Raw genomic sequence first — 72089 nt, 5'->3', positions numbered from 1 at the left:
CATTGTGGTTGGCTTCTGCAGGCCACAAGGGTGTGCCCCTGCGTCTGGCATTCCAGACTGAGTCTCTCCTCTGTGGTCACCCGTGGCTGACATGTCCCCAGTGTCCTCTTTGTCTTGGGGCCTCATGCCACTCTCACAGTTTACTGAAGATACAAGTTACGGGCTCCATGGTATCTTACCCAGAGTTTCCCAGGCCTTTTGATTCTCTAAAGGCGAAGATTTTTGCTGATTAAATCAGCTTTCATTCTTGTCAAAGTCTTTTCTGAAGAATGTTGAATATGCATTGTTCCTTACTTCACACCAGTCCCATTGCAAACTAAACTTCGGCCATGAAGCAAAACACATAAAAGGTCAGCAGTGTTGAAATGCATCTCTCTTATTTAGCTCAATCGGGAGAACAGGAAAGGTTAATTTTTCAACACGGTAACATACCGTATATATCAGCACTAACAATCAGGTTTTATTTCCCTGAGTCAGCTTTAAAAATAATGTTGACTTTTATGGTCGATACATTATAGATCACCATATTTATGTCAGAACATATTGGCATGAAAATAAATCAATGAAAATATTAATACAGGAGCCTCATGTTTAAATGAAACCCCTTGCAACTCCAACACCTTCCCCTCATATTTCACTGTAGTGCTTTCTGAGACCTCACCTCTGACATGTTTTACTGAACATGACATCAAGGCCTGTTTTCATTCTCTGTGACTACTGCTTTTAATCTGTCTTGCATATAATAAGGTTAAAAAAATACCCACTTTGTTCTTTTACCATAAACATACATAACTGCATTCCATCATTAATAGGACTGTCAACTTAAATTTATGGTTTATGTATGAACAAAATATCTCAGAGTCAAAGCTCTGACAGGCATACTATTAATATATGAAACTCTCTGTGTTGGAGACCAGCTTCAAATACTGTATTTGCTATCCACAATTGTTTTAGAGTCATGAGAAGTTTCTATTGTAAGTATGTATTTTAGAAAGCAAGTTCATAACTTAGACATTATTAAAGAAAAATGGGGTTTGGTGAAAAAGAAAATCCATTCTCTTAAGTGTGTCTTCTCTTTCTGAGTCATGGTGAATACTTGGGTCAATCAGAGTCTCTTGGGAACATTTATTTGGCTCTGTGTGCAGGGTGAACCACCTGCAATAGCAGTAGAAGCCAAAGGATGCCCAGAGGGAAAGCTGAGTCAGAAGAAGCAAGGAAGAAGCAGAAATTGAATAAAGAGAAGCAATAAAATAGAGAAATAACAGACAAAACGATGAAAGCATTGGTTGGCAGCAACAGAAAGTCAAGTCACCGGGGTAGTCCTTAACCTCTCCCTCACCCCCATATTCAATCATCACCAGGTCATGTTCATTTACCTCCTAAATATCAGCTGAATCCATCATTTGTCTGTTGCCACCCTTACTACTCAAGTTAAAGCTACCATCTTGTTCCTCTTAAACTACAGCAAATGCCTCCTAACTTATTACCAACGCCCCCCGCTCTCCACTCTCCAAAAAGCATCTAATCTAATGTTGTTCTGCATTTCTCATACACAGACGCGTGCACACACATACAAACATTAAGCCCATTAGTAGGACAAAATCACTTAGACCTAAATGGGAAAAGCTTTCATATGCTAATGTAGGTGAATATCTTTATGACCTCAAGACAGAGAAAGATTTTTTTTTAAGATTTTATTTATTTATAAATAATATAAGTTGCCTTCTGTGAGGGTCAACGCAATAACTCACCTTTGAGTCCTCCTATTAGTTCTCCCTCATTCACCAGATAATTTCCCTTTGTCCCTCACTCCTGCTCCCTGGGCCTGTACTCCCTAATAAAATGGCTGCACACTAAACCTAAGCTCTGCTTTCTGGGAGACTCAAGCTAAGGCAACAGCATTCTCTCACCTCCCCCATGTGCTGAGTGTCCAGAGCTGTTGTGGATTCTTTGCACCACTGGCCCCCACCTTAGCAACACCCTAGCAACAGGAAAGGCTCCAGTGATGGACAGCATGTCAGCTTGTTACTGATTTAAACAGCATTTTAGGGGCAGGCTGTGAGGGAAACTTGCTGCCTGAGGGTAAGAGTGGATGGAAGGAGGGGTCCTGTGACACAAGCCCTCCACTCTGCAGATGCCTTGGGCAACTTTACCCCTAGTCCTAGAGCCCCAGGCTCTGCTACTGATCTCTGCTGTTGCCCCAAACCAAACTAGCTTTCTGTATTTCTTGACACAGAACACAGGGAAAACAGACTCAGTTGTAGTGCTTTTAAAGATCTTTGTCTGATGCCAAATGAAAGCAAGAGGAAAAAGTTTCATGAAGATCGCCTTTCAAGGTTGTGAGCCCAAAGGCAACGATGAACTTCTACAACCATAGGACGATATACCTACAGTGATTTTTACCGCATCGTTAATGTTAAAAATTGTGATTCCAAAGTCAGTATGAGGGATCACACAATTGTACAGATGGAGTAAAAAAAAATTATTTTTTTAGTAGTGACTATTTTTGTAGACAAAGTAACATCAGTTTCAGAGCAGCCACCTAGTCTATTGTGACAGTACAATGTCACAGCCATGTTTCCCAATCACTCCCCATGTTTACACTAATTTGAAGCTGCCAATTATGTCAGATCCTTGTCAACAGAAAACAAAAGTGTGCAGCCTGCTATATAAATTATTGAAATTAAGTACTCACTGTCTCTACACAGTCCTCTAAATTATTTAAAGGATCCAATTTGATTTCTTGAGGGGGAAAAAAAAGCCCTTGGACTCCAATGTTTTGGGACAATTGAAATATGTAAGAGGAATCCAGGTACACAGCAGGCGTAAGCTTACAGTGTAAAAATATAGTATAAAATCATTAAAAAGCTAATGTCAGCGCCTTTTATCTTAAGACAGGTATAGTTTAAAACTGAATAGAGGGTTGCTATGTAGGTCTCATTCTTGATAGGTTTTTTTTAAAAACTCTGTTTATTCTGTTCTCTCTTTACCATTATTTCCAGATCATGCTTTTTAAACTAGGGTTCTATCATCTATAAGAAAGGGACTACATAAAGTTACTTCAGGGATGACCTGCTCTTTTATTTCCGTGTCTTCTTTGTTGTACGACCTGGGGGGAAGGAGGTAAGTAAGAAAACGTTTCCTGGAAATGTGGGAATGGGCTGAGTCTCTGCTTTGTAAAAGAAGTCCAGATTTTCCCCCAAATCATCACAGATAGGACTTCCACCGAACCTCTCTGAACCTCAGCTCGCTCAGCTGTAAAATGGGGGAAATAATGCCTGCCACCACGCCTGTCTCACAAGATCTTTTTAAAAATCAATCACAGTAACAGTCCGCTTTTGGCTGACTCTATCTCCATTTCATTGTGTGAACCTAGCATAGTAACTGTAGACATAAGACAAATAAGAGGTAGTTTGATTGGTGGGGTTTCCTGTAGGTCTTCAATGAATTATACCTCATCCACAGCTGATCTTCCCGGACCTGAGCCCAACCCCAGTTCCTACTCTCTCCGAGGGACAGGGGGGATTATAACCTGTGGGTCTTCATCGCCACCCACCGGTCTGCTGGCCAAATAACATCAAATTTGAAACAGGAAAGAAGTGCAATGTAAACCACCAACTACTTTAATTCACCACCTCATTAAATGTACGGTGACTAACGTAATTTTTAAAAAATTTCTCATTGTATACTTATATTAAGTCATCAGTTGTATACCTTAAATATGTATGATTTTAAATTGCCAAATATATCTCAATAAAGCTGGAAAAATCATGATTACCCAAGAAAAAATAAATAAATAAATAAATAAATGTACATAGATACGTACCTAGAGCCTCATTTAAAAAAAAAACTTGTTGAAAAATCAAATAATTAACTTTTGTATGAATAATAAATCCCCAATTCATCTTTGTAAATTAAGAAATACACATATTAATCAACAGTTTTGCAGAATAACTTGTAAAAATGAACTTTCACTGTCTGAAGGTATTTATGAGACTCCATTAAACATCTTCATCTGTTTAAGCAAGAAAAGTCTCCAGATATAGGTAAAATATTTAATATTAAAATCAATTCATAAATTTAAACATGTATAATACAACAGAGGCATTTTAAAATGAAAATGAGCGATGCCTACTCCTTCAGCCCGGAATCTTTTTTAAAGATTTTCTCATTCAACAACCATTCGTCCACAATTGAAAGGCAGTAACATCTTGCCGTTACTCAAACTTATTCATAACTTTTCCCTTTTCTGAACTCTTGAAATGTGTATCTTATAAACACTTGTTAAAGGAAAGAAAACCGTTCTTTCATCTTAGGTGTATCTCTTCCCTGGGTGGTGATAACTATTTTAGGCCGTTAACATGACCAAGACTTCCCCACCCCCTTTGGAAGATGTCCAGCATGATGCCCAGAGATCACTATGGCCCCTGGGAGGGCTTGCTGAGACCCTTGTTCAGGAGGGGGCCAGAAACAGACCCAGGTCCTTGGAGACTCACAGTGGGAAGAACCCTGGCCTCAAGGTCAGAAGCCGTCATACCCATTTAACTATACACGGGGGACACCTCCTTCATTCTTTACATGAGGCCCATCTTCCCATGGAGCCCATTTAAAAGAAACAAACTTCAACTCTAAATTGTGTCAGTCTTTTTGAAAGCTCCTGGGCAAATGGTGACAAAGAGGGGAAACTGCAGTACACACTCTCTAGAAGGGTGGACCTCTCCTTAGAATCCCATTCATCATGGCAGATGCCCCCTAAGTTCTCATCTATTGTAATAGTCTGCCTCTCTTCCACTCTTTTCCTTTATTCTGTGAATAGCTACATCGTCCTTCAGTTCTGCATCCCAGTGAATGGGGAGAGTTAGGAGTTCTAGGGAGGCAGCCGAAAAGCCAGGGGGTGACAGAAGCCAGAGAAGAGAGGCTTCAAGGAGGAGGGGGTGGTCAACACTGTCAGGGCTTTCAGCAAGTGAGTTAATCCTTCCTGGCCTGACTTTTTTTCTTCTTCCTCTTCCTTTCTCCATAACAGTAACCTCAATGATACGCTAGTCCAAACACCGTGTAGTTCTCTACACGTTAGCCTTGACTAACATGGTTATCCTCTCACCTGCAAAGCTGTCCCTCCACACTAGGTAGGCCTGGAAGTACGTATAAGGTGCCTTAGTCTGCTCAAGCTGCTGTAACAAAATACCAGATCAGGTGGAAACAGTTCTGGAAACTGGGAAGTCCAAGATCGAGAACTACAGGGTTTGGTTCCTGGTGAGAGCTCTCTTCCTGGCCTGAAGGCCACCTTCTCACTATGTCTCACATAAAGCCAGCTCTCTGCTGTCCTTCGTTACAAAGATACTAATCCCACAGAATTAAGGTCCCACTCTTATGACCTCATCTACCCTTAAGTACTTCCTCACTCCAACTGCGGTCACATTAGGGGTGAAGTTATGAATTTGTAGGGGACACAATCCAGACCATAGCAGAAGGTAATAGCCATGAAGAAAAGGGACTTTCTCCAGTTATGGGGTAGCAAAGGCTCACTTGCCCTCCCATCCTCCCACACAAACAAAAGAGCTCAGGTTTTCAGGGCACCATAGTCTCTAGGAAAAGAGGAAGAAGGCGTAGGAAGAGAACTAAAATGTATTGGGTCTCTCTCTTGTGGCAGGCCAGTGGGGCCTGTGTGCCTTTCTTCTAGCTAATTCTCGCAGCAACCTCTCCAGGGACACTGTCCCATTTTATAGCTGATGAGACCATGGCTCTGAGAGACAAGGTGGCTTAGTTCAAACTGTGCTAGTGGTCCCTGGCAGAGCTGGATCCGAGCACTTTTCACCACACCACAAGGTGCTCTGAGGGAGCAGAAACCCACAATCCACTTCAGGAACAAGCACACTAGATTAGAGGGCCTAGTGAGCCCCATAGGGGTGTCTTCTCTGACTCCCAATTTCCTCAGCAGTAAACTGGAGCTAATAATGCTTCCTCCACAAGGTTGTTCTGAGAATTAAATAAGATCACAGTGTGAACTGGCTGGCCGAGCTTGCACTAAGCCAGTCTGGTTCCCCTCTTTGGCTTCCCTCTGAGAGCCCACACCAAACTGGGAAGGCAGCTTCACTCGAAATAACTAAGCACTTGCCAACCCCCCGCATGAAAGATTACAGGGAACAAATGAGAGAAACCTATATTCTTTTTACTCACCCAGCCAAAAAGCTTTGCTCTCCTTAGTCAGGTAGATTGTAAAGCCAGTTAGCAAGGTGGCGAGCCCTTTGACAAGCTGTAGCACAGACAGCCACCGTCCCCCAACCTCAGAACTTCCGTCCCAACCTTCAAGCTTCAGGCTTCAGCTCGGGCACTGGCCTCACCACCTACTCACCCCATCTCAGGGACACCCTCAACTCCTCCTCTGGTGCATGCCCCTCAGCAGCGTCTCCGGGGACAGGTCCCTCCCCTCCACCCATCTTGCACAGCCTCACTTGGGCAACTGAGCATCCCTCACCTGCATGCACTGCTACCGCTCCCTTACAGTCTGACACCCCCCCCCCAGGGCCAGTTCCGGGCTGCTACTGGGTATCTTCCTCAAACAGAGGCTACCCCATCACCATCCCGCTGAAGAACACCATCCTCCTTCCGGGGGCATCCCCCATGCTGGCTCCCTTGCCATCCCAAGACGCGAGCCCTTCAGCTCTATTTCCTCTTCTGGGCTGCCTCCCCAACCCCCAGGGGAAGGCCCCTCCCCCTTCTTCGCCTAGAGAGCTCCTCTGTTCTTTTCCCAAGCAGCTCAAAGGGCGCCTCATTAAGGAGCCTTCACTGGACTCCCTTAGCTGCGTCCTGCTGGTCTTCACAGCATTGTGTTGATCATTCTTGGCATTGTTAACAGTTAGCTGTGTTGGTTTCTGTCTTCCCCACCAGACTGAAATCCTGGAGAGCAAAAGCTGTATTTATTCATCTTTGTATCCCTAGTGCCAGACCCAGTAGATGCTCAATAAACGTTTGTTGACTGACAGTGAATGAGGTCTCTGTGCCTTTTGTTGTAAATAAAGCTCTATGTTATAGCTTAGAGTCAACACTCAATTTATCCCAAAGTTACCTATCTTAAACCTTTCTCTCTTGCCCTGTATTAACTTGTCTTTCTGAATGTCAAACCCTAGAAATAAACTTCTTTTCATTCCTGTAGGCTCCATGGTGACTGGCTGACCAATCCACTGACTTCCCAGGGCCGGACAGAAGCATGCGGGCTCCACACGCAGCTTCCTCAGCCTCACGGATCTGCCTCATCAGCAGAGATGGGAATATGAAAGAAGTTGCACCTGGCTTCATGGCTCAGATTTGTTTTCTGGATGTTCAGGATGCTGAGATGGTTAATAAGCAAATCAGCCTCAGTATTCAAATATGCAGTTAATAAATCCTGAAAGAGATACAAATCAAAATCCCCTTGGAGATTTCCTGACTCTATGCAAAGGATTCCAGCCCGAGGAGTCAGAGAGCTTGAGGTTGGGCGCCCTGCTTAAATTACAGCAGCCCTCCCTGCACCATGCGTGCTTGAGCTTCCTATCACACCCCAGCCTAGAGCAGAGAGCATACAAGATAGTGTAAGGCCAGCCCTTTGGGCCTGGTAAGTCTACACACCCTGCTTTTAAAGACTCCTGTACCCGTGGGTTTAAACCCCTCCCCCCCCCACCGCCGCCAAGTGGGCCTATCTCAAACAAGGACTCTGACCAGGCTTTGGGAACACAGAGTTGAATGCCAGATCGAGGGAGAGGCTAACGCACACCCAGCCAAGTTCGTGATGCTATGCTGTCCGTTTTGTTTCCTCCCAGGGGAAGCACAAGCAGGAGCCGTTGTGCTCCCAGAGGGAGCCTCCCAGGAGATGGAGACGCTGGATACTAATGCCTCAAAGGACCAGAGTGTCTGTGAGTTCTCGGAGGACTACAAGCAAATCTACCTCTCCCTGACCTACAGTATCATCCTCGCGCTAGGGCTGCCCCTGAATGGCACGGTCCTGTGGCTCTCCTGGCGCCAAAGCAAGCGCTGGAGCTGTGCCACCATCTACCTGGTGAACCTGATGGTAGCTGACCTGCTTTATGTGCTGACGCTGCCCTTCCTCATCACCACCTACTCCCTGGGTGACAGGTGGCCCTTCGGGGAGCTGCTGTGCAGGCTGGTGCGCTTCCTGTTCTACGCCAACCTCTACGGCAGCATCCTGCTGCTGACCTGCATCTCCGTGCACCGCTTCCTGGGCGTGTGCCACCCGCTGCGCTCACTGCCCTACCGGAGCCGCCGGCACGCCCTCCTGGGCACTGCCACCACCTGGGCCCTGGTGGTCCTCCAGCTACTGCCCACCCTGTTCTTCTCCCACACAGACTACGTCGACGGCCAGATAATCTGCTATGACATGACCGGCCCAGAGAATTTTGATCAGTTTTTTGCCTATGGCATAGTTCTGACGCTGTCTGGCTTCGTCTTTCCCTCCTCGGTCATCTTGGTGTGCTACTCACTGATGGTGAGGAGCCTGACCAAGCCGGGAGAGACCCTCATGAGGACAGGCAATGCAGCCCGGGCCAAGTCCATCCGGACCATCTTGCTGGTGTGCGGCCTCTTCACCCTCTGCTTTGTGCCCTTCCACATCACACGCTCCTTCTACCTCACGCTCCGCTTCCTATCGTCACAAGACTGCCAGCTCTTAATGGCGGCCAGCGTGGCCTACAAGATATGGAGGCCTCTGGTGAGCCTGAGCAGCTGCCTCAACCCAATCCTGTACTTCCTATCAGTGGGGAACAACACAGTCAGGCTCTTCCAGGAACTCAGGCGTAATAAGGTGGGTGAGCACCCAGCTGGAGCCAAGGGAGAGAGACCCAGGGGTGGGCAGATCTGGGTACTGACAAGATGAAGTTTGGGGAAAATGAGCTCCAAGATGTTGACAAGGACTTGTTTGAAGACAGTCATGTGCTATTGGGAGAGGGGCTCAAGATCTCCTAGCAGTGTCCAGCTACGAAGGATTTTATATTGACGTTAAGAGATTTTAAAGTAAGAATATGGAGACAGCCACCAACACAAAGGAAAACTTCCTTATTTTAATCAGAGCTGACACTTTTCTCTATCACTCAGGCCTCAGCTTGAAGTCACCTCCTCAGAAGCTCCTACCCACCCTAGTTAACATTGACCTCTCTCCCCATAACCCAGTCACTCTCTATTTCCCTATCTATTGTCTTTTTAGCACTTCTTAGTACCTGACCTTGTTAATTTGTTTACTCATTTACAGTCTGTCTCTTCCCCCTAGAATTTAGGTTCCTATAGGACAGGGACCACATCTGTCTGACTGCTGTATCCCTAAGGCCAGCCTCGGCAGCAGGGCCCAGCACACAGTGAGTGTACAATGGACAGGAATGGAAAGAATAAAGAATGAATGGATGCATGGATATGTGAATAAAGCCCTTACTATGGAAGAGCACTTTACGTGGAATAGTTCATTTAGTCCTCACAACAGCCCTTGGAGGTGGGAACTACTGTTAGCCCCGTTGACACAAGGAAATGGAAACACAGAGCTTTAAGTAACTTGTCCAAGTTCCTACAGCTGGAGAATGCCCAGATCATCGTGTTGGATGGAAGCTTGAACCCAGGCACTGACGCCTGAAGCACACGCTCCTATGATGGAAGCCTACAGCCCAATCCAAACACTGGTCAAGAGGCAGCCAAGTTCTCGACAGCACCAGGTCACCGTAGGTCAGCTTCCTCTCATACAGTTGCTCTCTGTGCAGACCACTGGGTACAAACTATGTGTTCCTTCACTACACTTCTTAACCAAGGTTCTGATTAAGGTTAGAAAAAAGCTCAGAACAAAGTGGGGAAAAAACAGGGTAAAGTGACTGCATGAATGACAATTCATCTTATCCTTATTTGAACATAACGTCAGTTTACGACAGAAAAGTTTTACAACTGTCTTTAGTCATAATATGATGTTCATTCTTAAAAAAAAAATAAGATCCACGGTAATCAAAGAAGATAACCTCAAAAACCTCTCATATTTGAACAATAATGATCTCCAAGGAGATCTCAGATCTAAACATACATTATTTAATAATTCATTATAATCTCCCTATGAAAAGGTGGATAAGCCTTTTTAATAAAAACCAAAGTGTAACCCCTCATTATTACCCCACTCTAATTACAAGAAGTGTCTGAGTAAGCCATGTATATGTCTAAATTATAAAATTTTATTCTAAAAGTGCAGTTTATTGCTTTCAAGGGCACACGATAATTAGAACTAGACAGTGTTGCCTAGCAGAATTCCTTAGGATAATTAATTTAATGAATAGGCAAGGATGTTTTCTAATTAGCAGGTCAGCTGTTTCCACATTAAGTGCCTCTATAGCAGCTAAGAGAACTTAAAACTGTTTGCTCTTTTGAATATTCTCTCAGCTCTCTTGCTTATATTATTCATTTTTGTCCCTTTCTTTGCATAGCACACAGGGAAGGTCAGGTATCCAAAAGTCCCGATTGTCACACCTTACAAATTAACACAGTTTACATTACTGGAAAAATGGTGCACAGGGTTCCTCAATAAAAACATAAAGCCATCCCATGTGTCCCCTTAGCCCTTACCTCAAATGCACACCAGCCTGCCAACCCTGGAGGTGGGAAAAAAAGACTGATCTAGAATCCTCAGGATACATCACCTTTATCTAATAAGCAAGTGCTTTAACACCCCTGATCAAAGTTTTCCAGCCTTTAGTCTTTGTTAACTTAGGTGCTTGCAATTATTTCTCTGATCTATATAATGTTAATTTTGCTTCTGCAGAGTCTTCTGACCTACTTACAGCAAAGTATAAGCATCCATTTTTAACTTAGTTCTGTATAGCTGTGATCAAAAAAGCTTAACTTAGGTGACATCACATCCTGGTTTTCAAGGACAATTATGTCAAAACAAGAATCTCAAGGCAAGAATCAAACTAGACTACTTCCTTTGAAAAAAGACCTACTTGTAAGGGTGGCTGGGAACCCACTGCCCAACATAAGTCAAAGGGATGTTCCTAACTCCTCTGTGGTCACTGAAAACTCACCCATGGAAGGGGCAAGAAGACTAGAAGAAGCAAAAGTTCTTCCTCGATCTACTCATCCAATGCCCACCAGTCTGATAAAAGCTGGCATCCTCAAATATGTTATTGCCCTGGGCCCCAAGAATCTTGCAAAATCTGCCTGGCTGTTTGGAACAGGCTAAAAAAAAACTGAAGGTCAGCAAATATTACCATGTTCAAAACAGCATGACTGGGGCAGTAGCAGATGCCAATATCATGGCTGTAGCCACCTACAAATGGGGCCAGCCCTTAAGGACGTTACAGACAACTGGAGAAACAAAACAGAAATGTACAAACAACAATGTGAGCATTAATTAAACAGTTTCAGCAGCTACAGAAGAAATCATGCCAGTTGCTGATTAACCAAAAGTAAACAGTACAGGCAGTACATATAAGGGAAGAGCAGGGGTAAGAATACTAATACTGGCTGAGAGAGCCACGAAAGGCAGCATGAGCATGCAGGCTAGTGAAACTGCAATTAGCACAATTTCCCAAGCAGCGTTCGAGAAAATGGAAAATCTGTGAGTGCCAATGGGTGGTTCTTAAGAGGGAGGAGGAGATAATGCTGGAAAGGTGGTCTGAAGTGTGATTACAAGGGCCACCCCAGAGCCAGCAAAAGAACCACTCAAGGCACAGGGAATCTCTGAGGGCATTTAAGCAGGAAAGTGATATGATCAAACTTGTGACCCAGAAACTTAACCTGGAAACCCCCATGTTTTGAATGAATTGGAGAAAAGAAACAAAACTGTCACAGCCAACTTGAGTGAGGTCTCCTAATTGGCCTTCCTTCCCTTCAAAGCCAGCCTGTACACCACCTCCACATTTTCTTTAAAGGAGCATTTTTTGTATATGACATTCTCCCCAGTTCTGTCCATGCCTTCCCTATACCCTCACTTCTATAGGACAAAGCCCAGACTTCTCCTGCAGGCATACTACACCTATCACAGTCTGGTCCCAGCTGAACTTTTCAACTCGCAGCTCTCCTACCACACCATGCGGATTTCCACCCTACCTGTCAATACCTTCCCCAAAACCTTATCCACATGCTTAAATACTTCTCTTCTGCCAGATGCCACCTGTCTCACTCTGTACTGCTGACTCTCCCACTGGCTTATCACCTTGGAGTCGAGGATGGGCTCCTTTCTCACTCCAGGTCTGTTTTCTCTCCCCCACTACTCCATTTCCCAATCTATAGAACATGGCAAGCTGGCAACATTCGGAACACAGTAGACACTCGGTAAGCAATGGTGATGCTGATGATGAAGAAGGCAATCCACATTCAGAAGACCACTGCAGTGATCCAAGCATACAGATAATGGGCATGAATAGAACTAAAAAGATTTTAAAACATATTAGAAAGAATTAAGAGAGATAAAATACTTCTTTAGACATGAGTGGTAAGGAAACAGAACAAAAATGACTCTGAGACGTCAAGCCTAAGGAATCAAAAGAATGATAAACTAGCACCTAGCACATGGTAGACACTCAACAGTCAATGGGGAAAGAAAGAGGAAGAGAGGGAGGGAGGGAGGCTGCGCATTGCAGGGGAGAGTACAGATTCAGACAAGTTAAATGTGAGCAGCTAGGGAGACCTCAGCTGGAAATGCAGGATGGAGGCTCAGAGACAGCCTAGGCTCAAACTCTGAGTTTAGAGGTATCTGTCCAGGGAAATATTCAAAGCTGCAGATGTAAATGGTACCTCTGAGAAAGAAGGAGAGAGAAAGAGTAGAGGACCTAGGAGATATGGGAACCATAAAAGTCTGGACAGGTAACACAGGGATAGGAGGTGGTGCTGGATAATAGAGTGCTAGAAAATCAAATGAGGGAACAGTTTCAAGAAAGAGGGTAATTAATCAAAGGTGTCACGTGAAACAGACTAGTCAAAGAGCATGAATAGCTGTCTCACAGAAGACAACTCAAATGGCACCTCTTCCAAGAAGCGTTCCCTGACCATGCATCAGAATGCCCTTTCCCTTCTCTGGCCCATTATCCACACCTAAGGAACATCTCCCATTCTACCAAGTACGAGCAGCAATATTTAAATCCTCTTACTTCCTCTCCTACAGGATCTAGCAGAGACTTCGACATATGGGTACTCACTAAATCTTTGTAGAATAAATGAACACACAGCAAATGATTCTCCTGTGTATGCTTTTCTGGAATTACTGCCTAAATCCAATTTATGAATGTGTGCCTATAAAATTAAATCACAAGTTGTCTGGGATTTATTTGTTCCAACACTCACCAACTCCAAGTCAAAGCAGTTCCAGAATCCACAATACCTGCAAACATGCTCGCTTTTTAGCCTATATTTTAAAAACAGTAAAGAAGGGAAATGTTTCACAAAGTTGTTTGCAATTAAGCATAACTTAACCTAACCTTACAAAGTTAGGTATTCTCGTTATCTTTTACTTTCTTGTAAACCAGCCAAATTTCTTTAGTATTTCAGTTTCTCAACTTGTTTCGTTGAGATTTTTTTTTTTTAATGTATCAAACAACTTCAAAGGTAATGGCCTTAAGAAGAAATCCATGATGAGAAGCAGAACTTACGTTCTTGCAGCAAGCTGTAGCTGGGAATGTTTACAGTGGTTAAACCATGAACAAAAGGGAAAAAGAGCCACTTCAAGAAAATTAAAGAATCGCAGAGTCTGAGAATGTTCCACTCCACAAGTAGAGAAACACATTAACGACAAGACCTTTATAAAGCATTAACCTCACAATCAAAAAAACAGCCACTGAAGACTCCGTATGTTCGCTCTTCCTTTATAGCCTAGTTTCTTGCAAGTGTAGGGTACACTTTTTTAGTGTAATTTCTATCTTGGATTCATACTCCAAATCATTACAAGCTGGCTGCTCTTTCTGGTTAAATGGCACCACCACCCATTCAAGTCGGAAATCTGGGAGCCATGCTCAATTCCAGCCTCTCCCCCACCTCACGTCGCAATCACATTGTCAGGTCAACCTCCCAAGCATCACTAGAACTTGCCTTTTCCATCTCCCTGCCACTGCTCTAGTTCCAAATCCCATCCCCTCTCGTGAGCTTCACTGCTCCAACCCATCAAACATCCTCCTGACTCCAGATTTGTTCCCTCAACCTCTATTTCCTTTCCTTCCTTCTGCTCCTCGGGTCACCTTCATTTCCTCCCTTCTGCTCCTCGGGTCACCTTCATTTCCTTCCTTCTGCTCCTCGGGTCACCTTCATTTCCTTCCTTCTGCTCCTCGGGTCACCTTTCTGAAATGTAAACCCTCTCTTAATTCCCAACAGAAAAATCTCCCAAAAACTCCCGTTTGCCTTCAGGATTAAGCTCATGCTGAACACAGGGGCGCCCGGGTGGCTCAGTCAGTTAAGCCTCTGACTCTTGGTTTTTACACAGGTCATGATCTCAGGGTCCTGAAATCGAGCCCCAGGTCAGGCTCTGCACTCAGTGGGAAGTTTACTTCTCTGTCTCTCTGTCTCCCTCTGCCCCTCCCCCCACTCACGCACACACTCTAAAATAGATAGATCTTTAAAAAAAAAATCGTGCTGAACATGGAATCAAAAGGCTTCACCAATCTGCCTCGTATCAGAACTTTCAAGCTAAACTCCCCCTGCATCCCCTTCACTCCATTTGCATTACCCAGCAGGCTCACTCGGGATTAGCTCCAGGACCTCTTGCCCTCCCCACTCTCTCCCCGCTCCTTCCCTGCTTACTCTTAATGATACAGCTCAAAGACCATCTCCTCTGAGAATCTTTTAAGTATTCTGGGTCCTCTGAACCCCATTAGCCATTGCTCTAGGACAGTGCTCATCACACTGTATCACAATCCCAGAATCACTGATCCTTTGTCTGTTTCCCCCATGCATCCGTGCAACCCTTGCAGAAGATGGTCTACAGTTTCCAATCTCCGAATCGCCACCTCTAGTAAGGAAACGTAGGTTCAGTGACGCCAGAAACAAAGGACGACAGAAGTCTGTGCATATCTTACATCATCAAGCATCATCACATTATTATAGCATCACGCTTGGTTTTGCCCACAACTGGCTTTCTTTGAATTATAAGATGATGTCAAATATACATCCCAATTTCAGAGATGTTTAAGGTGAAATATTGTAGTCCATGAAATATGGCACATCAAGTAACATGATCATAAAAACTTTATGTACTTAGTCATTGGACTAGAAAAGCATTTTATAAGTTCAAGTGCTAGAAAATAAGCCAAACAACTCTTATATGAAGGGACCACATGTACATTACCTTAAAATACTGTATTTTTCCAACGAAATGATCATTAAGGAACTGTTTGTTCTGTATCCTAATTGTGGTAGTCTGAACACAAATTTCTATTAAAATTCACAGAACTGTAAAATAAAGTTAAAGCCAGGGAAAGTATTTCTAAACATCCACTAAATATGCCTGCCCTCTTACGCCCATTCTCTTACTTTCCATCCACCGAGCCCAGACTCCACCTCCATAGACCCCCACCAGAACCCAAAGAGGACACTTACTTCTTTTCTGACACTTTCACTCCATCTCATGATCAGAGACCCTAAAGTCTGTGAAAACCTGTCTCCAGGCCCATCTCCCCACTCCCCCCTATGTCTCAGCCCAGGCTTCCTGTTGCTAATATAGGGCCTGTTCTTCCAGCCATTTCTCTCCCAGCCCAGTTGCTGCTTAAGCCCAGCGTCTCCCCTCTCTCATCCTCCTCCCGCCTCACTCCATCAACTATCCATCTCTTGTCACTGCACCCTGTGAAATCTGGGCTTCACTGGGTGGGGGAGGGGGAAAGAGAAGAGGGGTTCACCTTGTTTCCTGACACTTTTATTTACCTCTTCCCCAGGGCAGACAAGGTCTGCTTTGAAAGGTTAAAAATTAAGTGAACATGCCAAGACACAGAATCCTGAAATAATCAGATTTCCCTTAGAAAACTGAACAAGCCCCAGGGCGCCTGGGTGGCTCAGTCATTAAGCGTCTGCCTTCAGCTCCGGGCGTGATCCTGGTATCCTGGGATCAAGCCCTGCATCGGGTTCCCTGCTCCGCTGGGAGCCTGCTTCTTCCTCTCCCACTCCCCTGCTTGTGTTCCCTCTCTCGCTGGCTGTCGCTCTGTCAGATAAATAAATAAAATCTTAAAAAAAAAAAAAAAAAAAGAAAAAAGAAAACTGAACAAGCCTCAATATTGGGGGAGGAGGGAAAGAGTTGGATAAACTTCACAAGAAGCTTGAAAGTGTCATCAGCCCACACTTTCAGCTGTTTGTGAACAACCCACTGTATCCTAGAAATTTCTGAGCACGCTCCATTTATTTGCCAGAGTGCCCAAAGGAATCTGAGCACAATCCTAGGAGAGCCATTTTCTCCAACCCATCAACTAAATTGTAAGGAATGAATAGACATTTCTCTAGACAGTGTTTTAGGTCATCCATCAACGAATATGTATCAACAATGTGGTGACCAACCATATCTGTATGTTTCATAAATTAAGTGAGTGCTAGAAGAAACTCTAGTGATACTCCATTTTGCTAATCAGGAAATGGAAGCACAGAAAGCTACAACCTAGTGAAACTTAGGAGACAAGCATGGAAGGTAATCTTCAAAGAGACAAAAAAGACGAACTCCTGGGATGCCTGGGTGGCTCAGTCAGTTAAGCATCTGCCTTTGGCTCAGGTCATGATCCAGGGGTCCTAGGATCGAGTCCCACGTCAGGTTCCTTCCTCAGCGGGGAGTCTGCTGCTCCCCCTGCTTGTGTGCGCTCTCTCTGACAAATAAATACACAAAATCTAAGAAAAAAAAAAAAAAAAAGATAAACTCCTACAAACTACACACTAATCCCAAATGGAAGGTCCACTGATTTTCATTACACAATTTGCAGTCGAACATATGGGGGAAAATAATTTTAGGAAGTTGAGTGTAAGTTTGTAAACAGTTTGGTTGTCTGGCCTACCTGAATGATGTCAAGGACTTTTCAGTATTCCTTATAAAACATGAAAGTTTTCCTCATTAACCTCTAGATAGCATACCTCTGTTCAGGCCCTAAACTCAATCTCCCCCTGGTACACTCTAAGAACGTGCAAATGGAAGAAGCCAAGGAGTATGAGGCTGAGGCTGAGGCATTTCAGAAATCATGGAGAGCTTGCAGACAACTTGAAGCTCTTCTGTGCCACCAATGGGACCAGAAAGTGTGTTATTTCATTAGTCCTTACCCCATTCTCTATTCTGTTTTGTCTCTCAAATTTCCCTTCACATGCAATTTTTTTCCTGTCAATACAAATTCTATTTCTAACTCAGGGGCCTGTTAACTCCCACCTACATTCCCAAAGTTCTTTGGGAAATACTACCTGTTACCTTCCTCCTTTCTCAAAACCAACTACCACTTTCCTCAAAAATAGCACTCAAACTTGTGTTGAATTTTGTTCTTTTGGGTTTTTAAAAGCTTCTACTACAGTATTTATTGTTGAAAAATTAGAAAATATAAGTAAGCCAAAAGAAAGTCATCACCCAGAGGTATTTACATACACATCCTTCAGACATAATTGTTTTTATAAAAATAGCAGCATTCTGGGGGCGCCTGGTGGCTCAGTCAGTTGATCATCTGACGATTTTGAGTCAGGTCATGATCTCGGAGTTATGGGATCGAGCCCCACACTGAGCTCCACACTCAGTGCAGAGTCTGCTTGGGTTTTTCTCCCATGCACTCTCTCTCCCTCCCTCTCATAAATAAATCTTAAAAAAGAAAAACAAAGCAGCACTCTGAATCTTCATATAATAATGCCATCATTCCATGTCAATGCTCTCTAATGAAACCATTTAATGTCCGTTTTACTATTTCATTTTAAACATATGATATGATGTACTTAACAAATCTCCTACTCTTATAAACATGGGTGGTTTCCTATTTTAGGCTATTATAAAGCAATCTTGCAACAAAAATACTTTCTTAAAATGCATTTATGTGTATATTTGTCTGATGGTTTCCTTGGGATAAATTATTAGAAATGAAATTGCTAAGCCAAAAGGCATGTGGCCCACCATCATCCCCTTTTTAGGTCTTTTTATTCATATTGTCAATTTATCCTCCAAAAAGTTTATTCCATTTTACTCTCCTTTTTATTTATGCATCATTCAAAAAAATATTTATTTTGTGTCTACTTTGTGCGAGGCACTATCAACACAATCGTAATTAACATAACAGACACAGTCCCTGCCCTCGTGGAGCTTACAATCTAAAGGAAGAGAGAGACACCCACACTCACACTATCACAAATTCTTCATTATAAGCTGAGGTAAGCAAAGAAGGAAAAATACAGGGCTTTTCAAAGATCATAAAAATTTCAGAAGAACTTGATACAGCCTGAAGGTATGGAAGAGTTTCCATAGGAAGAATGCTTCTGAGCTGGGGCTAAGGTTTTCTGTAGTAAATCACGTGAAACCAGGTTACGGAGAATCCTGGATAAAATATTCTAGGCAGAGGGAGCAGCAGGGACAAAGCCCCTGAAAAGGCAAGGAACAGGACCCATTTGAAAAATGTAATGAAGCAGCTCACTGTGGCTGAGGCACAGAGGTAGTGGAAAGAGTAAGGCAGGGGCCGGGCCACACAAGCCCTCCAGCAGCAGTAGCAACTGGCTTCCTCCACTCTCACCAACTGGTAAAGCCAATATTCAATAATCTGGGCTACAACAGTCACATGGCAGTCAAAGCCAAAAGAACTACAACTGAATAATGACACAATAAACTGTAAATCAGAAAAATGGATGTAAATAAACTTGACCTGAATAAGGAATGTACTTTTAATCTGTTCCAGAACTTTTAAGCATACAGTGTTATGTCCTGTATTTTGAACAATACAATTAGCTAAATATGAGTTTAATGGTTGTCTAAAATATCTGCATACTCCTGGAGAGCAAAACACATGAAAAATTCCTTGACTTTAATATACAATACACTAAGACTAAGTCAATTAAAAAGTTTTTAAGTTTGTCAAACAAATTTTATAATCATATTTTATTTAATTTGGAAAACACAAATGTTACTCAGGTTCTACTCTGGGGAAAAAGGTACTCCACTGACTTTCAAAGGCAAAATTTCTTTATTCCAACTCAATTTTCTTATAGAAATAGTTTTCCAAATAAATAAGAGTTAAAATCAGTATTTTAACTTCTTTTAAAAAAATAAAAAGTTTTAGAAGACATCAAGTATTCCTTTTGCAGTGTTTTTATCCATGTAGATATGCAACTCTCATAATTTAAAGGATACTTTTTAATAATTAATTAGACTATAAGAAAAAAACTGTACAGAAAGTTTGTACCATAAAATTACATCCCTAAGTGATCAGAGTCCTCAGTTATGGAGAGATAAGGAAGCTCAAAAGGGTCACTGCTCGGCAACCTCTCATAACTAAAGATGGCAGAATACAATCTGCTATTTGTGAAAATGAAGAGACTGCATAAAAAATATCTTTCAAATATTCCCTATAAAAACAGGGAATGCCTATTAAAATGCCATTGTTCATTCTGTATAAAATATCCCTTCTACCCCCTCAAAAGCTTTTTTTTTTGCTTTAAGATAAAAAAAAAAGCCATATCCTTAAGAAACATCTTCTGAAAATTATCTTAATACAAGATCTAAATTTTCCATTATTTACTGTCCTTACTGAAGTTCACCTGCATTTTCCAGAGAAACTTTCTAAACTTCACTGTTAATTAGCCTTTCCAAAGTAGAATTCTTTAGCAATACACAGTACATAAGACACAAGCTAAAATAGTCCTCACAAATATACTCTGAAATAGGTGCTTTTGAAATACAAATATAAGTTTCCAGACCATTATTTTTCCTGACTAAACGCTAGATTAAAAAAAAAGTGAGGTTTTCAAACCAAGGATGTGCGGCCCATTCTCATGACACAGTCATTTAAGCTTCTCATCTGTAAAACACAATGCAATAAATTATCAAAAAGGGGGGAATGGGAAGCCTCATCTGGTTTTCAAAATAAAAACCATAAGCATTACAAAACATGTACCACCAAATATTAAAAGTTGCACACTTTGCTGAATAATCTCTTAAATCCTCTTGATTGCAAAAGTAACATAAGATCAACATAGAAAATATAGAAAAACAAAGGAAAGCGTATGCCTGTAACCTTACTATTCAAATGGAATTGTTAGTATTTGGGATTTTTCCTTTCAGTATTTCTTCTATTATATACAAGTAAGTAAGTAGAAATACATGCACCTGCATATTTCTTGAACAAAATTAGGATATTACATTTGCATTTTAATCTTTTGTCTACTTAACATGTGGCATGGTTAAGTATCTCTGACTTGGTGCAGGGAGGGAATTATTTCTGAGTTTTGCCTTCTCAGAAATGATTTTAACAACATATTATATGGATGTGTCATAATCTATTCAACCATTTCCCTACTTTGGGACATTCATGTTGTTTCCAATTTTTAAACGTAACAAACAAGACTGTCATAAAGATATTTAAAACTTGTAACACTTCTGTTTATCTTCTCAAGATGTATTTCTAGAATTACTACGTTAAAAGGGAATTTGAAATGTACAAAAATCGCCTCCCAAAAAATGCGTTGTTCTACAAGATTTTAACTTATACAAAATTCACAAAACTTACAGTTACATGGTATATGTTTACAAATAAAATTTTTAAATCATAAAAGATTGAATATCTAAAAAATCAGAAATCATAACAACAGGAAATAGAATCACTATTACATTTTAGCATACACTCAAGGAAAATATAAGTTTAACTTAATGCCACACTATATACTTAATTTGTTCCAAGTGAGTCAGAGAATACAGAATGTTAGTACCAGGAAAGGATGAAAAATTATCTCAAATAGTTAAGAAAAAGAAAAGATCAGAGAGCGGAAGGGTAAGCCCAGCACAGAAGCTTAGGACAAAGACCTTTCCTCTAATAAATTACAAATACTACAGGTCTCACTTTCTTTCAGAAAGCAATTTAAAATCCAATTATTTTCCCCCCTTCACTTTAGCCCTTAATATCCATTCTATTTAAACTTTCTAAATAAGAATTTTGTTATAGTAGTTCCAAGATAATCACTAGCTCTCGAACCTCAAGAAGACTAATTTCTTAAAAGTCCAAACCTAATACTTTGAAATAAAATGTTAATGTTTGAGATTTGCAAAAGAAAGTAACTTTTCTCTTTTAATACTTACTCAGCATGAGAAAGTTTTATTTCTTCCCTTTGTCTTGCAGAATAATTTAGGTTCCCCCCTAAAACACAAATAAGCATAGAACCTTTTCTACACAAGTATTAAAAGTAAAATTCACACACACACACACACACACACACACACACACACACACGTGCATTGGTATACCTTAAAGTAACAGAAAAGGCTATGGAAGATAAGAAAGAAATAGTTTATCTCCTGGAAACTTCCCAAGAGAAAAAAATGTTTTTTAAGAATCTTTATATGATACAAATACAAATAATCACTCCTTAATTTGAGCATTTTTTTTTTAAGTTTGGACCTACAAACTGCTTTACATCTCATTAACTGGGACACTGTATTAATGTTCAGTAATAGTGAAAATTAAGAGAAATTAAAGGAAATGACCTAAAATCATTTAAACAGCAGGTATACACATTTTACTAAGTGCATAACAACCTTCAGGGACAAGCTAGTTAGAAAAATTAATAAGGGTAACATCAAAATCTTACATAGAAGAAAGAAAAAATACAAATGCATTTAAAATATACTAGCAAAAGAAAAAAATCTGTTAACGCCTCATTCTATCTCGAACACTTTCAACCTTAAAATGCAAACTATGTTTCCTTTTTTTTTAAATATGAGACAATATCACAGTAATGGCTTTAGGTTATTTTAAAAATGCCATACTTCTTTATGCTAACATAAAAAGAACATCTAAAATTTTATATTACAAAACTTAAGTTGAACTGGCCAGAAAGAACATGACAACAATTTTAATAAATCTGAAGTTCCAAAATACATAATTATATGTTACATAATGAAATGTGTTTCCATCACTATGAACAGAATGTCATTATCACATGAACTAAAGCACTGGCCTCTAAAAAGGCATGCAGACAATCCAGGGACCTCACAAGATGATCCACAGTGGTTTAAGAAGAAAATGTCTGAATTCTACTTACCTCGGGCACGATTCACCACATAGAGTAAGACAACAGCTAAAAGTGATACTGGAAGTGAAAAAAACACAGGGTCCTTACAAAACATGTACTTCTTCCCAATGATTCCTATGTAATCATAATTACAAAGTAAAACTTAGATAAATCTTTATTGATTGGCATTTAAAAATAAAAACACTATTCACATTAAGCACTAAAAATTATTTACACACCATTTTTTCCCCATGGGCTACATGAGCCTAGGGATAGGAGGACCAGAAAAAAGCTGCTGAGACAGAAGAAGGGGCTGATCCACCCAGAGATCATCCCTGTTTAAGTGTTAGTCCTCCCGGTACTTCCAAAAACTCCTGCCAGCCCCCTGCTTGCTTATCTTTTTACACAGAACCAAATAGAAATAATCCTTTGAGGATTTTAAGTCTGAAAACACCATGTCCATTTTACAAATTAACCAAACATTAGAATGTGGTCATCTGACTCCCAGAAGGCCAGAGCCAGTGAAAACATCAGAAAGTCATGGCTTGTCTTTTTACCTTAACGAGTAAGGCACACTAAATTTACTTTAAGTTAATATGGCAACAAAAACATTTTTAATTGGCATGGTGTTTGATTTAAGAACCAAATATATATGGAATTGTGGATTGAAATTAAATCACGTGTTGCAGCATCAAAAACAGACAAAAAGACTTTCATAACCTAGTATTTTGAATTCTACATGACCCACTTTTTAAAAACAAATAATACATGTTTTAAAATTTGATGCACTTGCTTCTAAAATTATGAGATAATAAAATGCATTCAGGTATCTCATAACAATTATCTACAAATACCACATTTCGAGTATAAATTGTCTTTTACCCCTGTAAATGTAAATGATAAAATCATCACTGGGTTTGCCATTTTAAACACAAGTTAAAGCAAAAAAAACAACTTGATATGTTATATAAGATTTCTTTCCAGATGAACACAACTATCTGTATAGTGAAGCCCACCACAGGAAAAATGCTAATTTATTTTTGTTGTTTTCAACATTTTCCTAATACTTCCTATTTTTACCAATAAACCATTACAGGTAAACATTAAATAACAGGACCAAGAATAAAAGCAATTTAAAGTTGCCTAATGAATAAACCATGAGCACTCACACCCGAATCATACCAATGTCCACACATTCACACCAGGGACATACTCACCAGCCTTTAAAATGGTTTCACTTTAAAGAGGATAATGTTTTCTAAAAACCATAAATATTTAAAATAGAATATGAAGCAGATTCTACTACTACTTGTAAAAATTGGAATCTCCTAAAAAAATGCCTGTGAATCCTCAGAGAACCAGAAAGCCACCAGCTGGGAAAACGATGACGCACAGACTAAGAAATAGGCAAATCTGAGAGATACGTCTTAGGGCTTTGGTTTAAAAAAGGGAAAAAGAGAACAATAACAACAAAAATCTAAAAGTATAAATGAAAACATTCTGTTACACATTAAAAGAAACTAAACGTTGCCACATCACATACTTACAAGAAACCCAGGCAATGAAGAAAACTTCTAAAAACAAATATCCCCGAGTATCCAGTATCATGCCAGCAATGATGGAAACGATCGCCAACCCAAGATTCTGAATGGACTGCATGCTACAATTCAAGAAATATAAAAACATATTTCAATTTCGAAAGTCTTCACACACAGAGTAACAGATCACTTTAAATACTAGTATCTACAAACGACATACTACTATTAGTGTTAAGAGGTGTTTTTAACTAGTGACGACCTGATTAGGTATTTTCATCCCATGACTGTTTCTGCTACTAGATGTTCTGCTCAAAGGTAAGGGAACCTGTATTACCATGTGCAATATGAGCTCACACTTTCCTGCTGAATAAAAGAAAGAGCTAAGTGATTACCAACCATGGGTGCAGTTTCCCCCTTTTGCCCTTTGGGCCAGAGACCAGAACTCTACTTCTCACTAAGAAGCCCTTAGATAAGCGGGCAGTCAATGGCAATGTCAGAAATCACTTCTGGGTTAGCTTAACACCAGGTCTCTTGCTGGAGGCTTTGAGCATTTCTGTCACCACAATAATAATCACAAAGAGGTTCACTGACTTTCTAATGGTTTCCAGGTTCAGGGCTGTCCCAGAAGCCTGAAGATGACTAGATTCAGGAGACCTCGCGTTTTATATGATAATTAAATTGATATAGCAGAGAGAGACATTATGGTGTAAACACTTACAAGCCATATGCAGTTCCCAGCTGATGTTCAGGAACTACGAATGCCACCATTGGCCACAGTGCACAGGCAAGCAACGAATAGGACAGTCCCAGGAGACACTGTAGAAAATGATACAGAAAAGGGTAAAGATCTTAACATTAACCAAAAGGTGATTTTCCTTTGATGCATATTAGCCAGAGTGACGTAACAGCAAATATATGAACATTCATGCAAATTTTATTGCAATTATGCTAAAACTCACATTTGATTAAAAAAAGTCCTGACCCTAACAGTATCCCTCTGGTGACAAAATACACACACATAATATACATGTCATAATATACAATGTCTTCACCATTGTATATTATATGCACATATAACTGGGCCCCAGGGTACAATCAAGGACTAAGCAAGAAAATAAAATTAATTTGCAAAAAGTTACTACCAATGTTTCAGGCAAGCTAATTTTCCAATATTTATTAACTACAAATTAAGCAATCAAGGCAACATCATGCCTTGGACTTGACAGTCCATTTTCTTATCGGGTCATCAACCCCTAACTGGAGGGCAGGGCAGAAAACTATCATCTAATGCTGACTTTTTCTTTAGTTAAAAAAGAAACCTTATGATCTAAGTGTAAATAAGATCATCTACACCCTATCATATTGGCAAAGACTGAAATAGGGTCAATGCCCAACATGGCTGGGATACTAAAAACGCACACAGATTTGATAGTTATTGGTAAAACTATAAATGGATAAGAACGTCTTAGAGAAGTTTCACAATGTCTATTAAGATGTTAAATGTGCAAAGCCTCTGCTATAGCATTTATATTTCCAGGAATCTGTCCTACGGAAATCTCACTAAGTGTACAACAAACATACATGCCCAAAATACTCTTTTATTAATAGGTAAGAAATGCAGCATTTAAGCCTGTGGTCTTTAAAATGACATTCTAAAGAACAGTAACAGAAACCAGATGAATTCATTATCACTTTTTAACCTCCTAAGGGTCAAAGACAAAAGAATGCAAAATCATGAATCCTGGGCTGATAGACTTTTTTTTTTTTTTTTGCTACCTATGACGGAAGAATTTTTTAAAGAAGAACAGGAAAATAAATGGAACTAATAAGCATTTTGGCTTTTATAAGACTACTTTATTTCAAATTCTATTTCGGCATCGCGATTACTGTGTTAAATAAACCAAATAAAATTAAAAATACCTTATTCATTAATAATTAGCATTTACTTTAAAAATAGTTATTTTGTAGAAACTGAAATCAAGGCCTTGCTTTTCCCAGTGGCACGAGCTCTGCTATCAGAGGAGCAGAGTGTGATTCTTGACGTGCACTTTACAGAGTCTCCCCGAAGCCCTGAGCCCTGCACCCCGCAAGCATCTAGAGTGACATTACCATAGCAATCCAAGGGTTCCACAGCGTGAAGGCCAGCATGATGTGGGCAGCAAGAGTGGTGACCACGGCACACAGAACCCAGATGATGTTCCTTCCTGTTTTATCCACCAGGAGCCCAAATATTGGGGACATGGGAGCTGATATGACATATACAATACTGCCCAGAGAATATAAAAGATATTTCATGAAATATATCACAGCTACCAAAAATAAATAAATAAATAAAAAAGTCCCTAAAACCATTAGGCAAAGCAAATCCTAGCTCATTTAATTTAGCATTCTTCTAAAATGGTCATTAGTAAACAGAAATTTAAAGATTAAAGGGTGGTCCAAGATTTCTTCAGTTTTCCATTAATGCAAAGATGGTCTCTCAGGATCAAGCACCAATATAATCTTGGTTTCACACTATGCTCGTGAAGTCACAGGTCTTTTTTGTGTCGTAGAACATTTGGTTATAATTACAGACCCACACTACGCACATAGTGAGCACTCACAGAACGAGCGAAATACCTGTTAATAGCACTTGCTTCCTGGGAAGAAAATCCAAATTTTTCTGTAAAGAAAACTCTAAAATAGAGAGAGAGAAAGAAAGAAGCATTTGAGAGAGAACTACTCTGTTTTTAATAAAGGCAAAAATAAAACTAAATAAAAATAACTCAAAGTTTAGTCAACTTTTCCTTCTTGATACTGTTTTCCCACCTTATTTAATATTCAGCTATAAGCAACTGGCACTAAAGCTTTAGGGTTTATGTAAATATTTCACTAACTAAATAAAATACACTGATGTTGATTTTTTCATTTTATCATTATTAAAAGATTTTATTTATTTATTTAATTTATTTATTTGAGAGAGAGGGACAGAGAGCACAAGCACAGGGGAAGGACAGAGGGAGAGGGAAAAGCAGGCTCCCGCTAAGCAAGGAGCCCAATGCGGAACTCAATCCCAGGACCCTGGGATCATGACCTGAGCTGAAGGCAGATGCTTAACTGACTGAGCCACCCAGGCACCCCCATTTTTTTTCATTTTAAATAAACAGCAAACAGTACACATAATGTTTCAGAAAACCAAATGAATTACTACATGAAATTAAGAGCGCTTCTTTTCCTTAAAGTGGGACTGGATAGGTTCTTTGCAAAACAATGCCTAGAGTTCGTTTCGAATTATTGAAAACAGTCTGAATTTAAAGGTTCCCATTACAAAGACACACCTCCTATAAACACTCTCACACACTGCTCTGTGTAAGCAGCTGCCAGTGGAAAGGGAGATGTAAGTGCTAACACAAAAAAGAATTTAATTTTGAACCCTGGCATAATTATAGTCCTAGCAAATGGAAATGTGCCCAGGCATAATAAGCCAAAGCACTGTTTCCATTCTCAAGAATAGGCTTCGAGGAGAGGGAGTTAAGATGGCGGAGGAGTAGGGGACCCCTTTTTCAGCCGGTCCCGAGTCGAGCTGGATAGGTACCAGACCAGCCTGAACATCCACGGAATCAGCCTGAGACGCAGGAAGATACATCTGGATCTCTACAAACGAACATCTCCAGCGCTGAGTATTGAGGTACGAGGCGGGGAGCCGTGAATCCGTGCACAGATATCGGAAGATAAATGAAGGGGGAGGGAGCCGCCACGTTCGGGCGCCGGGAAGCGGTAGCCACCTGCACGGGGGAGCGGGCGGGACTCGCAGACCGGCACCCGGGAGAAAACAGACTGTGACCATGACCGTGAGCGGGGAGCACGCACCACCAGACTGAAACGGAGCTCCGGTGTGCTCACCGGATCCAGGCTGAGACCGGGAGCTCCGGGAGCGCACGGGGCGGCTGACGGCTGGCGGTGTTAGAAACACAAAGGACAGAGACGCGCTGGCCCTGGAAGTGAGGGCTGGGACGCCGGGTGTGGGGCGCACATCCCGGGACGCTGCAGGGTTGAGTAGCACCAGCAGAAACAGAGTTAGAGTGGCCAGAACATCAGTGAAGAGTCCGCGATCCCTCTGTTCTGTGACAGAGGCTGAGATTCGGCCGCTGTTGCTCTGACTCTCAGAAGAGGCACAGCAGACCGCCAGGGAAAGCCGCCAGAGAACAAAACACTGGAAATACCGGCTCACAGGGTGCCCATCCCCATCCCCCCCTTGCAGGGGACACGGAGACTCTACCCAAACAGGGTTGCCTGAGTATCGGCCGGCAGGCCCCTCCCCCAGAAGGCAGGCTGAAAAATCAAGAAGCCACATCCCTAAGATCCCTATAAAACAAGGGGCACGGCCTGGGTTCTGGTCAATAATTTGGGCTCTGGACAACCCCGCAACATCTCCTCATCAGAATGACGAGAAGGAGAAATCACCCCCAGCAAGAAAAGACAATGAGTCTGTGGCCTCTGCCACAGAACTAATGGATATGGATATAACCAAATTATCAGAAATGGAATTCAGAGTAACAATGGTCAAGATGATGTGTAGACTTGAAAAAAGTATTAACGAAAATGTTAATGAGAATATAGAATCTCTAAGGGCGGAAATGAGAGCGAATCTGGCAGAAATTAAAAATTCTATGAGTCAAATGCAGTCAAAACTAGAGGCTCTAACAGCAAGGGTCACTGAGGCAGAGCAACATATTAGCGAATTGGAGGATGGGTTAGTAGAAGAGAAAGCGAAAATAGAATCTGGACTCAAAAAAATCCACGCACAGGAATGTAGGTTACGGGAGATCACTGACTCAATGAAACGTTCCAATATCAGAATCATCGGCATCCCTGAGGGGGTGGAGAAAAACAGAGGTCTAGAAGAGATATTTGAACAAATTGTAACTGAAAACTTCCCTAATCTAGCAAGGGAAACAAGCATTCGTGTCCAAGAGGCAGAGAGGACCCCTCCCAAACTCAACCACGACAAACCTATGCCACATCACGTCATAGTGCAATTTGCAAATATTAAATCCAAGGATACAGTATTGAAAGCGGCCAGGGAAAAGAAATTTCTCACGTACCAAGGCAAAGGTATCAGAATTACGTCAGACCTGTCTACACAGACCTGGAATGAGAGAAAGGGTTGGGGGCGGGGGCATTTTTAAAGCTCTTTCAGAGAAAAACATGCAGCCAAGGATCCTTTATCCACCAAGGCTGTCATTCAGAATTGATGGAGAAATAAAGACCTTCCAGAATCGCCAGTCATTGACCAATTTCGTAACCAAGAAACCAGCCCTACAGAAGATATTAAGGGGGGGGGGGTTCTATAAAAGTAAAAAGGCCCCAAGAGTGATACAGAACAGAAAGTCACAATCTATAGAAACAAAGACTTTACTGGCAACATGGCATCATTAAAATCATATCTCTCAATAATCAGTCTCAATGTAAATGGCCTAAATGCTCCCATAAAACACCACAGGGTTGCAGATTGGATAAAAAGAAATGACCCATCCATTTGCTGTCTACAAGAGACTCATTTTGAACCTAAAGATACATTCAGACTGAAAGTAAAGGGATGGAACACCATCTTTCATGCCAATGGACCTCAAAAGAATCTGGGGTAGCAATTCTCATATCAGACAGATTGGATTTTAAACTAAAGACTATAGTTAGAGACACAGAAGGGCACTATATTATTCTTAAAGGATGTATCCAACAAGTGGATATGACAATTATAAATATATATGCCCCCAACAGGGGAGCAGCAAGATACACAAGCCAACTCTTAACCAGAATAAAGAGACATATAGATAAAAATACATTAATAGTAAGGGATCTCAACATTCCACTATTAGAAATAGAGCAGAAAATCGACAAAGAAACAAGGGCTTTGAATGCCATACTCGACGAGTTGGACCTCATAGATATATATAGAACACTACACCCCAGAACCAAAGAATACTCATTCTATTCTAATGCCCATGGAACATTCTCAAGAATAGACCATGTTCTGGGTCACAAAACAGGTCTCAACCAATACCAAAAGACTGAAGTTATTCCCTGCATATTCTCAGACCACAACACTTTGAAATTGGAACTCAACCACAAGGAAAATTTTGGAAGAAACTCAAACACTTGGAGACTAAGAACCATCCTGCTCAGGAATGATTCGATAAACCAGGAAATCAAAAATTAATTTAAACAATTTATGGAGACCAACAAGAATGAAAACACAACGGTCCAAAACCTATGGGATACTGCAAAGGCAGTCCTAAGGGGGAAAATACATAGCCATCCAAGCCTCACTCAAAAGAATAGAAAAATCTAAAATGCAGTTTTTATATTCTCACCTCAAGAAGCTGGAACAACAGAGGGACAGGCCTAATCCACGCACAAGGAAGCAGTTGACCAAGATTAGAGCAGAAATCAATGAATTAGAAACCAGGAGTACAGTACAGCAGATCAACAGAACTAGAAGCTGGTTCTTTGAGAGAATTAATAAAATTGACAGACCACTGGCAAGACTTATCCAAAAGAATAGAGAAAGGACCCAAATTAATAAAATTATGAATGAAAAAGGAGAGGTCACAACCAACACCAATGAAATTGGAAGGATCATTAGAAACTTTTATCAACAGCTTTATGCCAATAAATTAAACAACCTGGAAGAAATGGATGCCTTCCTGGAAACCTATAAACTACCAAGACTGAAACAGGAAGAAATTGATTATTTAAACCAATTAATTATGAAGAGATTGAAGCAGTGATCAAAAACCTCCCCAAAAACAAGAGTCCAGGGCCTGACGGATTCCCCGGGGAATTCTACCAAACATTCAAAGAAGAAATAATACCTATTCTCCTGAAGCTGTTTCAAAAAATAGAAACAGAAGGAAAACTACCAAACTCATTCTATGAGGCCAATGTTACCTTGATCCCCAAACCAGGCAAAGACCCCATCAAAAAGGAGAATTACAGACCGATTTCCCTAATGAATATGGACGCCAAAATCCTCAACAAGATCCTTGCTAATAGAATCCAACAGTAGATTAAAAGGATTATCCATCATGACCAAGTGGGATTCATCCCTGGGATGCAGGGGTGGTTCAACATTCGCAAATCTATCAGTGTCTTAGATTTTACCCAGAAGAAAAAATTCAAAAATCATATGATTCTCTCAAAAGATGCAGAAAAAGCATTTGACAAAATACAGCATCCTTTCCTGATTAAAACCCTTCAGAGTGTAGGGATAGACGGTATACTCCTCAATCTCATAAAAACCACCTATGAAAGGCCTACAGCAAATATCATTCTCAATGGGGAAAAGCTGGAAGCCTTTCCCTTAAGATCAGGAACACGACAAGGATGTCCACTCTCGCCATTATTATTCAACATAGTACTAGAAGTCCTTGCAACAGCAATCAGACAACGAAAAGGGATAAAAGGTATCCAAATCGGCAAAGAAGAAGTCAAACAGTCTCTCTTCGCAGATGACATGATACTCTATATGGAAAACCCAAAAGAATCCACTCCCAAACTATTAGAAGTTATAGAGCAATTCAGTAATGTGGCGGGATACAAAATCAATGCTCAGAAATCAGTTGCATTTCTATACACAAATAATGAGACTGAACAAAGAGAAATTAGGGAATCCATCCCATTTACAATAGCACCAAAAACCATACATTACTGGAATTAACTTAACCAGAGACGTAAAGGACCTATATTCTAGAAACTATAAATCATTCCTGAAAGACATTGAAGACGACACAAAAAGATGGAAAAATATTCCATGCTCATGGATCGGAAGAATTAACATAGTTAAATGTCCATGCTACCCAGAGCAATCTACCACTTTCAATGCTATCCCGATCAAAATACCGATGACATTTTTCAAAGAACTGGAACAAATAGTCCTTAAATTTGTATGGAACCAAAAAAGGCCCCGAATCGCCAAGGAACTGTTGAAAAGGAAAAACAAAGCTGGGGGCATTACAATGCCGGATTTCGAGCTGTACTACAAAGCTGTGATCACAAAGACAGCATGGTACTGGCACAAAAACAGACACATAGACCAATGGAACAGTATAGAGAACCCAGAAATAGACCCTCGGCTCTTTGGGCAACTAATCTTTGATAAAGCAGAAAAAAACACCCGGGGAAAAAAGACAGTCTCTTCAATAAATGGTGCTGGGAAAATTGGACAGCCACATGCAAAAGAATGAAACTTGACCACTCTCTCACACCATACACAAAAATAAACTCCAAATGGATGAAAGACCTCGATGTGAGACAGGAATCCATCAAAACCCTAGAGGAGAACATAGGCAGCAACCTCTACGACATTGGCCAAAGCAGCCTTTCTCATGACACATCACCAAAGGCAAGAGAAACAAAAGATAAAATGAACTTGTGGGACTTCATCAAGATAAAAAGCTTCTGCACAGCCAAGGAAACAGTCAAAAAAACTAAGAGGCAGCCCACGGAATGGGAGAATATATTTGCAAATGATACTACAGATAAAAGACTGGTATCAAAGATCTACAAAGAACTTCTCAAACTCAATACATGAGAAACAAATAAACAAATCATAAAATGGGCAGAAGATATGAACAGACACTTTTCCAATGATGACATACAAATGGCTAACAGACACATGAAAAAATGTTCAAAATCATTAGCCATCAGGGAAATTCAAATCAAAACCACACTAAGATACCACCTTACGCCAGTTAGAATGGCAAAAATTGACAAGGCAAGAAACAATTGCTGGAGAGGATGTGGACAAAGGGGATCCCTCCTACATTGTTGGTGGGAATGCAAGTTGGTACAGCCACTCTGGAAAACAGTGTGGAGATCCCTTAAAAAGTTAAAAATTGAGCTACCCTATGATCCAGCCATTGCACTACTGGGTGTTTACACCAAAGATACAGACGTAGTGAAGAGAAGGGCCATATGCACCCCAATGTTCATAGCAGCACTGTCCACAATAGCTAAATCGTGGAAGGAGCTGAGATGCCCTTCAACAGATGACTGGGTTAAGAAGTTGTGGTCCATATATACAATGGAATATTACTCAGCTATCAGAAAGAACGATTTCTCAACATTTGCAGCAACATGGACGGCACTGGAGGAGATAATGCTAAGTGAAATAAGTCAAGCAGAAAAAGACAATTATCATATGATTTCTCTCATCTATGCAACTTAAGAACTAGGAAGATCGGTAGGGAAGAAAGGGATAAAGAAAGGGGGGTTAATCAGAAGGGGGAATGAAGCATGAGAGACTATGGACTCTGAGAAACAAACTGAGGGCTTCAGAGGGGAGGGGGGTGGGGGAATGGGATAGGCTGGTGATGGGTAGTAAGGAGGGCACGTATTGCATGGTGCACTGGGTGTTATACGCAACTAATGAATCATCGAACTTTACATCAGAAACCAGGGATGTACTGTATGGTGACTAACATAATATAATAAAAAAACATTAAAAAAATAATAATAATAAAATGCTATCTTTGGGGTAGCCGGGTGGCTCAGTCAGTTAAGTGTCTGCCTTCGGCTCAGGTCATGGTTCCAGCGTCTGGGATAAAGTCCCATATCAGGCTCTCTGCTCAGCAGGGAGTCTGCTTCTCCCTCTGCCCTTTCCCCAGCTTGTGCTCTCTCTCTCTCAAAAATAAATAAATAAATAAATAAATAAAAATTAAAAAAAAAAAATAGAGGCACCTGGCAGGGTCAGTCGGTTAAGTGTCTGCCTTCGGCTCAGGTCATGATCCCGGGGTCTTGGGATCAAGCCCCGCTTCCTGCTCAGCAGGGAGTCTGCTTCTCCTTCTATCCTCTGTCTCTCCCCTCTGCTCATGCTTTCTCTGTCTCTGACAAATAAATAAATTTAAAAAAAAATAGGCTTTGAAACAAAAGACTAAAGAGGAAATAAAAAAGAATACTATCCAATACAAAGCATTAAAATAAATCTATATTATCAATCAAAAACTATTAGGTATTTCATCAAAAAAATAATGGCAGTATTAAGCCAAATACTAAATCTTAAGCTAAGAAAATGTTATATCCCAGGATGTAAAATAATTCCCATGTAAATATAAACTATAACCAGAAAAGCAAGATTTATAGCTAAAAAACTACATTTGGATGATTAAATTCTCATTATAGCTTCACCAACAAAAATGGAATGCTGGAGAATACTCACTTCCCAAGTCCGATAAAAGGGAACACTGCCACATAATAGCAGACGCAGATGATAAATATCAGCCACAGGGGTAAGGAGAAGTCCTTCACATCAGTTAACTTAATAACTTCACCTTGAAAAGAAAAGGAAGAAGTTATCAGCATAATTTTGCATACTTAGGTCAGGATTATTTTTCTTTTATCATGTGATTAACCTTTGCCATTCAGTTTACAAAATACTTTTCTTAGTAAATTACTGGAACATAGCTTCTGGGAAAACTTAAAAAGACATTAGAAAAAAACAAAATCTAAGATTAGCGTCTACTTCCCTGCTGTCTTCCAGGAACATTCATCATTTTGCAAATACACAAAGTGCAATCAAGAATGTAAATTCTGCCAAAAGCACTTAAGGGAAAAAAATGTACCCCAAAATTTAGACAAGTAGAAACAGATTGGAAAATAAAAAATAAAAAACATGCATTAAGCCTCACTGGGCTCATAATACTACATTAGGAACTTATCTCATTATAAATGACCTTCAAAGGTCTACAATTCCCCAAAGCCTCATTTTTCTTGCGTTTAGACTTACCTGTTTTTCCTTGTGCTTTATGAAGGATTCTCTCTGCTCTCTGATCCAAGTAAGCAAGAACCAAGGCACAGATTAGTGAAAGTATACATGTTATACCCCCTATAATAAACAAAAGAGAGAGAGAGAGAGATTTTTAAAAGATAACAACTGAAGGTTCCCAAGAGGCAATACCTTATAGTAACAGCAGAAAACTTAGCAAATGAAACAGATGGCATCTAGACACACTTAAGAAAATCCTACAATTACTAAACAGGACAGAAGGGAAAAAACAGCATGTGATAAGTACTCAACAAACAACAGTGACTCTTACTATATTATTTCCCAGTAGAAGGTTGGAGACTAGAGGGCAAAGACTAGAACGTACTAGTCTAGTCTTGTAATGCAGAATACAGACTTTAAGAAAGTGGATGACAGCTAGCAAATCTGTACTAATTTCTTAACTAAGTCTAAGCATGATTATTGACAGATGCCAGAGGGAAAAAATTATAAAAGCAAAGTGATTCTGCGATCATCACATCTTCCTCTTGATTCCTTCCCAAAGTCTGTAACCCTTGCTCCTACCCTTTGGCAGCCCAAAGGGCCCCACCCTTCCACAGCACCGCTCAGCCAGGCTCTCCTTCCTTTGTGTAATCAGCATTACTCACTAATGCTGATCTCGTAACATTAAAGCAAATCAGGATAGAGAGTAAATAAAGTTTACGCCTCTCAAGATTTTTAAAAGAAGCTCAATAAAATAATGTGGTCTAGCTGAAAATTGTTAAATAAAAGTCAGTAGATGTGGGTTCTACTTCTTCCACAAGCTGAATGATGTCGAACACAGAACTTAACCTCTCAGGGCTTCAACCTCTCCATCTGTAAAATCAGAGGCTTTGACTTGATGGCATAGATCTTTTCTGGCGCTAAAATTCTTTATAATTCTTAAATTTTCCATTGTGGAGAGGACTGGAAGGAATACTGAAGAGCATCTAAGAGTAAGAAAAAGAGGTTTTAAGTAAGGTAAGGGATTTGAGAGGGCAGGGAGGAAAGGAGAAGCCTCTAGACACAGGCTGCCTATTCAAGATTTCCTCTCCACTGCCCTCCTACCAAGCCCTACCAAGGAACTATAAGGAATAAAAGATGGCACAGAATGTTCACCTCACCATCCCACAGATCTTTGTAGGGCTCTGCAAATGGCCCTCTTACCCACTATGGAGCTCAGTTACAAAAATCCACTGCTCAGAGAAAAGCACAGGTGGGAACTCCAGAAGACCTTACACGGTTCTCACTGATCCACCCAGCAACCAGCATAACCAACTCTTACCTAACAGAACTTAGGCCAGAAGGGACCTATACGCTTTTAGTCAAACACCTGAAAATTTACAGAAAAGCAAACTGAGACACAGAGGTTAACTTCCTTGTCCAAGATGACAGAACTAGTTAAAGCCAAGACTAGAACCCAGACTCCTGACTAGATTTCCCACCACATCACATCACCTCTAATGCCTATAAAATCTTAGCTCCATAGCATACTAATTGAATTTGATCAAAAGGAAATAATTATCCCTCTGCTATAGACTAGTAACACTTTACATGTACAAAATCTCTGTTTTCAGAGTTTTCAAATACACCCTCTTATTTGCTCATCATGACAAAGCTGAAGTAAACAACGTGGGACAAAATCCTCCATTTTAAGAAAATGGAAATACTGGGTGTTATGCGCAACTAATGAATCATGGAACTTTACATCAAAAACCAGGAATGTACTGTATGGTGACTAACATAATATAATAAAAAATATTATTATTAAAAAAAAGAAAGAAAGAAAATGGAAATAGTAACACAACTGGGTGAATGATTTACTACTCCTAGTTAGGTCCAAGAACTCATGAACTGTTCAGGCAAAACTATAACCAAAGTGATCTAACCCCAATTCCAGTGTTCCTTCCTCTCTGCCACCATACTTCCTATGACATGCTTTCAGAAGAGACAAAACAAAGGATATCAGGAACCACTAACCAATCATAAGTGTGATCCCAAGGGTTGTGTGACCAGCAGAACCCAACGAAGCTTCAACCTTAGAATACAGCCATCCCATGAGATTCATGTTTACTGTACTTCCCTGAAAGAGAAGGAAAAAACATTTCACTTATATATACTCTGCCTTGTTCAATAAAGGATGTGAGAGGCTAGGAGAAACAGGTATAACAGGATCCAGATTAAACAAGAGCTAAATTTTTAAAAAAAACACTACTAGGAAAAAACTAACAAACTAAGATAAAGCCACAGATAAGATTACTGCACACGCAAAAAAAAATTGCTAATTTATAGAAAATGCTAATTAATTGAAAACAGCACAGTACATTTAGAATTTTCTAGCAGCAAAAGCAAAAATGAAACAATGAGTGACAAAATTCACAGGGTACCTAAGAATAAAATAAACTTTCACTCAGAAAAAGCACATCCTTTGCTTATACTGACATCTTTTTTTTATAATACTTTTTTATTATATTATGTTAGTCACCATACAGTACATCCCTAGTTTTTGATGTAAAGTTCCATGATTCATTACTTGTATACTGACATCTTAAAAAAAAAATTCATCCTATCCCTACGAAGACAATAAAAGTTACAGAAGATAATATTCTCATTCGCTTATTCATTCAGCAATTACTGAGCCCTGATCGAAGCAGTCACTGCTCTAGCTACTGGGACTATAACAAAGAACAAAACAGAAAAATCTCCAGCTTTCATAAAGCTTACATCTCAGTGGAGCAGAAGAGGTAAAACACATAGATTAAATTGTGGTAAGTACTATTAAAAATAAGGGGGGGAAAAAAGCAGGGAAGGAGAGGAGAACGTAAAGGGGCGGAGGCTTCACTGAGATTGTGCCTTTGAGTAAAAACTTGAAGGAAGCTAGCCACAAGGTGATCTGGGAGAAGGACAGAGCATTCAGGCAGAAGGAACAGCTGGTGCACAGGCCCTGAGAGTGCACACGGCGGCATGCTCAAGGAACAGTCGGAGGGCAGAGACTGAAACACTGTAAAGGAAGAAGAACATGAGAGACCCCTGGAGAGAAAATGGTGGGGAAGCAGGTTATAGGTAATAATACAGACTTCTGGATTTTATTCTGTGTGAGATGGGAAGCCACTGGGGTTTTGAGTAGAGAAGTGGCAGGATTCCATACATTTTAACAGATTTGCTCTGGCTGCGATATCCAAGAGACTACAAGTGGGGATGAAGGTGGAAGCGAAGACATGCATTGGGGGGGCTACGGCAATAATCCAGAACAGAGATGATGGGTCTTGGACTAGGGTGGCTAGCAGTGGACATGGTGAGAAGTGGTCACAATATGTATATTTTGATGGTAAAGCTAATAGGACTTGCCAATGGAAAATACACGCTGTGGGGGGAGGAGTAATTTAAGATGACACCTTAGGTTTTGCGTGAGCAACTGGAAGAAAAGAGTTGCCCATAACTGAGGATGAGAAAACTATAGCATGAGCTGGTTTGGGGGGTCATAGGTAGAAAATCAAGAGCTGGCTTTGGCCAAATCAGGTCTAATGTGCCTACTAGACATCCAAGTGGAAATGTCAAGTAGGAAGCTGCATTATAGGGGTGTGGAATTCAGGGCAAAGGCCTGGACAAGTGATACAAATTCAGGAGCAAAGACATGCTCTTTAAAACTTCAAAACTACATAAGATCACCAAGGAGATAAGTGTGAAAAGAAAAGAGAAGATATCCAATAACCATGTCCTAGGGCACCCCAACATTTACAAGTTCAGAAGATTGAGATGGAACTAGCAAAACGGGCTGAAGGAGAAACAGAAGGCAAGAGGGAAACTAAGAGACTGTAGTGTCCTGGAACGCAAGAGAAGAAATCAAGGTAGGGGGAATGTCAACTGTGCTAAATTCTATTACTGACAGGTCAGACATTAAAGACTGAGAAATGAACATGTTCTCACAGCAAACACAGTAGCAAATTCCACGCAGCTATTTCTTACAAGATGTTAACTTACAGCATTACTCAAATGAGCAATAAGGTGTAAAAGGAGGCCTACTGGAAACTTTCCTCAATACCATTGAAAATAAAAGCTTCTCAAAGACAGGGATGTTGCCTTAAAAATCTTTTAATTCTAAAATGCCTAACATGACATGGCTTAGCAAGTACTCTATAAATATTCGCTGAAATGAGATTAAAAGTAACAAATTACAAATGAGAATCAAAAGGGTGCTGAACTTCCAACCCCCAGTAAGATATAAATAATACATGAGGAGTCCACTGCCTAAAGGTGTAACGGTAACAGATCAAGTGTCAAAATGGACGAACTCACAGCTCAGGCTACAGAAAAATCATGGAGAGGTAAAGCCAGAATCTCTATGACCATTCTGAATATGCACAGGGACAAGGGAAGCGCAAAAATACTGAAACCCCATCTACCCCAGCAGCTCTGTTATGGAATCCTTTGGTATCATGGGTCTCACAATGACCCTAAGCACAGAAATCAGGTCAAAGCTGAGCCACCCTGGCTGACGAGGAGGTGGCTACTTGAGGTCTGGTTCACTCTACCTCCTCCTCAGGTCCTTCCATCACCCCAGTAACCTCCAGCCTGCATCCTCGAAGCCTCTGAGAGTCCTTTCTAAAAACTAGGGCTTTCAGAATGCAGCTCAATGGATTAGAGCAAATTTGTGACGACACAGAAAAGAATCTGAAGACCACCAGTAGCCACAATGATGTCACCAAGATTGTATCTTACTTCCTTCTTCGATAAGTTATTAGACAACAAGACCCACAAACTGCCACAGATATACCTTGACTTGCACAAGATACATAATGAGGTACTCAGAATATCCTTGTGGATAAAATTTAGACAGTATGAGAAACCACAATAGCTAAGAATTACAAATTAAAGTCCTATTTAGGTGTTTCTAATAAAAAATGATTTTTTAAGTAATAATAGTCTCTACTATCAAAGCTATAATAAAAATGATCCTTTCATATCCCACAAAGCGATGAGACTATTGTTCTAAGAAACCCTAACAAATCCTCTTGACTCAATTCCATTCCTAGCAACCTAGCTTCAGCATACAATCAGAGATGCAGACAAGTTGTATAGTGTCACACAGCAGCGCTATCTATAATGGCCGAAAAATTAGAACGAACTTACATGTACAAAAATCACGAAAATGTTATATAGATTACATGTGTATCTTATACATTTCATATAATGAAATAGTACTTTAAAAACTTTTTGTACTTGATTTCTTCTTCCCTAAGAATATGTTGCAAGCATTTTCAGGCCATAACTAGTCTTTGGGACCTTGATCTTCAATGGCAAGGATTTTTTTTTTTTAAAAAACCTCTATCCATAGGAGTTTAGGAGGGGAAAAAACCTAACAGGGTTTGGGATGGCCAAACACCTTACAGGCTGTATTAATAAAAGTAAAACGTTGTTTCCGAGTATGCTCTATCAGCCCAAACCTGAAACACCATGAACATTTCCAGGTTCCAAATGCTGGGAAAAGTACCGAACACCTGCAGTAAGCCCAGGCAGGTGGAAGCACCATGGCCAAGGAACTGAGACCCATGTCATGTGGCCTAGACAACCACAGGAAATGAGCATGTCCGACGAAGAACTTAAAAGCTATCTTTATAAGCAAAGTGCTAGTGCACAAAAGAGGAAATAAATATTAACTGGAGGGGAAAAGTGGGAACAATGAGAAAAAGCTACTTGTGGAGGCAATTTCATCTCTATGTGAGGTTGAGCTTCATAAAGCCAACTGAAGTAGAGGAGCTGCCCGATCACACAGTGACTGAGCTTCCAATCACTAGAAATGTCCAAGGAGAGTCTGGAAGACTTCCATACCAGGGATGCCAAAAATGGGCAAAGAAAATAGATGACAAAACCTGTAAGATCCCTCCCAATGCTTAGATTCTTCAAACTAATGAATGCACAATTAGTCCTTTTAGACTGTTTCCTAAGTGAAGTAAGGTTAAAAATGCCTTAAAGTAAGGTAAATGCTTTACTATGATCTACAGATATATATATAAAAATCAATATCTAATATAGCGAGCAAAAACACACTTCATCCCATTATTTTTAAGAGATAACTATAAGATTAAATCTCCAACTTCCTGTTTGGCTTCATTAGATTTGTCATACTTACAATTCTAGCCATACTAAGTTGCAGTCCAAACACCAAGTTTAATTCTTTGCCTTTAAACCAACTCACAGCGTATGTATTCTGGGCAACTGCTAAGGACTCCCCGCCAATCCTAAAAATGAGAAAAGGAAGAAAAGTTACCGCTTTTACAGAAATGCCACAGTTAGCAATGCAAGTTTAAAATTTTGACACTTCTCCTATCAAAAGGTGTCCCCACCCTTGAATCTAGGTGGGTAGACTGCTTGCATCAGTATAATATGGTGGAAGTGGTACTGTGTAATCAAATCTGACATCTGCCTTTTCACTCAAACATTCACACTTGAAGCCTTGAGCCATCTTGTAAGAAGTCCAACTACCCTCAGTATATCATGCTATGAAAAAGCCAAGCCACACGGAGAGGCCACATTTAGACACTCCATCCAGCAGTGCTAGTCTTCAAGTTGTCCCAACCCCAGAATGAGACATGTGAGTCAACAAGCTTTCAGAGGATTTCAGCACCCAACCTTCTATGAATCTTTTGCACTAAGGCTCCAGACATCTGGTGCACAGACAAGCCATCCATGCTATACCCTGTTCAAATTCCTGACCCACAAAGTCCACAAGCACATTGTAACAGCTGTATGACACTGCTAATTTGGGGGACTGTGGTATGCCACAATAATAACCATGACCTGTAATAAAAGGAGCCTGGGTTACATCACCACCTATGCTATATAAAATGTTCATATGGGAAGAGTGGTTCATACTTTGTGGAAACATAAAACTTCACATTTTTCAGGCCAATACCATCCATATTCCAAATTTTCCTACTTCCCGGGTTTTAACTTTTGTTCTGTAAGTTCTACATATTGACCACTCCCCTCTAGGCCTTTAGTTAGGCGATTCTCCGTCATATCCTAACACCGAGCCCTCCTCACTCTGTCCTAATCCAAAAATATTCCCCTTCTCTTCTACTAATCCAAACCCTATACTGATGTCAAGACATACTTCATCCGAGAGGCCATTTCTGACCACACCTCCATCTCTGGATCCCTTTCATATTTGTATATACTTTTTGTTTCCTTCTATTTCACCAAGAGCACTTTCTGGGGTACATTACATATGTCTACATGTCCCCAGTACTTACAAAAAAGCTTAAATAAGTTATGTCATCTGCATGTCTCAGGGCAAGAAGCCCAAGGCTGGACTCAGAATGGATTTATTGAACAGACACTGAAATTTATGAAGAATAATCAGTCTATTGGTATTTTGCTCATTCAAGCCTCTTTAACAGGGTTCAAAAGGACCTGCACATTTATCCACTAAGAAACAGCAAAATGTCCATAAGTCACCAACCAAGCAATGATCAGTCTATACTTTTCTAAATGAGATTTAAGTAAGTCTTTAATACAACAAAAAACAAAACACCCAGGAAAAATATCATTTCTGGAGAACTATTTAATATTCAAACCCCAAACAGAGTTAACTACGACCACTCAAAATTGTTGCTTACTTTAAAGGAAAAGTAAGACAATAAACAGTCTTGTGTATATATAGCTAGATTTCAAGGATTTGAAGTAATTCTCCAGAAAAGACAGAAATATATTTTTGTGAATCTTTAGTAAATTGATAGGTAAACATTAAAACAGTAATATATTAGGATGAATGAAATTATTCATAACTTACCCAAATATAAACCTTCCAAATTCCATCAGCCAAAAAGCATTAAATATTCCACCCAGAGCAAAAATCACCTACAACATAGAATATAAATGTAGAATCAATGAAAAAGTAAAGTACTCAAGAGAAATAAGTAACTTATAATGAATTACAACTTCTATAATGGTTTTAACATTCCTTCTTGGTAAATCTGTGAAATTTAAATATTAATGTTCATCTATCTCAAGGTTTAAAATGGACCATACATTATGGTACACGGGCATTTATGGACCCTGCTTAATTAAGTCAGGCATTCAATAAACACATTTTTGCTGGTGGAATCAGACAAGAATTCAAAAGTCACTGTTACGTAATCAATGAATGTTTTGAACTTTCTTACCTGTCCAATGCAAACAAAGCAGCTAAAAATAATGGTGCCCCATCTGTTAGAGAGAGAAAGAGAATGAATTAAGAGTATGTCACCAAGTCCTTCAGTGATAATTCTTCAGTCTTCTTTCACCTCTATATATTCCCTCCAAGGAAAGAAAAATGAAGTGCTGGTCTGCCTCTAAAGTCAGCAGCTTTCCCAGGCTAAACGTTAATCTATAGAAGTCTTGACTTCCAAGGGGATTCCAGAGGCTTCAGTAATGGCGATTGTTAACTTAAACCATTATCATCTCTTAAACAAACAAAACTTGTTAAATAATCTTCAAGAAGTTCCCAGGGTTCCCTCTTAAAAATCGACATTCTTGGGGTGCCTGGGTGGCTCAGTCAGTTAAGCATCCAACTCTTGGTTTCAGCTCATCATGATCTCAGTGTGGTGAGATGGAGCCCGGCATCAGGCTCCACGCTCAGTGGGGAGTCTGCCTGAGATTCTCTCTCCCCCTCTGCCCCTCCCCTACATGCGCATGGACATTCTTTATAAAATTACCATTAAGGGTTTAGAATTTATTTCAAGATTAAGTAATTTTAAGTGGTTATAATTCCTGATAACTAGAAACTTTTTACTTTATTGATTTTTTTGTTTTTCTTTGAGTATAGTTGATACAGTGTTATAATACTTTCAAGTATACAACATAGTGATTTGACAAGTTTATACATTATACTACGTTCACCTCAAGTACAGCTACCATCTGTCATCATACAACACTATTACAATATCATTACCTATATTCCTTAAGCTGTGCCTTTTATTCCTGTGACTTATTCATAGCATAACTAGAAGCCTGTATCTCCCACTCCCCTTAACCCATTTTGGCCAACCCTCCATGCCCTCCCCTCTGGCAACAATCACTTTGTTCTCTGTATAGGTATGATTCTTTTTTTGTTGTTGTTTATTCATTTGTTGTTTGTTTGTTTTGTTTTTTTAGTGAAATCATATGGTATTTGTCTTTCTCTGTCGGACTTATTTCCCTTAGCATAATAACTATTTTTAAAAGGACAAACATCAACCAAGTCAATACAATTACAAATCTGCCTACTCACACATTCTATGCTTCGAATATCTGATTGTTTCCCCAGAGTAATAAAATGCCACTATTAGAAGAGTCCTTAAAGATTCTATGAGTAAACCATACTTCTGAAACTCAAATCCCTCTCAAGATCCTTGTGAAATGGCCATCCCACATTCAACTGAATGTTCTCTAGCACTAGAAAACTTGCTGTGGTTCCAAGGCAATTCAGGGCCCCTCATCAAAATAACCAAGCAAAGTCTTCATCATCCTAAGTAGAATCTGTGCCCCTGAAGGTTCAAGCTAATTCTATCCCTTCAGATCAAGCAAAATAAATTTAATTCCTCCTTTATCCTTAACCCTTCAAAATTTTTAAGTCCCCAAGTCTAAACACTTTGTTTCTTCAATCCTTTTCCAACAGACATGGCTGGAAGATCCTTCGTCATTTTTTCCTCTGCCTTCTGAAAATATTCCCAGACTGCATCCCTCTTTAAGTCTCCACTAACAATACATACACAACCATAAGGATGAAAAGTGACAAAGCTTAAAATGTTATTCCTTCCTCAGCATCTAACAGAAGTGGCCACAAAAAATTCAATGCCCAAGGTGGAAAGAGAAAATCTCACTGGGGCTGGGAGTCACAAATATTAATGTGCCAAATACTATACATTTATCTCTTTCAGTCCCTGTAACTACCTTGTAAGGCAGGAATTATTACCATATTTTACCGATAAAGAAACTAAAGCTCAGGAAGCTAAGAACAGCTCAGAATAGGAACCCGAACAAGTGGCAGCAATGAGATTCATACCCTGGTTTGCCTGATCCTAAGTGAGGACATAATTTACACTTTTAGATAACTGAGTTACCATATTCCATGAGTAGCATTTACTAGCCCCAACCTTAACTGAAATACCAACCAAGTTTCAAAATCCAACTCCAGGAAAATATAAAAACCATTAAAAAAAAAAAAACTAATGCAGATTATCACAGTCAATACAGAATTTTATTCAGTTCTTTACAGAAATATCTCAATCTAATTCCGTGCTTTCCTAATAATATTTTACCCATAGGTGAGATGTTTTTCAAGCTTACCGTATTCCAAATACTCGGTCTATCAAAAAGCCACCAAAAAAACACAAAACTACATTGGGCCAAGAATACCAGGCATACAGCAGCATGAATTTCGTTGTATTCACCTGCATATCCTATATGGGAAGAAAATAAAACTATTTTTTTCCAAACAGTTAAGTTTAGCAACAAATCAAAACATTCTTTTTGTGTAGAACAGGAATTTCTTAATCATTTGTAGTCACTAAGAGTTTTGAGAATCTCACGACAGCTATGGCCCCTGCCCCAGAAAAATGGTCACACCTGGGATCCCTGAGAACTTCCTGGGTCCACATGCCTCTCAGAGGCTTCATGGAGTCCAGGATCAATTAGATCCTCCATTACTGGAACCATCCCCATCTGCATCTGCCTGTATCTTCCACATTCTTATTCCCATTACACTATATGCACTGGTGATCCCCCCACACGGAAAAGGATAATCTTAGCCCATCCCTACCCCCACCCACTAAATCCTACCTTCTTTCCCTTTCATTCTAGAATGTGAAGGGCCAATCTATTTCTTCCTGTCCAAAGGTAAAAACCTTAAAAAGAAAAAACTATCTGAATACACAAGAAACTGAATATCAAATGTATTTTTACAAAACCAACTAAAAATGCTGACATGGAGAATCCTCTGCAGTCACATCCACATTTAAAAAATCAAAGAACAATAAAAAAGACATATTTAAGAAAGCAAAAAGCTATCCTACCGAATCATTTGTCATTCAGATGATTATGCAATTGGAAAGTGAACTGCAAAAAAAATCTGCTAATACTTTTTGGCAATTCTGTGAAAATAGCACGTAATTATTTAAAGCGTAAAACAGTATCTAGTCACAAGTGGTATAAATGAATTCTTCATGGCCACTCATTCCAACTCAAGAACACTACAGATTGACTACAGATGTTAAAATGGATTCAACGGACCATGTTTCAGACTAGGCAATCTGAGACCCGATGATGCCTCAACAGCTATCCCTTCTCCAGAGCCAACAAAAGAAACAAAGTGAAAAATCAACTTACCCGTTTAACCTGAGTCTGAAGGGCAGCAGGATTATCATAGCAAAAATAGCTGCCTAGAGTAAGGAAGCGCAAACATTTTATAAGTAATAATACTGCCCATATAAAAGTTTCAAGTTGCAAATATTATTCAACTGGTGATTTTCAATGTTTATATGAGGGGCTCAAAGACTGACACCGTGGACCACTTCCCTTCCACTAATATTTTCTAAGTTGTAGCCAGATAATGCAGAGAAAACATGCCAAATCATTTACAAATTATTTTTGTGCATATACAGCAAATATTGGGAATCTAGATTAAGAAGTTAATCAACAACTGTCATTTCACTTTCATCACGCTTCATATGTCTATTATTTTTAGCATCTTCATGAAGCAGCTATATATTCCTTATTTAAAGCTACCAAAACACACACACTAAGGATTTCACAAACATCCCCAGCAGTTTCCTAATAACGTAACCTGAGGTCACCACTTACCATTAGAGCACAAGAATGGAGTTTAACTACTCTGACTGAATCAATATTTGAAACAATAATCTAGGTCAACAAACAAAATACCCAAGATCAAATACTGCAGTGAATACAGCTCCAGGATTGAAGAAAAAACAGAGTTCTAAAAGATTAAACTAAAACATGATGATAATGTCTGTTGGGGGTAATAAAGAAATGTAGAGAGGTCTGACATTCATGCACTCGGATTTAAAGTAATATAACAGATTTTTAGTGGGCTACAAGACAATACTGCACCATTTCCTCATTCTCTCTAGAAGTACATATTAGAAGCTACCAGTTCAAAAGAGAGCAGATTATCATCATAAAGATATGAATTTGGTTTCTAAAACCAGGCAGTTAACCATAATTTACCCAAAATAATCAGTCTGCTTGAGTAGGGGCAATTTTAACTGTTTTGTGTGTTCTGGTTTTTGGCTTCTAAACCCAGCAAGTTGTGATTCCTGCTTTACTTGCTGTAAAGGATACCAATGCCATGCTTTAAAGCTATAGGATAGGCATCATCTTTCCACAAAGTGTGAGGGAAGGGGTGAACAAAGAGTTGCAAAGAAACTAAGCCCAAAGCATCCTTCATGCCTCTACATATTCCAGCAGCAGCATAAAGTTATGCACCATCATGTTTCTATACCTGTTGACGACACAGGTTCTAGCGAGCGCCCTGAAACACATTACCTCCATACCATACCACACTGACATCAGAATGCTGCTGAATACATCAGTTGCAGGAATACACGCATGCTTTAGCAATAACTCAAGAAACTGTTTTCAGAGTCAGATTTCGTAACTGAAACCAAATACCGCCAAGACTACCACAAGTCGAGTCCCGTATGGTTACGTCACTAGTGGCAGAGCAGAAGAGTAAGAGAACACATCTACTCACTGAAGCTATCAGCAAGACACATTCATATATTTACCCAAAGACGATGAGAAGCAAATAGTAGACTGCTAACGTGTTAGTCATTTAAAAGGGGGAGTGCTTAGGGGTGGGTGGTTCAATCTTTCTAAATTCTTTCTTAACAGTATATCGACAGGAGCTTTGACGAAATAGGGATTCCTTCACATCTATGGCCCCAAAGGGCGAGCTGCTAGCCTCTGGGACTTCTTGGAGGGCGAAAGAGTGGGACAAAACTCGCCCAGCTCAGTCCCCTGACCTCCACCTCCGAGACGCCGGAGAGCTAGCTAACAACGTCCACAGGCTTGAATGGAGTCGCGAAGGGCGGGGGGGGGGGGGGAGCTCAGGAGCTTAAGCAAGAAGCTGCACTGAGGCCCCGTGGCAGCTCTGAGCTCAGCGAGGATCTCCGGGCTCCCAGAGAAAATCGGAAATTTCTGGATTAGCAGCCCGACCCCACCCGGCCAGACGGCTCACCGAAGCCTAGGAAGCACATCAGCAACAGCACCAAAAGCCGGTGCGCCAGGCGACTAGGGTCGCAAAGGGCCGGCAGCGCTCCGGGGACAGCTGGGACCGCAGGCGCTCCTCTGCCAGCTTCACTGGGGCCGCCTTCCAGCAGCGCCCGCGCTTCCTCATCGTCCTCTTCCATTGCGACGGTGGAAGACCGGGATGCGGGAATGTTAACTCCGAGAAAAAGCTACACTGCCGGAGCTCAATGAAGAGTGTGGTCACGTGTCCTCTCTCGCTCACGTGACGCCACGGCAGATCACGCAGAGCCACGCTCACGTGAGTGGCCCTGATCACGTGGCGAGCAGAACCGGCCTGGTAAGTAAGTAGGAGGCGGAGTTTCGCCATTCGTTTTCTTTGGGGGCCTGTTAAGGTTCCCACCATCGGCCTTCCACCGTGGAGAGCACTGTCCTTTTGTGCCCTACCTTGTCCTCATTGCAGACCCTGCGCAGCTCCACCAGGGGAAAGTGCGGGCCTCGGGCCGGGTCGACGCCAGTCTCCTGCGCAATCCGATGTGGGCTGGAGACACGGAAAGACGGGCCACCCTTCTCGCAGCATTGCTCTCTTCGGCCTCTTTGACCGCTCTTAATATTAATACATTTGCTTGAACACCTAATAATGTGTCAAGTGACATGCCCGGTACTGGGAATACAAATGTAATGAGACGAGCTCTCGGACCTCAAAGAGTTTACGGTTTAGTTGGAGAATTGACAAAAACTTGTACTTTAAAAAACTATGATGAATGGATTAATGTGGTGAGAACAGTGACTTAAATAAGCACTGAATTTTATTGAAATGCCAGGGCAAGGCATTTGGGAAAGGGAGAACGGGTGCATAGTTTAACTAACTTTGGAGAAAGTAGCCATAGAGGGGGTGGGAAATGCTGAAGCTACTTGAAGTTGGTATCAAGGCAAGAATTAGTGAAAGTGAGCCGGTCATGCTGCCTGTTTCAGGGGATGAGTTACTGGGAGAAGGGGAGGGGTGGGTAGGAAGGATAATAAAGATGCAAGCATGAAACAGAACTGGATGTGTGTGTGTGTGTGTGTGTGGATTTGGGATGGTGAAAGAAGGAACTCAGAAGTAGGAACACTAAAACTGGTCCATGAAGAACCATGCAAGAATTTCTAGCAGAATAGCAAAAATACAAGATTCTTGTTTTTAAAAATTCAATCTGGCAACACCACTCGATCCCCCGCCTTTCTGCATGTCTCCAGGCTTTACAAAAAGAATTTTGAGGGTGACAATCCTAGAGGTCTAATTACAGTGAGGATTACTAGGTATTAGGAAGATCAGAAGTGGCAAGAGCCTACAATGAGGAAATAGGGATAGAGCAAAGGAGACATTAAGTATTTAGGAGGTGAAATGGGGATGACTTTGTGAATAATAGCGTGTAAGTTCTGAAAAAAAGGACTCAAGAATGTCTTCCAGATGTCTAGCATAGGCCTCAAATAGAGGTCAGGATATAGGAAGAGAAGAGAGTGGGGGAGAGTGTCAGAAGAGATCAATTAGTTTGGAACTTGTTGCCTTTGAGATGTCTGCACAAGAGGTCTCCACTTTCCACCTCCCATTCTCTCTTCAGTTCCAAAAGAGTAGCCGCCAGTCTAATAAAACTGTTTTGCCAAGATGACTAACAACTCCATCTTCCCAATTACAGTGATCACTTCTCTGTCCTCATCTTACTTAACTTCTCAGCATTAGTTGATGAGGTTGACAGTCTCCTCCTTTATGGCCCACTTGACACTACGTTTGCCTTGTTTTCCTCCTTGTCTACTAGGCTGTCACTCACTATCTCATTTGTCAGTTCCTCTTCTTTGATTTGAATTCTAAATATTTAAGTGCTCCAAGACCCAGTCCTGGGCTCTCTTTCACTCGTCCAGTCCCATAGCTTGAAAGATCATCACACTCTCTGTGCTGTCCACTAGCCATCACTGTGCTATTGAGCACTTGAAGTGTGGCTACCAATTGAGATGTACTGTATGTGTAAAATACCAGATTTCAAAAACTTGCTATGAAAAAAAGAAAATATCATGTGAATGTTTATACTGCTTACATGTTAAAATTATTATAACATACATATCAAACAAGATATTACAATTAATTTTACCTGCTTTTTTAATGTGGCTGCTAGAAAATTTTAAATTGTGCATGTGGCTTACATACATACATCCACGTATAAACGTCTACAGAGAGAGAGGAAAAAAATGTAGTAAAATGTTAACATTTAGGGGATCTGGGTTCCAGGTATATGGAAAATCTTTGTACTAGTCTTTCAACTTTTCTGTGAGTCCTACTACTGTATGACCTATTGCTAGTCAAGCAAATTGACTTACTTTATAATTACCAAGTGATGGAAAAATAAGAATGAGGGCACGGGTATAGACTTTATCATCTGGGATACAAGACCATTGGATTGACCAGCCATTTTCATTGGTGTGGGGATGGCTGCAGCCTCTGAGGCAAGTTAGCCCCACAGACAGAAAATAGGGTAGGGTTCTCTCAAAAACCTTAAGATCTAGATTCAGCCTTCACATGCCTTTACTTCCTACCCCTCCTACAGAGGGCTGTGTGGGTCAGAACATTCCCCTTATCTCCATTCTATGCAGAGGCCAAGCTGAAAACCTCATAGTTGTTTTCATTGCCTCCTTTCCCTCTCTGGTCCACATCCACCCCACCTCTCCCCACCAGCAGTGCGAGTTTCTGACGTGGGACAAGAGTGAGGAGTGTCTGGTTCTGCTTGGGATCCCAGAAGCAGTAATAAGTGAGCTTGATCTCCAAGAATGGAGAAGATTAAGGGGAAACAGGGTGGTGGGGGCGAGGGGTTAAGGTATTTAAGGCAAAAGGCCAAAAAAAAAAAAACCCACAAAAACAAAAAAAACCTACAAACCACCGTATACAAAAGCTTAGAAAGGGGTACAAAATCACATCAACTGCCATATCAGCTTCATCCAAGTCTATGTGGAAGATATGCAAAGGAAAGCTTTGGAAGTCTGGTAAAAATAACTAGATTGATTTAAATCATGGGACTAAGTGGTGTAAGATAAGATTGCCCTTATATTTTAGAATTGAATTGGCAAAACTGGTGGCCCAGATAATGGGAAGAAGGCATTCACCAGGAGGTCTGGGGAGCCTTGGCTAATTCATCTACTATCATTCTTTAACTGCCTCCTTTATTTTTTCATTTGTTTGTTTTTTGGAGTATTTTTTGGCATTACTGTCATGACCTGAGAATCTGTGTCTCCCACACATTTTGCCTGGTACCTTGCCTTTGCTGTCTTCAGTGTAGAGAAAGCTCTTCCCTCACCTCTCAACTCTGTGAATCAGGTAATGCTGTTTTTATTCCTTAACATTTCTGTCAGCAATATGTTTCCAAGAAAGTCCACTTTGAGTATCTGCTTCCTTTGCCCAGAATATAAAATTCACTCTTTTATAAAGAACTATAGCATGACATAAAGTTGAAATGACATCTTTATTAAGCATGATTTAAAAGTTGATTGAAATAGAAGTGAATTTTCAATAAGAAAAGTTACTTAGTATATGACTTGGACTGATTGCACATTTCTTTTTTTTTTTAATGTTGTGTTAGTCACCATACAGTACATCATTAGTTCTTGATGTAATGTTCCATGATTCATTTTTTGCGCATAGCACCCAGTGCTCCATGCAATATGTGCCCTCCTTAATACCCATCACCGGGCTAGCCCATCCCCACACCCCCCTTCCCTCTAAAACCCTGTTTGTTTTCCAGAGTCCATAGTCTTTCATGGTTCATCTCCCTCTGTTTCCCCCTCTTCATTTTTCCCTTCCTTCTCCTAATGTCCTCCCTGCTATTCCTTATGTTCCACAAATAAGTAAAACCATATGATAATTGTCTTTTTCTGCTTGATTTATTTCACTTAGCATAATCTCCTCCACTTCCATCCATGTTGCTGCAAATCTTGGGTAATCATTCTTTCTGATGGCTGAGTGATACTCCATTGTATATATGGACCACATCTTCTTTATCCAGTCATCTGTTGAAGGGCATCTCAGCTCCTTCCACAGTTTGGCTATTGTGGACATTGCTGCTATGAACATTGAGGTGCATATGACCCTTCTTTTCACTACGTCTGTATCTTTGGGGTAAATGCCCAGTAGTGTAATTGCTGGATCATAAGTTAGTTCTATTTTTAACTTTTTGAGGAACCTCCACACTGTTTTCCAAAGTTGCTGCACCAACTTGCATTCCCACCAACAGTGTAAGAGGGCTCCCCTTTCTCCACATCCTCTCCAACATTTGTTGTTTCTTAATTTTTCCATCAGTAAAAATCAAATTTGTGACCTGCATACTTTATTGGTTTGCCAAAGTGATTGTGGGATTTTTAAGCATGTTAATGTTCATAAGGAAAAAAATATGAATGACAGTGAGCAATAAATACTAGTCTTAATGTTTTTTAGATACAAAGTTTTGCATCTAAAATAATTAAAGCCAAAGAGCAGTCTTTATGGATCTGACCCTCCATGGCCAAACTTTTTTTATAAAGATCTAAAAGAATGTTTGCATACTCAATAAATAATGCTTTTTATTGTATCAAAAAATACCTAAGAAGCATTTAGATTTATTTTATTCACCTCCAATGGAATAATTCTATTATTTTCCTCATTTGTTTGTGGCAAATTTGAGTCCTGAAGGAGCAGAACAAATAATTCACTGGGGTTTCAATACAAATCAGTGAGTAAACAAAAAATACACCATAAATTGCTGTATGACCTACTTGGAAGAACTGGTTAAAAGTAGGAAAGAGATTGCAAAAAATATTGTGTTAATATATATGACTATTCCACTGAATGAAAAAATTTATTAAAATACAAAAATTATAGACCTATCAGAAATTTATGAGGCAATATGACAAAACAATAATAAAGAGATACACAATGAAGAAATACAAGATGAGGAAGAAAAGATAAGAAAAAATTAACAACACTAAAACCAGCCCCTTGGGAAAACAGCATGAGAAAGTAAATATAAGCATGCCCCCTAAAGAAGCCCAAGAGATTTCTTACTGGGAAAAGTAGAAACTGGGAAAGAGTTCTCTCTCAGAGCCACTGACCCTCAGATCCCAGTGAGACACTTAGAACCGAAATGTGCATGAGTGTAAAGTGTGGGAGTAAATATGCATGTTTCTATTCATACACAGACCCCCAGGTTGACCTTATTATCTATTTTGAAAATTAAAGAGAAGGGACCTGTCCCCAAAGATAGGAAATTGGTAAGTCAGGATGAAGAAGAGGAAGGCTGGTATATTGGGAACAAAGATAGGTACCATGCTCAAGAGGAAATGCCATCCCAAATTTCCCTAAATTTCTAATGCCAATGACTACATTTATGCCCTACAGAGTTCAATTTTTACTAAAGAGATGTCTTTCTTACTATGATAATTTTTAATATATATATGCATTCCTCTTTCAATCTATTTCTGTTTTCTCTATGTGTCCAGCTATGCATTCATCCATATGCCTACCTCTACCTATGTTTGTCTGTTTATATACTATGGTTGTGGAATTCTGTTTTATAGACTAATTGCAAAAGTAAACTCACCATAGTTTTCCTCCCTCATAACAGGTAAGGGGCTCAGGAAAGAATATGTAATGTCGAATTTTCTAATTGGAAAAATTTAAAGGAAACTTAAAGCTTGGTAAAAGGAAAATATATATGTATACATACATATATACATGTTAAGCAGCAAAAATTGTGCACATACTTATGAGTTACATATTGAGGAAGAGAAAGACAAAGAATGAGAAAAAGAAAAAATTAAGGTATTGGAGGAACAGGCATAGGAATAAATATGGACACACCTTACGCAGGTTGTGGGTTTACTGTCTCAGCTCATTCTTTTCACCTACTCTGTAATAATTTAAATGTTTCCTTTGCCCCTGGCACAATGTGAAGCTTTGTCAGTAGATGGCGCAGGAGAGACATCTCAGGCTGGAAGGATCTAGCCTGCACTTGGCAGGTGCTCACTCCAGGGCTTGGCTCGAGCAGCCGCTCCAGTGCCCAGTTCCTGCACCACGGGTAAAAAAGAAAAAAAAAAAAAAAAGATCAAGGACCCGCAGCTTAATAGAACAAATAAATCTATAAAGTTATTACTATAACAAAGCTATACAACAAAGACACCTCTGAAATTTAAAGTAAGAAGAAAAAGAAAAGAATGACAAAAAATGAAAATAACCAGCGTGTTGGAAGAGCAACAACAGAAAGGGAAATGTGACCATACTACTACAGAAGCAGGGTAGATTTTATAATTTGGGAAGTAATAAGGTCTTCTCTACTCTAAGCTTGAAATTTAAATCAACGCACACCTATGTCAAACAGATCATTGTAAAATCTTGAAGTGAACAAACTTGCTAGACTGGTCCGCCTGCTGTCATCTATTCAAGCGTGATTTGTCTGTGAATACTGCAAAATGGCGTGTCAACATGTGATTCAATTCATACATCTAAACCTAAACAGGATTTATCATCTGTTTCAGATCCTTATGTATATATGTCTTTATCCGCCTATCTACGTATTGAGAGAAGTGACCTGCCACACATAGAGTGCATTAGTGAATTTGTCAGGAGCGCTGGGCCAGGGAAGGCAAAGACAGGTGTACCTGTCTTAAAATGCCTTCCTCATCCATCTCTACCATTCCTGATTCATCACAAATTTCTAGTACTAAAAATTTAAATTATTTCCTGGATTAGGTCAAAAAACAGCATTGATACAGATGTTAGTTGTTAAAAGTTGTTTCTTCTTTTTTAAAAGATTTTTTAAATTTATTTATTTGACAGAGACAGCCAGCGAGAGAGGGAACACAAGCAGGGGGAGTGGGAGAGGAAGAAGCAGGCTCCCAGTGGAGGAGCCTGATGTGGGGCTCCATCCCAGAATGCTGGGATCATGCCCTGAGCCGAGGGCAGACACTTAACAACTGCACCACCCAGGCGCCCCAAAAGTTGTTTCTGTCTACCTAACAATATATCCTGAAAAATCCTCCGTATCAGTTCCTACAGATCTTACTTACTCTTTTTTTATATCTGCGTAATATTATATCATATATACGTACTGTATTTTATTCAACCACTTTCCTATATTTGGGCATTTATTAAGCTTTCAATATTCTACAATTACAAATCATTGCAATGTATAATCTTTGCATACGTATTTTTATATTGCTGGAATTTTGTATTCAGGCTAATGTGCAATTGCTGAGTCAAAGCATAAGTGGATATATGGTTTTGTTAGATATTCCAAATTTCCCTTTAGAGAGATTGTAACATTTTGTGTTGTGAAAATACCTGTTTTCCCACAGCCTCACCAAGAGACTGTATTGTCAAGCTTTTGAATTTTTGCCTATTTGGGTTGGCATATGCAGCATAGATTTATAAAAATAACTTGAAGAAATGTATACAGTAGTAGATATAAATTGTTAAAGGCAGAAATCATTTGCTTTTGGATTGGCGTGTTCACCTATTGAGAGCGTCTGTCTCCAGATGCTCTTCCTTTGTTACCATCAGAGGTAAGCTCTCTCTCACACAGCCACTAATGCTGTTTGGCCAGTAGATGGCACTCTAGTGCTACTTTAAACGGTAGATTCTCTACAGCCTTTTCAGTTCACATATCTTAGGACAATAACTGTAAAAATCCACTGCCTGTGTTCACTAGTTAAGAGTTTCCAAGGGATAAATCTTCTTTTAAAATACCCAAGACTGATTTGCTTAGCAGGAAAGAGCTTTCTGAAGGGCTAAAGGAAAACAATTTAGCATGTTCTGATTTAAATCGCATGTGGTAGTATTGATCTGATAATGAAAATTAGCTAAGTTAAGAACAAAATTCATGGGCAATGAGAACTAAACCATGATCATGTGGCTCTTTAATATATATAAATGTTAACAGATTTGCATTTTTGTCTTTGATGAAATGACCTACACAGGTCCAGAAAAACTAGAGGGCGGCCTTACCTGCTCTCTACAGATAGCCCTCTCCCTTACTACAGTCTCCAAACATGAAATGCAGATGTCTTAGCTTAGCTCTTGCAGTCCCTTTCCTAACATTACCTTCATAAACTTGATCTTGACATGAATTCCTAAAGCATTTTTACACTAAGAAAAATTGATAAGAATGATGTGAAGGACCAGAGAATCCTTATATTGGTTGCTTTGTTGACTAAAGGCAGACAGAAATCTTAGCAAACCTAGAGTATTAAACTGTAGACCTTGAATATCCATTACTTACTTCAAAAAGCAGGTAATTGTCAAATCAAAAAGAAAGAAGGTTGAGTTCACAGGGTAAAGCCGTGTTATCTTCAGTATCAGGCATATTCGTTATCAAAATTAATTAAATGACATATAAATTGTATTCTTAAATATTTTATTAGCAGAGTCCCAGCAGAAAAATGAGAGCATCAAATAGGACATATCCAAAAAGGTTCTAAGAGTTTTAGTAAGGACCCCAAAGATTAGTTGAGACTAGCCAGACTCCCATTCTAGAATAAGCACAATATTCGGTAAACATAACTATGATCAATAAAACCGGCAACGTGATAGATACACACTGAGTTCTGATTTAAGCAACAGTTAAATCACTCCTTACGACAACCTTTAGCCAACTGTGGCTAAGAAATCATCTCCACTCTGAATTTCTTTCTCCGCACTGTAGAAGTGCTGCCACACATTGTCACCTGCTGGCTCAGTCCCACTTGGGTCTTACAGCCTTTGTTTCAGTTGCCAGACAGTCCTGGGTTCTTGCTTACCTCTTGTTCCAAGGTCACCTGAAGTGCAGACTTCACAAAGGCATTCCCAGCAGCGTCCTCTTCCTTCCACCGTGCTTGCTAATCCTGTATGACCACAGGACTGGCTCATCTCATTGTGAGGCCCTGTGGCTTCTGTGTGTTTCTGACTGGAGCATTCTAAGTTTTCTGGCCATGGCCTCTCTGTTCTCCTTACAAGCAGGTATAAAAGGAGGGGTTTTCAAATCTGCTCTGTAAATATTGATCTTTTTTTTCTTTTAAAGGGAAGATTAAACTATACGGGTAGTGGAAGATGATAGTGAGCTTATGAGAGTTCCCATTTTATTACCTTTCATTTCTTGAACAAGAGTTTCACTAAGTCTACCTAGCAACCTTGAATTCAGGAGTTGAACTGGTAAATCACTCACAACTGTTTGAGGGGAATAGTATTTTACCTAGAACTTTTGAAATTTTTCGAAGCTGAAATTGAAAATCAGCTAAGTGTTCCTAAAGCCTTTCTAGTCTGCTGATGAATTTCGATAAGTAGGTTGATGCAACCTGGGCATTCCATTGTTTTTCTAATAAATACGCATCTGCCAACTATTTATACACACGTAATAATACCGACTGCTTACTGTGTTCCAGGCAGTTTTAAGCACTTTCCTGGTATTATTTGACATAATCCTCGCAACAACCCTATGAGATAGGTACTTTGAATATCCCCATGTTATAAACGATGAATTTCTAGTAATCGTCAGAGAAATGCAAATTAAAACAATGAAATAACATTTTATACCTGTCAGAATGCCTGAAATAAAAAAACACAAGAAATAACAAATGTTGGTGAGGATGTAGGAAAAAAGGAACCCTCATGCACTGTTGGTGGGAATGCAAACTGGTGCAGCCACCGTGGAAAACACACGGCGTTTTCTCAAAAAAATAAAAATAGGATTATTATATGATCCAGTAATTCCACTACTGGATATTTACCCAAAGAATATGAAAACACTAGAATTTAAATAAAAGTAAATTTAAAAAGAAAATGAGGGGTGCCTGGGTGGCGCAGTCATTAAGCGTCTGCCTTCTGCTCAGGGCGTGATCCCAGCGTTCTGGGATCGAGCCCCACATCAGGCTCCTCCGCTAAGAGCCTGCTTCTTCCCCTCCCACTCCCCCTGCTTGTGTTCCCTCTCTTGCTGGCTGTCTCTCTCTGTCAAATAAATAAATAAAATCTTAAAAAAAAAAGAAAAAAAATGAAAACACTAATTCAACAAGACACATGCACTCCTATGTTTATTGCGGCATTATTTAAATAGCCAAATTATGTAAGCAACCCAAGTGTCCATCTATAAATAAATAACGAATATGTTTTATACATTCACAATAGGATATTACTCAGCCATAAAAAAGAATGAAATCTTGCCATTTGCAATGACATGGATAGACCCAGAGAGTATGGTGCTAAGTGAAATAAGTCGAGAAAGAAATACCACATGATTTCACTCATATGTGGAAATTTAAGAAACAAAAAAAATGAACAAAGTTTAAAAAAGAGAGAGACAAAAAAACAGACTCTTAAATACAGAAAAGCAGCTGGTTGTTGCCAGAGGAGAGGTGGGTGGAGGGATGAATGAAATAGACATAGGGGTACCCTTGAAATAGATTGAGAGTACACTTATCTTGATGAACACTGAGAAATGTATAGAATTGTTAAAAAATTATACTGTAGAACTGAAACCAATATAACAGTATTATACTTGAATTTAAAAAAATAATTTTAAATAAATGGTGGATTTCTAGCTATGTAAGTAGGAAAAGGTAGAATGAGGAAACTCTAAGTAAGCCAGAGGGTCTGGGGAATATAGGCACTCTACCAAGAGCGAGCAGGGTAGATCAGCCCCAGAGGACCTACACAATACCCACATAGAATATCCCTCAGTAATGTAGCCTGATGAGGAAGCCTATGTCCTGAGGGGAGAGAGACAGAGGCTCAGACTGGGTGCCCATTCTGTGGGAGAGGAAACCTACTATTGACCCTACTAATTAGACTGGGCTAGCAAAGAGGTAAAACAAACAAAACAGTTAACCCTAGCAGGGCTTCCTGTGACCAGGACTTGAAAGCAGAGGGAGAATAAAGACCTTATTTCCGTCTTATATGGATAAGGCAAATTCTCCCTTATGTTCTCGCTACACTGGGCCAGACTGCAGCTTATAAAGGACTCTTCTGGGAGGCAAGGGCTCCCTAGTGGGAATAAGGTGCAAGTAATTCATCCTAAGGAAGGCAATGGGTAGCATGTGAAATGACTGAACAGTAGCTCTATGTTCATGCTTGATTTTATGCCTTTTAGAGGCTGTGGGAGAAGTGTCCCACCATAGCCTCCACGGGTATTTGTAATTTCCATACAAGCAAGCCCAACTTCCAACTGCAACTCTTTGCTTCAGGGCTGGCTATGGCCACCAGAGCCCATTGGGCCTGCGCACGGGGTATAGACTGAAAGTTCCAGACAGTGAATACCAGCTTTATAGTTGGGTGATAAATATCCCATTCCTCTTGCCACTTGGGTGGATAACCCTGAAATGCATGTTCCCCAGAAGAATTTTGCCCTGATTGCCCACTCTGGTAACTTATTTAATAATATATCCTTTTAAAAGCCATCATTCCTTCCCTTCTTAGTGTCTTCTGGGGTCACCTCTTGTATTGGGGGTCTCCAAGACTCCCCTCCCCCAGATTCAGAGATTCACTAGAAGGATTCACACAACTCAGTATTTAGTGATATTCATGGTTATGATTTTTTACAGCTAAAGGACAAAAAGCAAAAAGAAAAAGTGCGTGGGATAAAGCCCAAAAGAAACCAGGAACAAGCTTCCAAAATTTCTCCTGCAGTAAATCACACAGGATGTGGTTTATTCCCACAGCAACAAGTTGTGACAGCATGTTTGAAAAGCTGTCTAGTAGGGAAGCTCCTTAGAGACTCCCTGCCCAAAGTCTTTAACAAGAGTTGGTCATATAGACACCCTCTGCTTGGCATGTGCCCAAATCCCAGACTCCCAAAAGGAAAGTAGGTGTTTAGCACAAACCACATTGTTTACATGAGGTTTAGGCACGGTGAGCCATTCATACAGGGTTTTGGGAATCCTCTCAAAATCCAAGTTCCCTGAAACCAGCCAAGGGCCAGCCTTGCAAGCAGGCCTCAGGGTAGCAGTCTTAGGCCTGATGTGTTAATGCTTTTATCCACATAAAAAATATCACCGAATAAATTTCTTGCCCTCAGATCTTTGTGTTAGGGTTCACTTAACCCAGACTAATCCTGGAGTGTGTTCCTTCTCTGAGAATACGGGCTAGTAATCATATCAGAAACTCAATATATTTGATTTTAAAACTTACTAATGTTTCACTCTTTTTCAAAATGCTTTGGATTCATATATAATAATATAACACACACCAGAAGAACTGAGAATGTGGTATATTGACTAGATCTCTGTTCTGGAAGTTAGAGATCTTGACTTCAGTTCTTTTATGCCTCATGTAAGGATTGGCTAACATCAGTGAATTTCAGTTTGTTGCTACCAATAATCCCTTGTAAATTTCTGTTTTCATTCATTTGGGCTATTATAACAAAATGCCATAGACAGACTAGCTTAGAAATAACATAAATTTATTTCTTAAAATTTTGGAAGCTGGGAAGTCTAAGATCAAGGTACCAGCAGATTCAGTATTTGGTGGGAGTCCTCTTCCTAGTTCTTTTCACTATGTCCTTAACATGACAGAAGGGGCAAGGGAGCCCTCTTGGTTATCTTTTGTAAAAGTACTGTTCCCATTTATGGGAGTTCTGCCCTCATGACCTGAGTTGTAAAGGCTCTACCTCCTACCATTATCACATTAGGGATTAGATTTCAACATATGAATTTTAGGGGGAAAGCAAATATTCAATATATAGCAATTCCTGACCACCATAAACCCCATATTTCTTTGACTTTATTTCTAAAAACTTTAATCACCTTTATTTTTTATTTTTTTTAAAGATTTTATTTATTTATTTGACAGAGACAGCCAGCGAGAGAGGGAACACAAGCAGGGGGAGTGGGAGAGGAAGAAGCAGGCTCCCAGCGGAGGAGCCTGATGTGGGGCTCCATCCCAGAATGCCAGGATCACGCCCTGAGCCGAAGGCAGACGCTTAACGACTGAGCTACCCAGGTGCCCTTTTAATCACCTTTATTGAGGTATGATTTACATTCAGTAAAATTTATCCCTTGTCATTGTGCAAATCAATGATTCATGATGAATTTATACCAGTATATAATCACCACTCCAATCTAGACAAAATAGATGTCACCCCAAAAAGTTTCTTCATGGCCCATTACATTCAATCTTTTCCTCTACCCCCAGCCCAAATACTAGACATTAATGATCTGGTTTTTCCTTCATTGTAGTTGGCCTTTTCTAGATTTTCGTGTGGGAGGAATTATAGACTATGTAGTCTTTTTTTTTTTCTATCTTCTTTCACTTGGCATAAGTCACTTGAAATTCATCCATATTGTTGTGAGCACCCGTAGTTCATCCCTTTTTGTTGCTGAACAGTATTCCATTGAATGAATGTAGAATAGTCTGTTTATCCATTCACCGGTTCATGAACATTTCAGTTTTTTCTAGTTTGGGCTATTATGAACAAAATTGCTAAGAACATTAATGGAAAAAACCTTGTAAAACCTGCTTTAATTTTTCTTGAGTAAATACCAATGAGTAAGATTGCTGAGTTGTGTGGTAAGCGTATATTTAATTTTTTAAGAACAGCAGGACTGCTATGCAAACCAGCTGTGCCTTTTGCATTCCCAACTGAAATGTGTGAGAAATCCAGTTGTTCCACATCCTCATGGACACTGTATACTGTCAGATGTTTTTCTTGTAGTTTTAGCCTTTCCAATGGGTGTGTACTAATAGCTCATGGTAGTTTTACGTTATATTTCCCTGATGACTATCTATGTTGATTGAAGAACTTTTCATGTTTATTTGACATGCATGTAATATAACTTCTTTGGTGAAGTGTGTGTTCAAATCTTTTCCCCATTGTTAAAAATTGAGCTGTGTTCCCAATATTGTAAGAGTTCTTTATTCATTTAAGATACAAGTCTTTCATCAGATTATATTTTGTAAATAATGTGTGCCAATCTGTACCTTGCATTCTTATTTTCTTAATGAAGTCCTTTAAAAATAGCTTTATTGAAATATAACTCACAAATCCTACCATTCACCATTGTAAGTATACAGGTCAATGGATTTTAGTATATTCACAGAGTTGTGCAACCATCAGTGCAATCTAATTTTACAACATTTCAGCACTCCAAAAATATCCTTTGTATTCTTTAGCATTCACTCTGATATCCCCTTACTGACCCCTCATTACCCACTCAGGCCTCTGTAACCACTAAACTATTTTCTGTATCTCTGGATTTGCCTATTTGGAACATTTCATACAAATGGAATCATATAATACGGATATATTATGATTAGCTCCTTTTTGTAGAGTGTTTTCACGTTTCATCCATATTATAGTATATATCAGTACTTCATTCCTTTTAATTGCCAAATAATAGTCCATTGTGTGAACATACTACATTTTCTTTGTCCATTGATCAGTTAATGGACATTTGTATTGTTTCCACTTTTTGGCTATTATGAATAAAGCCTGCTATGAACATTCTTATATGAGTTTTTGTGGACATGTTTTCACTTATCACTAATAGTGTATAAGGGTTCTAATTTCTCCACATCCTTGCCAATTCTTGTTATTATCTTGTCTTTTTACTTTAGCCATCTTAGTGGTTGTGAAGTCATAGTTCTTTGCTTTACATTTTCTAGTGGCAAGTGAAATTGAGCATCTTTTCGTGTGCTGATTAGACTTTGTAAATCTCCTTTGGAGAAATGTCTTTTCTGATCTTTTCCCATTTTTTTAAGAGCGGGGGAGAGGTGGAAGGGGGGAAGAGGGAGAGGAAGAAAGAGAGAAACTTAAGCAGGCTCCATGCCTAGCACAGAGCCCGACGCGAAGCTCAGTCTTACAACCCTGAGATCATGACTTGAGCCAAAATCAAGAGTCTGACCCTTAACTGAGCAACCCAGGTGCCCCTCCTTTTCCCATTTTTAATTAAATTGTCTTAATATATATATAATCACATATAAAAATTCTTTATCTATTCTGGACATAATACCCCTATCAGATATATAATCTGCAAATATTTTCTCCCATTCTGTAGGTTTTACTCATATTGTTTGTAGAACACAAGTTTTAAGTTTTGATGAAATTCAATTTATAAACTTTTTCTTTTTTCCCTTAAAGTTTTGTTTATACGATAAAGTTCATATCTAAGAAACCATTACCTAACGCGAGGTCACAAAAATTTACTCCTGTTTTCTTCTGTGAGTTATAATTTTATTCCTTACATTTGTGTGTTTCATCTATTTTGAGTTAACTTTTGTGTGTGATATAAGAAAGGAGGATAATTTTTTCGCAGGTGTATATGTAGTTTATCTAGTACCACTTGTTGAAGGTTATTTTTCTCCCGTTGAATTGTCTTGGCACCCCTGTCAAAGATCAGTTGATCGTAAATGTAAAGGTTTATATTTGGACTCTAAATTCTTTTCCAACGATATGCATTTTAATCCTTATGCTAATACTATACTGTCTTTATAGTAGAATTTGAAATCAAGAAGTGTGAGTCCTCCAGTTTGGTTCTTTTTCAAAATTATTTTAGCTATTCTGGGTCCCTTGCATTTCTGTATGAATTATAATATCAACTTGTCAGTTTCTCTAAGGAAGAAAAAACAGCTAGCTGGGATTTTTAGTAGTGGTTTCATTGAATCTGTAGATCAATTTGGGAAATATTGCCATCTTAACAACATTGTCTTCTTTGGTGGGGGGATGAATTGTATTTTATTTACATAGCATATGCCAAATGGAAACAAAGGAAGCAACTCAAAAAGGTCCAAAGTAATCAGCCATGTATTACAATACAATATAGTCTTCTGACCCATGATTATGGGATGTCTTTCTATTTATTTAAATTGTATTTAATTTTTTCAACAATGTTTTGCACTTTTTAGTATACAAATCTTGTACTCTTGTTAAATGTATTTCTTACTAATATATTTTTTTGATGATATTGTAAATGGAACTGTTTTCTTAATTTCATTTTCAGATTGTTTCTAATGTATACAAGTATAATTGAGTTGTATATAGAAATGATCCTTTATCCTGTAGCCTTGCTGAACTCATTTGCTAGTTCTAGTGTGTTTTACTAGATTCCTTAGGATTTACTATACACAAGATCATGTCATCTGCAAATAGAGATCATTTTATCATTTTACCTCTTCCTTCCTAATCTGAATACCTTTTATTTTTCATGCCTAATTGCCCTAGCGAGAACCTCCAGTAACATGGTGAATAGAAGTGGGAAGAGCAGACATCCTTGTCTTGTTTTACCTTTAGTTATCATGTTAGCTGTAGGATTTTTTTGGTATATGTGCTTTATCATGGTAAGAAATTTCCTTCCTTTCCTGGCTGCTTGAGTGTTTTTATCATGAAAGGATATTAATTTTGTCAAATTTTTCTGTGTTCTATTGAGAAGGTCATGTGATTTTTATCCTTCATCCTTTTAATGTACATTACATTAGTCAAATTTCAGAAGTTAAATTAACCTTGAATTCCTGGAATAAATCCCACGTGTATATGATATATAACCATTTGTATATGTTTATGGATTCGGGTTACTAGTTTTTCCTTGAGGATTTTTGCCTTTGAATCATAAAAGATACTGGTCTATATTTTCCTTTCCAGTGATGTCTTTGCCTGGTGTTGATATCAGGGTAATCCTGGCCTCATAGAATGAAATGGAAAATATTCCATCCTTTTTTATTTTTGAAAGTTTGCGAGGGATAGGTATTAACTCTAAATGTTTAATATTTAATGTTTAAATGTATAATTCACCAGTGAAACCATCTGGGCCTGGGCTTTCCTTTGTGGAAAGTTTTAAAATTACTAAGCTGATATTTTTACTTGTTATCAGTCTATTCAGAATTTGTCTGTTTTATTGAGTCAGTTTTGGTAGTTTATGTCTTTCCAGGAATTTTTCCATTTTATCTCTCAAATTTGTTGGCATACAGTTTTTTAAATTATCCTTTCATATTTCTTCCTATTTCTGTAAAGTTGGTAGTTGTGTGCCCTCTATTACTCTTAATTTTTATAACATAAGTCCTCCCTCTTCCTTCCTTAATAAGTCTAGGTAATAGTATTTCAATTTTTTTCCTCAAAAGACCAAGTATTGGTTTTGTTAATTCTATTGTTTATAAATATTCTATTCTAGCTCTTTCCACTCTAAACTGTACTATTTCCTTTGTTCTTCTTGCTTTGGATTTAGTTTCTTCTTTTTTCCAGTTCCCTTGATGTAAAATTAGGTTTTTGACTTGATACCTTTCTTCCTTTTTCATATCGGCCTTTAAAGCTATAAATTTCCCTCTAAGCATTACTTTAGCTGTGTCATATGTTTTCTTTTTGCTTAACATTTCACAGTTTATTTTTTATTAAGTGTTTTATTTTAATTCCAGTATAGTTAACATACAGTGTTATATTCATTTCAGGTGTACAATATAATGATTCAGCAATTCTGTACATTTCTCAGTGCTCATCACAATAAGTATACCCTTTACTCCCCTTCACCTATTTAACCCACCTTCCCTCTGGTAACCATCAGTTTGTTCTCTATAACTAAGAGTCTGTTCCTTGGTTTGTCTTTCTTTCTCACCTTTTTTTTCCCTTTGCTCATTTGTTTCTTAAATTTCATGTATGAGTGAAATCATCTGGTATTTGTCTTTGACTGACTTATATCACTTAGCATTATACTCTCTAGTTCCATCCATGTTATTGCAAATGGCAAGATTTCATTCTTTTTATGACTGAATATTCCATTTATACTCTCTCTCTCTCTCTCGCTCTCTCTCTCTCTATATATATATATGCTTCTTCTTTATACTGTCATCGATCACTGGACACATGGGCTGCTTCCATAGTTTGGCTATTGTAGATAATGCTGCAATAAACACAGGGGTGCATGTGTCCCTTTGAATTAGTGTTTTTGTATTTTGGGGGGTAAATACCAGTAGTATGACTACTGGATCGTAAAGTAGTTCTATTTTTAACTTTTGAGGAACCTCCATACTGTTGTCCACAGCAGCTGCGCCAGTTTACATTCCCACCAAGAGTGCACAGGTTTCCTTTTTCTTTACATCCTCGCCAACACTTGTTTCTTGTGTTTTTTATTTTAGCCATTCTGACAGGTGTGAGGTGGTATCTCATTGTAGCTTTGATTTGCATTTCCCTGATGATGAGTGACGTTGAGCATCTTTTCATGTGTCCATTAGCCATCTGGATGTCTTCTTTGGAGAAATGTCTGTTCATGACTTCTGTCCATTTTTAATTAGATTATTTGATTTTTGGTGTTGAGTTGTGTAACTTCTTTATATATTTTGGATACTAAGCCTTTATTTTATGTGTCATTTGCAAAGATCTTCTCCCATTCAGTAGGTTGTCTTTTAGTTTTGTTGATTGTTTCCTTCACTGTGGAGGAGCTTTTTATTTTGATGTAGTCCAAATAGTTTATTTTTGTTTTTATTTCTGTTGCCTCAGGGGAGATGTCTAGAAAACTGTTGCTACAGCCAATATCAGAGAAATTACTGACTGTGCTCCCTTCTAGAATTTTTACAGTTTTGGGGCTCACATTTAGGACTTTAATACATTTTGAGTTTATTTTTGTGTATGGTGTAAGAAAGTAGTCCCCTTTCCTTCTTTTGCATGTAGCTGGCCAGCTTTCCAGCACCATTTATTGAAGAGACTATCTTTTTCCCATTAGATATTCTTTCCTCCTTTGTCAAAGATTAATTGACTGTATACTTGTGGGTTTATTTCTGAGTTTTCTATTCCACTCTATTAATCTATGTGTCTGTTTTTGTGTCAGTACCATACTGTTTTGATTACTACAGCTTTGTGTTTTTTTAAAACTTGGAAAGTTTGTAATCATTTAATCTTTCAGCAAATGCCACCATTCCCAAAAACCAGGTTCTTAAATTATTAGTGTTAAAGAAAGAAGTGCATATTTAAAATCACATTATTTACAAAATTCAATCCTTTGTGACCAATCATTATGTCATATAGATATCAAATTTAAAAAAACATGTTTTGCAACCTGTAATCTTTTCAAGTAAACTTTAAAATAAAAAGAATCACATGAATAAAATTTAAATATTCCAAATTTATTCAACAAATACAGAATATCTAATGTATGCTGAAAAGTTAAATATTTTAATATTTTGTTTCAAGCATACAGTACAAGAGGCCCAATTTTAAGTAATCTTTTTGAGCAGAACAGTAATGCTTAATTTGGAAATTCAGTCACCAAAAATTTTAGAAAAATTGTTATTAAATTATTTTTAAATAACATATATATGTCTTTGGTGGGATATTATGCCCTTGAAAATTTGCTACAGAACATGATGAAATACATTTTTTCTATTAGAAAAAGATCATTTTAATCTTTTTGGTTCACATTGCCTTCTTTTTTTAATCAAGATAGAGTTATTATTGAGAACATAATGTTATCTTATCAACAAAATGTATTTTCTTTGATTGGAAAGAAAACTATATGTGCCACAATAGTCTGAAAACCTATAGAGTCAAAGCACTCAAAGCCTAAGAAATTGAGGGGCCTGTATTGAAAAAATAGTCACACCTGGAATTTGTGTTTCTTTGGACAGCAGGTAGTTGAGTCTTGTGTTTTGGGGGAGTGGGGAGGGGGGTTTGTTTTGTTTTGTTTTAGCATTTAAATACACACCAGTATCTTTCAGCATGTAATTTGCATATGAGCTCTATGGAAGATAATAGAATTGTCAATGTTAAATTTACACAGTTTAATAACTGTATTTTATTTATGGAAGTGATTCCTACAGCTTTGTAATATACCCTGAAGTCTGGAATTATGTGATACCTCCAGTTTTGTTTTTCTATTTCAAGATTGCTTTGGCTATTTGGGGTCTTTTGTGGTTCCATACAAATTTTAGAATTCTCTGTTCTAGTTCTGTGAACAATGCTGTTGGTATTTTGATAGCAGTTGCATTAAATGTGTAGATTGCTTTGGGCGGTATAGACATTTTAACGATATTTGTTCTTCCAATCCATGAGCATGTGATGTCTTTCCATTTCTTTACATTGTCTTGAATTTCTTTCATCAGTGTTTAATAGTTTTCAGAGTACAAGTCTTTCACCTCTTTGGTTAGGTTTATTTCTAAGTATTTTATTGTTTGGGGTGCAATTGTAAATGGGATTGTTTTCTTGATTTCACTTTCTGCTACTTCATTATTATTAGTGTATAAGAATGCAACAGATTTCTTTCTTTTTTTTTTTTTTTTTTGGTAAGATTTTTTTATTCTTAAGTAATCTCTATGCCCAACGTGGGGCTTGAACTCATAACCCCAAGATCAAGAGTCACATGCTTCTCCTACTGAGCCAGCCAGGGGCCCCTGAATGCAACAGATTTCTGTACGTTGATTTTGTATCCTGCAACTTTACTGAATTTATTTATCAATTCTAGCGGTTTTTTGGTGGAGTCTTTAGAATTTTCTATATATAGTATCATGTCACCTGCAAATAGTGGAAGTTTTACTTCTCTCTTACCAATTTAGATGCCTTTTATTTCTTTTTGTTGTCTGATTGCTGTAGCTAGAACTTCCAGGACTATGTTGAATAAAAGTGGCAAAAGTGGACATGTTCCTGACCTTTGGGTGAAAGCTCTCAGTTTGAGTATGATATTCCCTGTGGGTTTTTCATATAAGGCCTTTATTATGTTGAGTATGTTTCCTCTAAACCTACTTTTTTGAGGGTTTTTATAATGAATGGATGCTGTACTTTGTCAGCTGCTTTTTCTGCATCTATTGAAATGATCATATGGTTTTTGTCCTTTTTCTTGTTGATGTGATGTATCACATTAACTGATTTCATATAAGTTTTAGTATGTTGTATTTTGTTTTCATTTATTTCAAAGTACTTTCTAATTTCCTTTGTAATTTCTTCTTTGACCTACTAGTTATTTAGGAGTATATTTTTAATTTCCACATATTTGTGAATTCCCTTCTGTTATTACTTTCTAATTTATTCCATTGTGGTTGAAAACATGCTTTGTTTGACTTACATCTTTTTAAATTTACTGACAGTTTCTTTATGGCCTACTATATAGTCTATCCTGGGGAATGTTCCATATGCACTTGAGAAGAAAGTGTGTTCTGCTGTTCTCGCGTGGACCGTTTTAGAGATATCTGTTAGATCTAGTTGATTTATAATGTTGTTCAAGTCTTTCATGTCATTCTTGGTTTTCTGCCTGGTCTTTCTATCCATTATTGAAAGTAGGGCATTAAAGTCTCCAACTATAATTATTGAACTTTTATTTCTCCCCTTATCACATGGCCTTTCCAGAAGTCTCATCATCTGTCTTTTGAAGAGTGTATATACTTTTAATTTTGATAAAGACCATTTAACCTATTTTTTCTTTAATGCTTTCTGCTTTTTGTATCTTATCTAAGACATCTTTTCCTTACTCAAGATCACAAAAAATTTTCTCTTCTTCTTTGTTTTGTAAGTTTTACCATTTTAGCCTCTATATTTAGACTGATCTGCATTATTTCTAGTTAACTTTTGTATATGGTTTGAGGTAGGGGTCCAAGTTAATTTTTTTCTTTTTATACATCCAGTTGCTGCAGTATTATTTATTAGAAATATAACCCTTTCCCCATTGAATTACCCTAGTACATTTGTAAAAAAATTAATTAAACATATGTGTATGGGTCTACATCTGGACTCTCTGTTGTATTCCAGTTATCTATATGTCTATCCTTATGCTAAAACCATTCTGTCTTGACTAATGTAGCTTTGTTATAAATCTTAAAATTAAGAATATAAATTCTACAACTTTATTCTACTTTTTCGAAACCATTTTGACTATTCTGCATCCTTTGATATTCCATATACATTTTATTTTTTATTTTATTTTATTTTTTAGATTCTAAGAGAATTTCTTTTTACTTTTTTTAGATTTAAATTTTGTTCATTAACACACAGTGCAATATTGGTTTCTGGAGTAGAATTCAGTGATTCATCACTTCCATACAACACCCAGTGCTCATCACAACAGTGCCCTCTTTAATACCCGTCACCCATCTAGCCCATGCCCCACACCCACATCCTCATCAACCCTCAGTTTGGTCTCTCTCATTAACAGTCACTTACGGCTTGTTTCCCTCTCTCCTTTTTTTCTCTTCTCCCTTCCCATACGTTCATCTGTTTCTTTCTGACTCATTTCATTTAGCATATTACACTCTAGCTGCATCCATGTCATTGCAATGGCAAGATTTCTTTCTTTTTGATGCCTGAGTAATATTCTTGTGTGTGTGTGCGTGTGTGTGTGTGTACCACGTCTTCTTTATCCATTCAAAAGTTGATATAACAGCATTATCAACAATAGCCGAACTATGGAGAAAGCACAAATGTCCACATACGTTTTAGAATCAGCTCATTAAATTATACAAAGGAGGCTATGGTGTAAGAATACCGTTGCATTCAAACCAAAATTATAGATGGGAGAGATATAAAATCATTAACCTGGAATCAATCCTTCACCCTTTCTGTAAAGTTCTGTATAAAGATGTAAGTAAAACTGCAGATCATAGTATTGTGGTGTAATGGGGTGGGGGGAATCCGAAGTCATTGTTTGGAACTCAGGTCTGCCACATTCATCATTTAAAATCCTTGAGTTTTTATTTCTCCTGGACAGAATTAATAATTTATCCATTCCTTTCTGGTTATATAAACTACCTCAAAATTTCATAGTTTAAGCAATCACCAATTTATACTACAGGGGTAAATAACTTTGTACCTGGGGAAGCCTTGTGAAAACATAAGAGATTATTACTACTGATGTTCCAGGCTAATTTAATTTTTTTCTAATTCTAGCCTATTAGAAAGGAGTAAAATAATGTCTAACAATCCACTCATGACACAGTTCTGAGCTATTGTATTCCTGGCCAATGTACACTGGCCCAGTATCCCACGTACACTGTAAGGTGTGAAATCACTCACCAGATAAACAAAAAGGCATAAATGTCCCTCCACTCTCTCCAGATAAGGCAAACCATGGCAGGTCAGTCCCCTTTGGGAAGAAGAATATGAAAAAGAAGATGTCAAGGCAAGATGATAGAAGGGAAATAGAGACAAGGGGAAATGTAGCTCATTCATTCCTTCCCCCAAAAGAACTGTGGTTCCCAAGCTTTCCAGATCTTGTCAAATACTCCTACATGGCTCAGGGATGATCCAGGTTCTAGCCTGTCCTTACCACTAACTTCTGGGTCACCTTGGACAAGTCAGTTTCACCTCTTTGGGCTTCAATTTCCTTATTTTTTTTCCAATCTTAATTGTGTTGTGGCTTACAAATAAAAATTATATATATTTAAGGAATATAATGTGGTATTTTATATTATGTATATATTGTGAAATTATGACGATATCAAGATAATATATCTGTCACTTCATATAGTTTTCATTTTGTGTGCGTGTAGTGACAACACTTGAGATCTACTCTTTTAGCAAATCTGAAGTATACAATACATTATTATTAACTGTAGTCAACATGCTGTATCTTAGGTCTTCAGCACTTACTCATCTTATAACTGAAAGTTTGTACCCTTTGGTCAATAGCTCCTATTTTCTCCCACCCCCACACCAGCCTCTGATAACCAACTTTCTACTCTGTTACTATGAGTTACACTTTTTCTTAATTCCACATATAGGTAAGATCATGTGATAGTTATCTTCCCGTATCTAGCTTCTTTCACTTAGCATAATGTCCTCCAGGCTTATCCATGTAGCTGCAAATGGCAGAATTTTCTTCTTTTTTTAAGGGTGAATAATATCCCGTTGTGTGTGTGTGTGTGTGTACATATATTTACTGCATTTTCCTATGCAGATACTTAGGTTGTTTCCGTATCTTGACTACTGTGAACAGTGCTACAATATAAAAGAGAAAATTTAACTAAGTCGATATGATTCCTTCTAGTTCTAAAATTTTATGACTGAAGGCAGGAGTGGTAAGTCCCTATTAGTAACGCAGTTTGCACACCCATCCCTAATATATGCGTACTTATTTCGTTTCAAAATGTACATGTGTTTCAGTACTAATATCTTATAGTAATGAACACACATATGAAAAATTTAAAGGATGAGATTTTAAAATGAGATAAATAATAGTTTAAATGTCTGATTAATTGGATACTTCATGTATCATTATCAGTATCTCAAGTCACAATATAGACTGTCAATAAGGATAGTGAATGTGAATCCATTTTTCAAGTGGTATTCTTGATTTTAAAGATTGGTGTGTTGGTTTTTGTTGTTGGGTTTTCTTTTTTCTCGTGCTAGGAGAAAGAAGCATGTCTGCCTGGCCATTTCCATGTTCGTTGTCTCGCTATATTATTTAGCTGAGAGTCAACAAATAACCTTTGTCTCTTAGCCAATATGTTCTAAGACAAGTAGTCAGAGAGATAGAGA

The 72089-nt window shown here is 39.0% G+C and overlaps 2 protein-coding genes across 4 annotated transcripts; one reads left to right on the top strand and one right to left on the bottom strand.

Moving 5' to 3' along the window:
* The first annotated feature begins 7846 nt into the window (after positions 1-7846).
* Positions 7847-8790, top strand: LOC123801095 (P2Y purinoceptor 3-like). The gene is given in 2 exon segments (XM_045811048.2): positions 7847-8665; positions 8668-8790. Coding segments are annotated over 2 exon segments (942 nt in total).
* A 9269-nt stretch (positions 8791-18059) lies between these two features.
* MFSD1 (major facilitator superfamily domain containing 1) lies at positions 18060-47967 on the bottom strand. Of its 3 annotated transcripts, none has more exons than XM_045811731.2 (16): positions 47687-47967; positions 45814-45866; positions 44776-44888; positions 42633-42675; positions 42260-42327; positions 40598-40706; positions 36448-36550; positions 34453-34551; positions 33886-33997; positions 26307-26363; positions 25797-25953; positions 24406-24503; positions 23697-23809; positions 22180-22227; positions 21218-21275; positions 18060-19943 (listed from the first exon to the last, which is right to left on the bottom strand). In XM_045811731.2, the coding sequence occupies exons 1-16, from the start codon at positions 47856-47858 to the stop codon at positions 19940-19942; spliced, it is 1407 nt and encodes a 468-aa protein (XP_045667687.1). In that variant the 5' UTR covers positions 47859-47967; the 3' UTR covers positions 18060-19939. The 3 variants fall into 3 exon arrangements, with proteins under 3 accessions (XP_045667687.1, XP_087726438.1, XP_045667698.1); XM_087870312.1 differs by lacking the exon at positions 47687-47967 and adding an exon at positions 45268-45332 and having other exon boundaries at positions 45814-45862; XM_045811742.2 differs by lacking the exon at positions 18060-19943 and having other exon boundaries at positions 21214-21275.
* Positions 47968-72089: the final 24122 nt, after the last annotated feature.

The sequence above is a fragment of the Ursus americanus genome, chromosome 20 (assembly GCF_024610735.1).
Source record: "Ursus americanus isolate L20-20 chromosome 20, mUrsAme1.1.p, whole genome shotgun sequence".
Lineage (NCBI taxonomy): Eukaryota > Metazoa > Chordata > Mammalia > Carnivora > Ursidae > Ursus > Ursus americanus.
The sequence above is the reverse complement of the archived record's forward strand: the minus strand, read 5'-3'. Positions and strand labels throughout refer to the sequence as shown.

What these genes read in the sequence shown, in the direction of transcription:
- MFSD1 (XM_045811731.2), bottom strand. Translation starts at nt 47,858, where the DNA reads ATGGAAGAGGACGATGAGGAAGCGCGGGCGCTGCTGGAAGGCGGCCCC. An exon ending in TAAAGCACAAGGAAAAACAG is followed by an intron (nt 33,998 to 34,452) that starts GTAAGTCTAAAC and finishes TTTCTTTTCAAG; the next exon opens with GTGAAGTTATTAAGTTAACT. An exon ending in CTGGGAACTGCATATGGCTT is followed by an intron (nt 23,810 to 24,405) that starts GTAAGTGTTTAC and finishes CTTGAATTGTAG; the next exon opens with CATGCAGTCCATTCAGAATC.